We start from the raw sequence: 72,089 nt of genomic DNA, 5'->3' as shown, positions 1-72,089 counted from the left end.
AAACTAGATAAATTAAGCATCTGGTCCAAGGTCACACAGTTAGCAATTCTCAGACCAAGTTCTTATCAACCTTCACACTGCCTCCTTTAAACACTTAGAAAATAAACTGTGATCATCACATCTAAAACTGCAGTCCAATATCTCCTCTTCTTAAAGCCTCAGATCAACTTCTAATGGAGAACAAATGAGCCATAGGAATCAAGTGGCTGTAGAAGGCATCAGAAAGTACAAAAGGGGAACAAGCAGAGCCTAGGGCAAGTATCAGCTAATCAGGGGAAAGACAGAAGTCACATTATGGTCACAATGACCACAGATAGTGTCAAGAGTAACATATAAGGTTGAGAAAGCTGGGAACTGCGCAACTCCAGGGACATTATTTATATAGACTAAGAATATTAGGTACCTGGCACCACCTGGAGTTATAGTCCACAACATGTGCTGCTGTTCATGGTATCCCTGACAATAATTATGCTGTCTGAAAGTAATAGGCTCAAGTTTGCAAGGCTGGAAAATGGCCATTAGCATCTGGCTGGGGCAGAGACAACTGTCTGACCCAGTAAGTTCAAAACCTGGCAAGCTAGAGTAGTGGTGCCTAGAGAGTTGTATTTAATGGGTCAGAAAAAGTGCCCCAAAAGTTACAATAAACATACAAAAAAATTGAAAAACTTTATTTGGTCAAGCAATTCTTTTCCTTTCAAACTGTTGTTGATCACTATTACCATTTTCTAAAATTTATCAATGCATTTTCCTTATTTTGTCAAAACTTGGAAATGTGATCACAGATCAACATTCATCTATAAAGCAGCACCTGGAAGCACCTCGACCTAGCAAGTCAGGTCAGAAGGACCAAAGAGGAAAGACAGAAAGAGAGAGACCATTTTCATTTGCAGCTCTTCTGTACAATCTTGTCCTCCTTCTCCAAACCCAAGGGATGCTTATTAGACTTTGAAGGTAATATCTAAGACTCTTACAAACATTTGCCTCTTACAGATATTTGCCGCATAAACCATCTGAAAATCCTTGTTTTGATGGCAACTGTCAGCCCCAAACCTGCACCAAGTCTTTCCAAGGGTATTATGAACATGGTTACATGGGAACATGGGCTACAAAAGACAAAGTCTTGCCCGGAAAAATCAAGGACCAAAAATGGCAGCCAAGATGAAAATTTTCTGAATAGCAAGAATCTACTATAAACTTATTCTTTTATATAATTCTCTATCTGGGACACTTTGCAGTTTTTAACATATCATAAGTCCTCAAAAAATAATACTTGTATTAATTACAATTGTCAAATTGATGAGGCAAGCCTACAGAGCTCATTTAAATAAGGAAACAAGGGGATCCAGGACCTTCTAGGTATAGAGATAGGGCCCAGCATCCAAAAAGAGAGAGGGGAAGATAATTATGTGAGTTTGAATGTTGACCTTGCTTTAGAACTATGTGCTCTCTGCTGTGGACTGCACTTGGCCTGTGAAAGTTCACTATAGCCAGAAAGGAGTAAAATCTTGACAGTGAGTCTTCTGCTTGAGTGAGCACAGGTGGTCCACATCACTTCACCTGAGAAGCCTATTCTTCCTCTTTGGTCCTGATGGCAAGGAGCCATTGCTCTGCACTGCTGGTTACATCTGGGCATTACCTCAGAAAAGAAAAAAAAAAAATCTGTCTAGGAGAATTTAAACAACACAGTCTCTGAAGTCAGCATTTTGATTCTGAACTCTGCACTTAATATAAGATCTTGAGGGAAATAGTTAACTTCACAAAACCTTCATTTTCAGCTTTTGAGATGTAAGGATAGCATCTACCTCACAAGTTTTTTAAGGTAAATGAAATAATCCATGTTTAAGGCACTTTCTATGCTAAAAGTTCTGTGTAAATGCTAGTTATTGTTACCCTTTGGATAACCCAATTGATCAGGGATCTTGAAGAATATTTCTGAACTCTGATGTATGATAGCAACACTTTTCTTTAAGACTTCAAAGAGGGATGAGAGGGATTTAAAATTGAACAAAGATAAATGCCACAGTAAGAAGTTTAAAAACATTGTTTCTGATGGAAGGGAAATAAATTGACTGACTGTGTTAATCTCCATTAGTGTTATCTACTAATTAATAATATATTTTAATTAAACAGAGTCAGAATGGTTTTCACAGAGCAAAGAGAAACCTGTTCTTTTCATTTTGTTTGCTTAATTCCCACTGCCATGTGAAGAGTAATTTATTTCAAGTATCAGAAAGGCCCAGCAGACACTAAGAAAACTGGCAATGTATGTAAGCAGTCTCACCACTTGACCTAATACTTCCAGTGAATAGCCTCCTTCTGTCTTGTAATAATCACGGTGAATTGTTAGGATTCTCTACAATGCACAGGTCTATCCTGGGGTAAATGCAAGATGAATATGTCCTCTCCTTGCAACAAAGAGTGAGCAAAGGCAATCCAACAACCCTTCCGCCTCCTCCAAAAACCACCCCCACCCCCTAAAATAACAAGTTGAAATGAGATGATAGTGGTATCACCTGAATGGAATTTTTCTTCTGCTGCTTTCTCCAAAAAGAACTTCCCAAGCAAATAAGAGGATAAGCAAGCGAGAGAACAGAAAGGTGGTATATAGAAAAGTCCTATAAGGACTGTAAGTTTATAAGATAAACCAGCTTCTAGTCTTACTGCCCTTCCCTCTGTTCTCCACTACACAACTTTACAAACTCCAATAACTCCACATAGTACAAGGTTTTTAGCTGGTGACTGCCCTTTAGTACTTTCGGCTTCAGCAAAACTGAACTATTTGCTATTTCCCAAAGAAGTCCTGTTTTCTCCTTAATCTGACTTTGCTCACATTTTTCCTTCTGAAAGAATGTGGCCTAGAGTTCTCATCTGCTCCCTGGATAATCTCTTTGTCTTATAAGTCAAAAATTCAAAGATGGCCTCTTCATAAAGCCCTCTTCTATATTACCTCTTCCTGCCCTCCCAGAAGTTATACATTCTGTATTCTAAACTCATCAAGTATCTACTAAATTCACTTTTAGAGTATTTATTATGTTTTGTGGTTAAACTGTTGCTGATGTGTCTGTCTCTCCCATGATAGCTCTTCAAGAGAAAGGATTACATCTTTTATACTTAGATCTATAGCATCCAGCACATAATAAAACATTACACATTCAATAAATGTGTTTTAAATGAATGCATAGTTCAACAGTTCGCAAACATGCTCTGCAAAGGACCAAAAAGTAAATTTTAGGCTTCATGAGACATTTATCCTCTAAAAATTCTGCCACTGCAGTCTACTCAAGTCTACTCAACTCTGACATGGCAGAACAAAAGCAGCTATTGTCAATATATAAACAAATGTGACGTGTTTCAATAAAACTTTATTTACAGAAAGGTGGTTGGTCAGATCCGACCCACCAGCCATAACTGGCTGATTCCTGGTAAACTAAAAGATCAAATGAAGGAGAAAGCCCTGTAAAGTTCTCACAAAGAGGACTTCAAGCCCAAGAGGAAATCTGATGATGTAATTGTAGGATATGGTAATAGATCCATTTTAAGGAGAAATGGAAGGTAAGAAGTGGCACCATAACACTCCCCTGCCCTCATTCTGGAGACCAGGAATAATCCATGTTAACATGCATGCAACTGGGAATGTGTGGGTCCATCAGCAGCTTTATGAAACCTGAAAATATAATATTTGTGAATTCTAGATTCTAACAATTTATCTTTTTATTTCATAGATTAAAAGTACCTACAAATGGAGGGCAACAGACCACCCTAAAGGGTATATTTTTCCCTATGTTGCGTGGGAACCAAATACGGAGGAAAGATGCTAGCTACCCAAGACATTATTATCTATACCAGACGATGAAAATTCCAGTCATGGTATAAGGGATGACTAACATTTGGCAGAGCTCTGAAAGAGTTTGGACAGATCACCCTTAAATTAAAATGCAAAGGCTGAGGTACTTGGATGATGCTGTCAGTTAACCACTGGATTCTTGGTTTCCACTTAGGTTGTGACCTCGGTCATGAGATCGAGCCTCACATCTGGCTCCACACTCAGCGTGTGGAGTCTGCTTGAGATTCTCTGCCTCTTCCTCTCCCTCTGCTCCATGTTCTATCTCTCTCTGTAAAATAAATAAAATATCTTTTAAAAAATGCACAGGCAATGTAGGTGACACTGAGAATATATTTTCAATTACAAACCAATGTACAGTGCTAACATAATTGGATGAAGGTATGTAAATAATCCGATAATCTTTTGTTTTGAGGCATAACTATGATGCCTCATTTTATTGTTCCTTCTCCAGGTTATAGCTTCTTGGGGGAATTTCTGGGGCACAAAGAAGTCCATAAAATAAAAGAATAAAATAAAATAAAAGAACTAATCAGTGAGAAGGAAACTGTAAAAGAAAAGTGTTCACTTAGGTTCTGTACCACATTCAAATGGAGATCCAAATTTTGAGATATATTTCCAAATGCAAAGACAGATAAAATGTTGGAGTGGTGCCTGATTCCATATAATCCCCTCCTCTGGAGGGCAAAACATCTGACAGTGCTACAAATGCAGCGGCCAAATCGTCATGTTTGAAGCAGCAACATTATTCCCAGCAGCACTACCTGGCTCCTGTGGGATGGATGGAATTAGGTGTGAAGGGAGATCTGGAGAATGGAGTTGCACAAACATAAAAAGACTCTGGCCATAAAATAAGGTGAGCATGTTTACTGTCCTTTCGGGAGAAAAGTGTCTAAACAAATCAAATAGTTGTATGTTTCCAGCCTCTACATTTCCCCTTTTCTTCTTTCTCAAAGTATTTCCAGATTTCAAAAGGGTTGGACCAAACTGTGTGATAGATGAAACATTAATTTATCACAAATGATCAGTGCCCCATGGAAAACAAGTTGGTCCTATGGCCTTTTCTGTTTATTGGCTTCAGAGGACATATCCTGATGTGTCCCTAAAAGCATCACTGCCCTTTTTATCCAGAAATGCCCTTGGTAATAGATCTAACTCATTCAGGGAGCACAGTGTAGAGAGCCCATGGACCTCACTTAAATGGATTACTGTTAGTGGAAGGCCATTGTGATAAACTACATGAAACCCAACTATGAGCTTTTGCCCTGAATTTCCTGGACTAACTGTTAGTGCATCCCAAAAGCACCTGCAAATTTTCCAGTTTGGCTCTAAAGACACAGCAAAATAAAATAAAAGCTCTGAAAATCATTTAATCCCATTCTCTTCTCAGTGAGAAATGATTCTAGTAATCAAAGGCATGAGAGCCATCAGTCCATTTTACCATTGAGAAGAGACTAGAGTTCAACTTGGGTTAAGAACGTCTTAACCTCTTTTCTAAATGCTGAGGCCATGCTTTAGCTAGTACTCCTTAATTTTTAATTTCTATACTATTAATGTCAAGGATAATAAATTAAGATGCTTTCATGGGAAAAAAGAGGTCACAAAAATATATGAGGTAGCATGGATGGAGAATCCAGTAAGCCAGAGATGGAGACACTCCTTAGTTCTGATCAAACATCACCATACAAAAATGTGTGCAAGTATTGTCAGCTATTTTTTTTTAAGATTTTATTTATTTGACAGAGAGAGAGATCACAAGTAGGCAGAGAGGCAAGCAGAGAGAGAGAGAGGAGGAAGCAGGCTCCCTGCTGAGCAAAGAGCCCGATGCAGGACTCGATCCCAGAACCCTGAGATCATGACCTGAGTGGAAGGCAGAGGCTTAACCCACTGAGCCACCCAGGTGCCCTTGTCAGCTATTTTGACCTTTGGAGAATTTCAAACTCTAGATTGCTATGTATGTGTGTAGATTTTAAACATTTATAATTAATTTTAATGAAATAGTGTGAGCCAAAAAAAACATATTTAAGAGTCAGTTATAGCTCATGACTCATCTCTTTTCCACCTTTCCTTCACATCAGCAAAGATGTAAATGACTCTATAAATTCCTCTAGTATTAATTGCATCAAAGGAAAAAAAAAAAAGGCATACCAGATAAAACACTGGGCCCAAGTAAGGGGCCAGTGTTTGAATTTGCCATTTAGAACTATCTAACATTGCAGAAGTTATTTAAACTGAAAGCCTTAAGGTATTCATCTGCAATGTATGGTTGGTAAGAGTTTTAAATATTGCCTATAGCTGCAACTAGCAAAAGGTCTTATTTTTTAAAATAATTCCTTGAATCTTAAAGTTTTAAGTTCCTGTATATAAAAGTAATGACTTTGAAATTGTGAAAATACAGATATTAAACAAAATAAAGAAACTCACCAAATATATTTAAAGTTCAATTGAGTTTTATGCAAATGATGAGTCATTGAGCACTATACCTTAAGCTAATGATGTACTGTATGTTGGCTAATTGAATTTAAATTAAAACAATTCAAAAACAAAGTAATAAGATAAAGGTATAGATGAGTAAAAATAGTTTAGATGAAAACGAATGTGTCTCACAGGGATAGAATAGTATGTTCATCGGGTTCCTAGTGACTAGAAATATTTATTGCTTACATTCAAACATGCATGTGATGCAAATTATATATATTTAAAAACAACATGCTTTAAGAACTTACACAAAGCAATTAACAAAGGTGGTTCATTGCCACAATGTATAATAATATATTTCATAAAGAAGAGATACCTTTCAAAACATTAACAAAATTATAAAAATTCACGAATTGCCAATCATCTGTTTTCCTGATATCTCTTTCTATGACCACCAAGCACCCGGCCAGCCATTCAGAATCCAGTTATTGGGAAGCCCAAGAATCTCCTGAATCAACCCAGAAGTTAATTCCAAGGCCCCCTTTAGTAGATCTGTGTTTCCCTTCTCAATAAGGTTGGAGGAATCATCTAACTACACTTGGAGGAGCAATCCTAGCTCATTCAAATGACAAGCCAACCAGTCACCTACAAAGGAGAAATGACATACCAAGAGGGCTTTAACATGCATGCACTAAAATTCAGCACACACACAATACACACACACAAATATTATTTTGAAGTAAATATTCTAAGAAAACAAATCCTTGCATCTACCTGTTCCTTGTCCTGACATGGCCTCTTTAATTCCTTCCTCCCATATTTGAACCCAGCGAAGAGTTCAAATGCATAATGAAGCTCCCTTCAAACTATTTCTCTTCTGTTTCTTAGACAGAAGTCTAGGGAAGAATACTAATATCTCCCTTTCAAACAGGCATCCAGAACTAGCAACTCTCCACTGTGTGGGAGACAGTTGGCTAGAAAAGCAACCGCTTTAACAGGTTTCCATCATAACACAGCCATTATTCTAAGTCCACTCTGACCATTGAAAACTTGACAACTTATCTATCATAAAATTTAGTATGACTAAAACGAGCCATATTCAGGCCCCCAAATATAGCTAATCCTCTTCTCCCTTCAGCCCAGTAATCACCTAATCACTATGCCCAACCCACAAGATCTTCCTCTTTTTTTTTTTTTTAGAATTTTTTTTCTTATTGTGGTAAAATGTACATAACACAAAATTCATCATTTTACCTATTTAAAAAATTCACCATTTTTTGCCTATTCAGTGGCATTAAGTATATTTATATTGTGGTATAACCATCACCATTATCCATCTCCAGAAATTCTCCATCATTCCAAACCGAAATCCTGTATCTATTAAACACTAATTCCCCATTCCCTCCTCCTCCAACTTCTGATAAACACTATTCTACTTTTGTCTCTATGAATTTGACTATTCTAGGAACCTCATATGAATGGAATAGACATTTTTCCTTTTGTGTCTGACTTAATTTCACTTAGCTCACAAGCATCTTCTTGGACTTTCTTTTCACTCACTTTGCACTACATTCAAAAAGTTCTGTGAAGTCATCCTTACTGTTACTCTAAATCTGTTTCTTTCTTTCAACATCCTATCATATCATGTCTCAATTCCTGCAAGAACTTTAGAATAGACGCTGGAGCTCTACGTAGTTTTGTTACATTCCACCCTACATAAGAAAAACCTTCTAGAAACACATCACTTCAGAATTGGTTGGTGTCCCACATACTCAGAGTAAAAAAAGAAGTCCTCACTCCTTAGCCCTGTATGCAAAATCCTTTGCAATGTGGATTTCACTTATGTCTCCAGTCAAACTCTCACTTACCTCTCAGAGCAAACTCTGTGCTTACTCAAGACAGTAAATCCTCTCATCTTACAAAGCTCACTTGGGTATCTTCTGCCATTCTCCCCACCTTCTATACTTTTGTTTGTATATATAAAACATGTTCTAAGTCTTCCCTGTTGAGTTTGTCCTAGAGGGGTCCCTTCCTCACCTTATAACTAACTCCCTGGCAAGGACTTTCTCTAACACGTGTCTTGGCATTTTCTCTTCACTGCTTTTGCCTTGTGGCCAATGTTTACCTTCTCTTCCCACCTATGGTATGATCTGACCCTTACCACTCACAGCTCCTGGCACAGAGAGCTTGCTCAATAAAAAAAAAATTTTTTAAACTTATGACTTGGGAATTCAACACTTAGAGACTGGTGGATTGGTTACCTTTTACCTAAATATTTCCCAAAGCTTCCTTTTAGGTAAAATAGGAAACAATCTAATCTCTTGAATAAACCTCAAGCCTTTACTAACATCATGGGTTATGGTTGAAAATTAGAGCTGGTACAGGTACTGCAATGCAGATGTTAAGCCAAACACGTACACATGTTATCCTACTACAGTCCATAGCTGCTTCCAATGATGGAGCTAGCACTCAACTTTACTCAGCAGCTCTTTCCTGGCTGAATATTTGGTTTTTGCTGCAAATCGGTTTCTCCTCCCTTTGTATTTCCCCTTGCTTATGGTTTACCATGCCTCAGTGGATTGAACAAATGTTTTTTAGCAATGTAACAGTGCACTGTAATACAGGATGGTTGGTGTCTTAGAAATTAATTTGTGCCCTGTGGCAATGATTATGAATTAGGTGAAGTCAGGTTCAATGATAGATATTATCCCCAAAGGATAAGTTTCCTTTCTCTTATTTGGCACCAGGTGGTCAGGTCTCTACCAACTACATTTCCTTTCTGTATTCTTGCTCTTTTACTCTTTCCCATGTTAGAATATACATTTGGTCTTTTATTTCCTAACCTGAGCTACTCCATTTCTTCTACACAATCTCTCTTGGTAAATCACACAATGATGCCATAAATGGTGGAAACCCTACAAAAACACACACTCCATTCTATTCTTCCACTGCTGCTCAGTGTGACCCAGACAGTAAGATGGAATGCCATTGGTTTACTATTGCAAACTATATGGGAGGCAAACCTCAGAAAAACTAGGAGTTACATGACAAAAAGCTATAATCTAAAAAGCAAATCCACACAGAAAATACCTTCTGCCTCTCAGCAAAAGAGTTCTTCATGCTGTAGACCAGAGTTAGCAAGTAGATCGTTCTCTTGTGCAGAATTTGAGCTGACTCCACTCTCTTACAAAGAGTCCCAGGTAAGGAGCCCGAAAAGGGACATAAAGGATACATTTCTCATATACTTTTCATTTTGGAAGCATAAGCAAGCTTTTTTAGACTCCTCCTGTATTTTGTCTAAGGGAATTTTAAATCAGGGTAAAGTTATATTCTGTTCTCACTGATTTATTCACCAATCCATAGTAATGCATATGCTTTTCACCTTTGTTTAAATCATCCCCTGTCCTCCCCCTCCCTAAAAGCCCAAATCTCATATGGAGGTTTTCTTGACTTATACCCACCCCCAAATCTTCCAGTCCTTCCTGCCTCCACCATTAATTTGACTTTGCTATTTCCTAACATGATTTGTGATGGTTTCTGTGTCTGTGTCCTATAAAATAACCTCCCTAAAAGAGGAAACCTATGTAGTGTTTCTTCAGATTTAACACCAATGCCTTTCCTAGAATAAAAGTCTAAAAAAAGTATTAGTTGGTGGATTTTCTTCTTCTCCCCAGTCTGAACTAATGTCCCTTGCCCCAAGATTATACCTAGAATATCTTTAACTTCAATGAGCCTTTATTACAGTGATGTGCGCGCATGTGGGTGCACATGCATGCACACGTGTGTGTGTGTGTGTGTGTGTGTGTGTGTTTTGATTTCAAAGAGGACATGGAACAACAGGAAGGAGTTGCATTAGATTGTAGGGTCCAAAAAGCTGCTAGACTTAAACTGACCCCTTGAAACAAAATATCTTAAACTAAAAGCATCCTGCCTGAGGAATTTACTGAAGCAATAGGCAAGACAATAGCATGAGGAAACAGACAAAAATTCAGGTGGAAAACCACAAAGACAATTTTAGAGAATGTGGAAAAAAAAAAAAAAACCCACCAAGAAAAAGAAATCAAAATAAAACTCCCCAGAGCAAGATATGAACCCAGCAGAGAATCCAGGCTGATTTGAACCTCATGCAGTGTCCTACCAGTTCCTCAGCCAAGAAGATCCAGAGACAACTACAAGGACATATCGTAGATCCTTCAAGGTCATTGTATTTTGAAACTACACATGTTTCTCATTCCTGAGTATGGATTCCAATTTATCAACTAAACAGAAAGGAAGCAAATGCCCCCATTTTGCATTCCCCTTCCCTCCTGCTCCTAAGTGACTAAATGCCTGTCATGCCTGCTGGGGTCCCCCAGTAGGATTGTAGACACATAGAGGAAACCAGTGGAGCTTACCTGGAGCAGTACTGGCTTAGCCTTGGACAAATTAAAGTCCATAAGTGACCAAATGACTTATTAGTGAATTACACATAAATATTATTGTAAGGGCCTGCCCCTCCCATAGGAACTGGCTTGTGGAGCCTGGATGTAGGGGCAGGGCAGGCTGGGTGGAGACATCCAATTGGAGGGGTGCGTGTATATCCACTGGGGTGAACTGGGACTCAACTGGCCGCCTATGAAGGGGCGGGGCTCAACCACCCCCATAAAGGTTGGTCTGCGAGGCTGTCGAGGGAGAAGAAGGAGAGCTGTCAGAGGAAGAAGAAGGAAGAAGAAGAAGCAGAAGGAGAAGAGTCGGAGGGAGCAGCAGCAGCAGAAGAGTTGGCAGGAGCAGCAGAAGAGTTGGCAGGAGCAGAAGAAAAGCTATAACAGCTCTTGTAAGAGCTATAGGGGCTGCAACAGCTCTTGTAAGAGCTATAAGTGCCACCTGTGGACCCGAGCCACCAGTGGTCCCACCACCTGCGGCCCCAAGCTGCCAGTGGTCCAGACACCAGAGGCCCCGGGCCGCCAGCGGTCCCGCCGCCTGCAGCCCCGAGCCGCCAGCGGCCCCACGATGCCAACGGCCCCGAGAAGCCTGCGGCCCTGAGACGCCAGTGGCCCCGACCACACACCGCGAGCCTCGACAGCGGCGCCACAGGGAATGGCCTAGATGGCAGCAACCTCGCCACAAACCCTGAGCCGCTGCCTCACCGGAGCTGTGTCATTCTGGGGAGTGGCTTCCTCTGGGAAGAGGCCTCCTCGGTGAGTGGCCCTGAGGGAGCAGCATCATCAGAGAAGAGGCTTCCTCCAGAGTTGCCTTGCCGGAGCAGCCTTATCTGGGGAGCGGCCTCGCCAGAGCAGCCTTGTCAGAGTGGTGTCATGGAGAGCAGAGTCTGTGTCATCGGTGTTGTCCTCCTTGTCATCGTCTCTGTCGTCATCGCCTCTTTGTCATTGGGAGCGGCCTCGTCCTGGGAGTGGCTTCCTCCAGAGTGGCCTCTTCTTGGGAGCAGCCCTGTTCGGGGAGTGACCTCACCAGCAGCGGCCTTCTTGGGAGTGGCTGCTTCTTGGGAGCGGCTCCAACTGGGGAGTGGCCTCATCTGCGGAGCAGCCTCACCCAGAGCGGCCTTCTTGGGAGTGACCTTGTTGGAATCATCGTTGTCATCTTTTCATAAGAGACAGCCCTGACTGGTCAGTTTGATTTTTGATGCTTGGCGTGAAATAAAGCTTTGTTTGATTTTCACTTTATATCAGTCTTGTTCCTTTGATCACGGACCCTAACATTGGGGGCTTGTCCGGGATCAAACAACGAGGACTGAGCCAGCATTGGAATTTTTAGGAAAAGCCTCCAGAGGTATTGGGATCTTGGGTATTGGAATCTTGGGTATTGTGATCCTATCTGTCTGTCTGGTTGGAGCTCCAGGGTATAGCCCACCAGGGAAGCTGGATGCAGCCATGCTCCCCAGGGCTGGAGTGGATGCGGGGACGCCCCATCCCTCTGCTGATAGATCAACAGGTGGTTCGAGTCCCCCTGGGCAGTCGGGGGGTTCGAGTCCCCCTGGGCGGTCGGGGGTTCGAGTCCCCCTAGACAGTCGGGGGGTACGAGTCCCCTGCCGCAGTCAGGGGGCTCAAGTCCCCATGGGCGGTCGGGGGGTTCAAGTCCCCCTAGGCTGTTGGGGGGGTAAGAACTGCTGGGCCTGTGGTTGTTTTTGTCTTGTCTCTTCGTTGTCTGCTGTGCTGTTTGTTGTTTATGAAGGAATGGGGCAAACAGAATAAGGGGGCTCTGACTTTTGTCTCTCCATTCCTCATAATAGATGTGGGGCTTCTCCCTCACTCATTTTGTGTGTTAAGGGCTATAACTGGCGCCAACTGGGGTTGGTCTAATGCCGGGTTAAGGTGCCCAATGTTGATGCTCATTGGAGCCAGGTGTGGAATATGAGTGCCTAGTGGGCCACTTTTGGTAAGCAGAACTGGCACTGCGGGATGAACCAACCTCGAGACAGAGACTTTAAGGAATATTCCCAAGCAGCTGCCAAAAGTCCCTTTGTTTTGGGGAATTCCTTGCCTTCTCTGGCCCGACATGGACTGCCTAGCCCCTTCCCCTTGCTGGCAGGGAAAGCATGGCATCTGAAGTGGAATGGGCCCAGGTGAAACATGAGGTCTATTGGTGGAGGGATGGCTGGGCTGATGGTTAACTGTCTGTCTCAGAGTTTTAATGGGTAATTGTTAAAGTAGCTTTCGGAGTCTTTGGTAACCTGAAGCTTTGAAGTTTTGCTTAGATGACAAATGGAATGAAGTGCTAGGGCGCTGGTTGCTGGAACTAGGTTTATGCTTTTGACATCTGTTGGTAAACATGTTTTGTGCATAACTGCTGTTGCAACAGTTCACAATTGGTTAATATTTAGTCTTCACTAGAGATTGAGATGTTTCTAAGAAAATGTAAATGGTTTTCTTTGTCCACCCAGAATTGTAAATGAGATCTCTTTGACTCAAAAGGCTTTTCCCTGATATGCAAAGTTACTTAGGAAGTACTGCTAAATCAATGATAAACCTTGGGTTACATTTGGGTGAATGCTGTAACTACTCCAGAGGCTCTATACATTTCCTAAAGTTTTAATGTGGGTCATCGTTTAATAAGGGTCATCATTTGATATTTAAACATATCTATTCTGAGTTTTTTATCATTTGTGATTGTTTGAATTCTCTCGTAAGATGAATTCTGCCTTAAAGGAAATTCATATGGGAGACTTTCAGAACAAATACAGGTCTTTGATATGTTGAAATCCTGGAACTGAATTTCCAGGAGTAAAAGTTGCTCTTGGACTAAACCAGAATTAGTACGATGACTCAAGGTAAGAATGAGTCTCCAGGAGCTTTCCTAGAAAGGCTAATTGAAGCCTATAAAATGTATAGCCCAATCGATCCTGAGGCACCTGAAAATCAGAAGGCAATGAATCTTGCTTTGCCAGTCAGTCAGCTCCAGATATAGGAAACTTCAGAAAATTGAAGGCTTTGAAGGGAAAAATCTGACTGAGTTAGTGGGAATAGCAGAAAAGGTGTTTAACAACAGGGATGCACAAGAGGATGAAAAACAGAAAAAAAAAAAAACTGGTTAAGGTTTTGGCATCACATGAGGTGGAGAGGAGACAGGTAGGGGATAGTAAATGGAAGGAAAAGCCTAAGCACAGAGAGACATAAATGGACAACAGAAAGGACTGTAAATTTGGCCTCAGGAGTAATTAAACATCGATTTTTTGGTCCTCCCTAATGCCCCATATAACTTGATGGGAAGAGATCTCCTCCACAAGTTAAGAGCTGGCATTCAGTTCTCGGAAGGAGACATGACTGTAACCTTGAGACAGCCCACTGTACAAGTGCTTACGGCAGCAGTAGATGAATACCTCCTTTACGAGCCAGTCTCAAAACCAGGAGACAAAGAGGGGGAGCCTTCTCCAAATCCTACAGGATGAGTTTCCTGAGGTCTGGGCAGAAGGGAAGCCCCCTGGCTTGGCCAAAGAACAACCTCCAGTGGTGGTACAATTAAAGGTGACAGCTACGGCTATTCGCGTTCGGCAGTACCCCCTTCCCCGGGAAGCAAAGGAAGGGATCAGAAAACACATTAACCACCTCCAAGGAGACGGGATCCTAGTTCCTTGCAAATCTCCATGGAACACACCTTTGCTGCCCGTCAAAAAGGCCAAGACTGGGGAGTACCGACCCGTTCAGGACTTGCGGGAAGTTAACAAACGGGTTGGAGATATCCACCCGACGATACCTAGCCCCTATACCCTACTCTCCTCTCCCTCCTGGGCCCCAAAAGAACTGTATATACTGTCTTTGATCTCAAGGATTCAAGAATTCACCCACCATTTTTGATGAGGCCCTACACGAGGATTTGCGTTGAGTACAGAACCTCCAACCCGGGAATCACTCTGTTACAGTATGTTGATGACTTGCTAGTAGCCGCTGAGGACTATGAGTCATGTTTGCGGGGGATGAGAGCTCTTTTACAGACTCTGCAGGTAAAAGGGTACTGGGTGTTAGCAAAGAAAGCACAGCTCTGTCAGAGCCATGCCACATATCTAGGCTTTGATCTCCCCGAGGGAGTGTGTTCACTGTCTGAGTCCAGGAAACAGGTGATCACCTGATATCCCCGCCCCACCACGTCCTGACAAGTAAGGGAGTTTCTTGGGATGGTGGGCTACTGTAGGCTGCGGATACCGCGGTTTGTGGAGATTGCCCTACCTCTCTACGAACTGACAAAAGGAGGGTTCACTATGATACAGTGGACAGCTGAGGCAGAAGGAGCATTTCGGGAATTACAAACAGCCTTGCTGAGTGCCCCAACGTTGGCCATCCCAGATGTTACCAAGCCCTTCTAATTGTATATGGATGAAAAAAGCAGGGGTAACCAAAGGAGTTTTAACTCAGACTCTGGGGCCTTGGCGAAGGCCAGTGGCCTATCTTAGCAAGAAACTAGATCCAGTAGCAGCTGGGTTCCCCCCTTGCCTCCTCATAATTCCTGCAATGGCCCTCCTGGTCAAGGATGCCAGTAAATTGACTTTGGGTCAAAATCTTATGTAACCACCACACACGCTATTGAGGGCCTTCTCTGGACTCCACCAGACCGATGGATGACGAACGCCCAAGTAACGGGGTATCAGGCCCTTCTCCTCAATGAACCAAAAGTGACCTTCCGACCCCCAGCAGTGCTAAATCCAGCCACACTGCTGCCAGAGGAGCTGGCTGACCATCCATACGACTGTGGGGAGGTCCTAACCCAAGTCACAGGAATAAGGCCAGATCTCAGAGACATTCCCCTCCCGGATGCTGAGATGATTCTGTTCACAGATGGAAGTAGCTACATAGTCAATAGAAAGAGGTATGCAGGGGCTGTGGTGGTTTCTCCTGAGCAGGAACTCTGGACAGCAACCCTGCCACATGGAACTTTGGCACAAAGAGCGGAACTGATTGCACTCACTAAGGCACTACAAATGGCAAAAGGTAAAACCGCCAACATCTATATGGACAGCAGGTATGCCTTTGCTACTCTCCATATACACGGGGCTATTTATAAAGAAAGGGACCTATTAACAGCAGAAGGAAAAGGAATTAAAAACAGAGGAGAAATATTGGCTCTCCTCCAGGCTATTTGGGACCCAAAAGAGGTGGCTGTTATGCATTGCCCGGGACACCAAAAGGGGACTGATCTGATTTCAAAAGGAAACCACTTAGCAGATCAAGCTGCAAAGCAAGCAGCTCGAGAAATAGTGCAAGAACTGGTTACACTCCCGGCTCCAGCCCTACCAGAAAAAACCGAACTATTCAGAAGAAGATTTAAAGTATTTGCAGAAATGGGTTAAATTGGACTATGAAGGGGACTGGTCTAAGACTAAAACAGGAAAAATAATTCTTCCTCGAAGACTAGGTAAGAAGTTAGTAGACCAGATACATCAGGGTACTCATTTGGTGATATGCAAACTCAAAGACCTTATAGGCAAGCAATTCCAGGTTTCTAAATTAGGGTGTATGGTTCAGAATGTAGTTGATAGATGTTCTCAATGCCAGGCAGTTAATGTGGGAAGAACTAAAATGGGAAGAGGGAAAAGAGAAAGAGGTAAGGAACCAGGAATTTATTGGGAAATAGATTTTATGGAAATGAAACCCAGGAAATATGGGCACAAGTATATGTTGGTTTTTGTGGATACCTTTTCAGGCTGGGTGGAGGCTTTTTCCGCCAAACACGAGACAGCAGGAGTGGTAGCTAAAAAAGCTACTAGAAGAAATAATTCCTAGGTTTGGGCTGCCTCTTGCGATCGGGTCAGACAATGGCCCTGCATTTGTGAGTTCAGTCTCACAGGCATTGGCCAAGGCCATGGGCACAAATTGGAAACTACATTGTGCCTATAGGCCCCAGAGTTCTGGGCAAGTAGAGAGAATGAACTGGACTCTTAAAGAGACGTTGACAAAACTAATTCTGGAGACTGGTGGTGGATGGGTAGATCTCCTTCCTTTCGCCCTCCTCAGGGCCCGATGTACACCATATTTAAACAAGGTGACCCCATTTGAAATAATGTTTGGGAGGACCCCCCCCCCCACTCTGTCCTCGGCTACAGGAGGTTGCCCTAGCAGAAATGACTGATCAGTCTGTACTCCAGTCACTGCAGGCATTACAGTCTGTCTTAAAAAAGCACACGCAGGGATCCGAATGGCCCACGCTGGGATGGAGACGGTGGGGGAACCACATCCTTACCAACCTGGGGACTTGGTTTGGATACGTCGCTATCAAGTGGGGAACTTGGAGCCTCACTGGAAGGGACCGTTTATCCTAACCACCCCCACGGCAGTAAAAGTAGAAGGCATTAGGGCCTGGGTTCATGCAGGTCACATCAAACAATCCGAGAGTGAGGACGCCCCGCAGAGATGGAAGCTGCAGCCGACGGACCCCGCTGACCATGGACTAAAACTAAGACTAAAAAGCTGTAAGTTTATTGTTGCTGTACTAAAGAAAATTGGAGCAATAAAATGTTAGTCTTACATGCTCAATATAACATAGAACTAGCTGAAAAGTCAAGGATTTGACTAATCTCCAAAGAAAAGGGGGGAATGTAAGGGCCTGCCCATCCCATAGGAACTGGCTTGTGGACCCCGGATGTAGGGGCAGGGCAGGCCGGGTGGAGACGTCCAATCGGTGGGGTGTGCATATATCCACCGGGGTGAATTGGGATTCAATTGGCCGCCTGTGTAGGGGTGGGGCTCAACCACCCCCATAAAGGTTGATCTCCAAGGCTGTCGAGGAGAAGAAGGAGAGCTGTCAGAGGAAGAAGAAGAAGCAGAAGGAGAAGAGTCGGCGGGAGCAGCAGAAGAAGAGTTGGTGGGAGCAGAAGAGCTGTTTAACAGCTCTTGTAAGAGCTATAAGCACCGCCTGCGGTCCAGACGCTGGCAGTCCCGCCGCCATTGGCCCCGAGCCACCAGCGGTCCCGGTGCCTGCGGCCCAGAGCCGCCAGTGGTCCAAATGCCAGCGGCCCTGAGATGTCTGCGGCACTGAGACGCCTGCAGCACCGAGACACCAGCAGCCCTATGCCAGCGGCCCTGCCCACACACCGCGACCCTCGGCAGCAGCGCCGCGGGGAACGGCCTAGACGGCAGCAACCTTGCCGCGAACCCTGCGCCGCTACCTCGCCGGAGCTGTGTCATTCCGGGGAGCGGCTTCATCAGGGAAGAGGCCTCCTCGGTGAGTGGACCTGTGGGAGCAGCATCATCAGGGAAGAGGCTTCCTCCAGAGTTGCCTTGCTGGAGCAGCCTTGTCTGGGGAGCGGCCTCGCCAGAGCAGCCTTGTCAGAGTGGCGTCATGGGGAGCAGAGTCTGTGTCATCGGTGTTGTCCTCCTTGTCATCGTCTCTGTCATCATCGCCTCTTCGTCATTGGGAGTGGCCTCGTCCTGGGAGCGGCTTCCTCCAGAGTGGCCTCTTCTTGGGAGCAGCCCTGTCCGGGGAGTGACCTCACCAGCAGCGGCCTTCTTGGGAGCGGCCTCTTCTTGGGAGCGGCTCCAACTGGGGAGCGGTCTCATCTGCGGAGCAGCCTCGTCCAGAGCGGCCTTCTTGGGAGTGACCTTGTTGGAATCATCGTTGTCATCTTTTCGTAAGAGACAGCCCTGACTGGTCAGTTTGATTTTTGATGCTTGGCGTGAAATAAAGCTTTGTTTGCTTTTCACTTTAAATCAGTCTCGTTCCTTTGATCACGGACCCTAACAATTATAAAGTACCACATTGTCTAAATTCATGATTCTCAGTTCCAGTACAGGAGAAGAAGTAGGAAAGAAGGCCAAATTAAATAGAAAGCTAATCAGACAGAAATAGGAAAAAAAAAAAAAAAGTCTAATCATCAAGAAAGTGTGTCAAGGGGCTCTGGCTTTGAAATTCCTGCAGAATAATATATAACTTGTAATATCTTACTCCTTTAAATCTGGAAAAACTAGAGAGTAGGAAGATAGCTCCTAATCTTTTCTATTACTGCTTAAATAATTTTAGTCAGCAAAATTAAGCAACTTTTATTTGCTTGGCAAGTGAATAAAAAGAGAACTTTGAAGCAGTTGAAGCTTTAAACTTTCATTGAAAGTTACAGGTAGCTGCCAAAGGAAAATCTTATCTATTGAAAAAGCAAGTTCAGCACTTAGCTGTAGAGCTATGAAAGTCTGAAGATAAGAAGATGTGGTATCATTTAATTAACAGCCACCCAATGATGGCTCAGAAGAGATTAATTCGGCTTCTTAAGAAGTTAAGACCAACCTTGGTCTCTAACAGAAAACACATTTTAACCTATGCTGTGCTCTCTCCTTCTTCCTCCCTCTCTCCTGTTCCTTAGATATGTGCATATTCTCTTCCTTCGGCTTGCTCCTTCTCTCTCCTTTTTCCTCAATAAAACCAGTCTTTTAACTTAAAAAGCAACTACCCATTTTCAGTTGCTCAAGATATTTTTAGAAAGGTATACACTTTATTCTTGTAGAAATAAGCAGCACTCATTAACTTTGTTCATTAAGATCATAAAAGGAAATCAATTAACTCAAATTTATTTTTTTTCAAATTTATATTTTTAATGAAAGAAAAGAGTGTTCTAATATCTGACAGGGTAATATTCATTTAAAAATTTTGCTACAGTGATGAAACCAAAAAGGGGATTTTCAACTAAAATATAAATGAAACTGCCACATCAAGATGTAATATCTATACAGAAATACGTAGTGAAGAAAGGTGAATAAAAGTCTTATAAGTCCATGAAAGTAGAAAATATAAAATATCATAATATAATATGGCGGAGTATAATGTAATGTAATATAATGTACTATAATAATGAGTCAGGAAAAAATATAGCATGTCACCACAAATTTTGTCTCTCTTCCCTCTTTTCTATTTGACAACTCCCTTCCTTCATCTCCTTCAGGGTTTATTACCTTGTTGAAGATGCTTCTTGGGAGTATAAAACATCTAATACCATTTATATGTGCATGTAGCAGAGAATTCCACTGAAATGGAGTTTTTAAAAAAGATTAATAAAGCCAGAAATGGAGCAATAGATATTTCAGCATTTGAGTGACAACAAAAGTGGATGTGTGTATAAATCAGAGATTCCTCTCCTGAGACATGATTCAATATACTGTATGGGAAAGGTACTGTAGTTAGACTCAAGAAAGAGTGAATTATGGTGACAAAAAGAGAACCTTCATCCAGTAACCTACTTTTGTGGATGTGAATCAACATGATACTAAGGAATACATAGAACAAAACCACAGTCTGAATAACTCTTAAACACACAGAGGCTACAGTATAGGAGAAATAAGTAATGAAATTCCATTTAGCCACTAGAGTATTTCCCTGGGCCAAGCATAATTTTTAAAAAGTACATGAATTTCCTTTCCTATTTATGTTAAGTATTGGGTTTAGTAAAATTGGCTAGATATACTCCCTCAATTTATCCTTTTTCAAACCGCAGGGCAATCATGCAGCTTCCAAACGGAAAGAGAATAAAATTGGGGGTCTAGCAAGTAATAGAAATATTTACTTAACTCACAGAATATTTCTTTTTTATATTCATATAAACATATGTATTTATGTTATATATTTCTACATTTCTATTTCTATTAATAAAAGTAATAAGTGGTCGTTATAAAAATATTAAAGATAACTGGTCATACCACTAAGCTTAGTAATATAACTATAAACATTCTAGATTAAGAATATAAACTTTTTGTATTCATGGTGTCCTAAATGTTTTTTTAATTTAGTTTTATTTTATTTACATTCAATTATTTAACACAGAGTACATTATTAGTTTCAGAGGTAGAGTTCAGTGATTCATCAGTTCTATATAATAACCAGTGCTCCTTATATCCTGTGCCCTCCTTAATGCCTGTCACCCAGTTACAACATCCCCCTGCTCAGCAACCCTCAGCTTGTTTCCTTTGATTAAGAGTCTCTTATGGTTTGTCTCCCTCTCTGATTTTGTCTTGTTTTATTCTTCCCTCCCTTCTCCTATGAGCCGCTGTTTTGTTTCTTAAATCCCATATGGAGTCAGATCATATGATAATTGCCTTTCTCTGATTGCCTTATTTTGGTTAGTGTAATACCCTCTAGCTCCATCCATATCATTGCAACTGCTAAGATTTCATTTTTCTTGATGGCTTAGTAGTCTTCCTGTGTGTGTGTGTGTGTGTGTGTGTGTGTGTGTGTGTGTGTGTACCGCATCTTTATCCATTCATCTGTCAATGGACATTCAGGCTCTTTCCATAGTTTGGCTATTATAGACGTTGCTGCTCTAAACATTAGGGAGCAGGTGCCCCTTTGGATCACTATATTTGTATCTTTGGGGTATATACTTAATAGTTGAATTGCTGGGCCACACAGTAGCCTTATTTTTAACACAGGTAGCACGATTTTTAACTTTTTAAGGAACCTCTATTCTGTTTTCCAGAGTGGTTGCCCCAGTTTGCATTCCCACCAACAGTGTAGGAGGGGTTCCCTTTCTCTTCTTCCTCACTAACACCTGTTGTTCCCTGACTTGTTAATTTTAGCCATTCTGACTGGTGTGAGGTGGTATCTCACTGGTTTTGATTTGTATTTCCCTGATGCTGAGTGATATGGAGCACTTTTTCATGTGTCTGTTGGTCAGTTAGATGTCTTCTTTGCATAAATATCTGTTCATGTCTTCTTCCTATTTCTTGATTGGATTATTTGTTCTTTGGGTGTTGAGTTTGATAAACTCTTTATAGATTTTTAGATACTAGCCCTTTATCGGATATGTCATTTACAAATATCTTCTCCAATTCTGTCTGTTGTCTTTTGGTTTTGTTGACTTTTTTCTTTGCTGTGCAAAAGCTTTTGATCTTGATGAAGTCCCAACAGTTCATTTTTGCCTTTGCTTCCTTTGCCTTTAGCTACATGTCTAGGAAGAAGTTGCTACAGCTGAGGTCAAAGAGGTTGCTGCCTGTGTTCTCCTCAAGGATTTTGATGGATTCCTGTCTCACATTGAGGCCTTTCATCTATTTTTAGTCTATTTCTGTGTGTGGTGTAATAAAATGGTCCAGTTTCATTCTTCTGCATGTGGCTGTCCAATTTTTCCAGCACCATTTGTTGAATAGAATGTCTTTTTTCCATTGGACATTCTTTCATGCTTTGCTGAAGAGTAGTTGACCATAGAGTTGGTGGTCCATTTATGGGCTCTCTATTCTGTTCCATTGATCTATGTGTCTGTTTTTGTGCCAGTACCATACTGTCTTGATGATTACATCTTTGTAATAAAGCATGAAGTCTGGCAGTGTGATGCCACCAGCTTTGGTTTTCTTTCTTTCTTTCTTTCTTTCTTTTTTTTTTTTTTTTTGGTTTTCTTTCTTAACATTCCTCTGGCTATTTGGAGTCTTTTCCAGTTCCATGCAAATTTTGGGATTATTTGTTCCATTTCTTTGAAAAAAGTTGATGGTATTTTGAAAGGGATTGCATTAAATGTGTAGATTGATCTAGGTAGCATAGATATTTTAACAATATTTGTTCTTCCAATTCTGAGCATGGAACGTTTTTCCATTTCTTTGGTCTTCTTCAATTACTTTCATAAGTGTTCTATAGTTTTCTGAGTACAGATTCTTTGCCTCTTTGGTTAGGTTTATTCCTAGGTATCTTATGGTTTTGAGTGCACTTGTAAATGGGATCAACTCTTAATTTCTCTTTCTTCTGTCTTGTTGTTGGTGTACAGAGATGCAACTGATTTCTGTGCATTGATTTTATATCCTGACACTTTACTGAATTCCTATATGAGTTCTAGCAGTTTTGGGGTGGAGTCTTTTGGGTTTTCCACATAAAGTATCATACCATCTGCAAAAAGTGAGAGTTTGAATTCTTCTTTGCTAATTTGGATGGCTTTCATTTCCTTTTGTTGTCTGATTGCTGAGGCTAGGACATCTAGTACTATGTTGAATAGCAGTGGTGACAGTGGTCATCTCTGCTGTGTTCCTGACCATAGGGGAAAAGCTCTCAGTTTTTCCCCATTGAGAATGATATTTGCTGTGGGTTTTTCATAGATGGCTTTTATGATATTGAGGTCTGTACACTTTCTCCCTACACTGTGAAGAATTTTAATCAAAAAAGGATGCTGTACTTTGTCAAATGCTTTTATTGTATCTACAGAGAAGATCATATAGCTCTTTTTCTTTCTTTTATTAATGTAGTGTATCACATTGATTGATTTGTGGATGTTGAACAAACTTTGCAGCCCAGGAATAAAAACTACTTGGTCATGAATAATCCTTTTAATGTAATGTTGGATCCTTCTGGCTAGTATCTTGGTGAGAATTTTGGCATCCATATTCATCAGGATATTAGTCTATAATTCTCCTTTTAGGTAGATCCTTGTCTGGTTTTGGAATTAAGGTAAGGTATGCTGGCCTCATAGAAAGAGTTTGGAAATTTTCCTTCTATTTCTATTTTTTGAAACAGCTTCAGAAGAAAAGGTATTAATTCTTCTTTAAATGTTTGGTAGAATTCCACTGAGAAGCCATCTGGCCCCAGGCTCTTATTTTTTGGAAGATTTTTTATTACTGCTTCAATTTCCTTGCTGGTTATGAGTCTGTTCAGGTTTTCTATTTCTTCCTGTTTCAGTTTTTGTAGTTTCTAGAAATGCATCCATTTCTTCCAGATTCCAATTTGTTGGCATATAGTTGCTCATAATATCTTCTTATAATTGTTTGTATTTCTTCGGTGTTGGTTGTAATCTTGTGTTTCATTCATGATCTCATTTATCTGGGTCCTTTCTCTCTTCTTTTTGGTAAGTTTGGCCAAGGGTTTATCAATCTTATTAATTCTTTCAAAGAATCAGCTCCTAGTTTCATTGATCTGTTCTACTGTTCTTTGGTTTCTATTTCATTGACTTCTGTTCTAATCTTTATTAATTCTCTTCTCCTGCTAGGTTTAGGCTTTATTTCCTCTTTTTTCCCCAACCCCTTTAGGTGTAAGGTTAGCCTGTCTTTTTGAGAATTTTCTTGTTTCTTGAGAAAGGCTTGTATTGCTATATATTTCCCTCTTAGGACCACTTTTGCTGCACCACAAATATTTTGAACAGTTGTATTTTCATTTTCATTTGTTTCCATGAAATTTTTAAATTCTTCTTTAATTTCCTGGTTGACCCATTAATTCTTTAGTAGGATGCTCTTTAACTTCCATGTATTTGTGTTCCTTCTAAATTTCCCCTTATGATTGAGTTCAAGTTTTAAAGCATTGTGGTCTGAAAATACGCAGGGAAAGATCCCCATCTTTTAGTACCAGTTGAGACCTGATTTGTGACCCAGGATGTGATCTATTCTGGAGAATGTTCCATGTGCACTTGTATTCTGTTGCTTTAGGATGGAATGCTGTGAATATGTCTGTGAAGTCCATCTGATCCAGTGTGTCATTCAATGCCTTTGTTTCCCTGCTGATCTTCTGCTTAGATGATGTATCCACTGCTGTGAGTGGGGTACTAAAGTCCCCTACTATTATTGTTTCATTATCAATGTGTTTCTTTAATAAAATCTTAAAAAATGAGTCTCTTGTAGACAGCATATTGCTGTATACCCATATTGTATATCCATACTGATGGGTCTTGGTTTTTATCTAATCTGATATCCTATGTCTTTTGATTGGAGCATTTAGCCCATTTACATTCAGAGTTACTATTGAAACATATTAATTTAGTGCCATTATATTACCTATAAAGTCACTGTATCTGTATACTGTCTCTGTTCCTTTCTGATCTATGTTACTTTGTGCTCTTTCTTCCTTAAAGGATCCCCTTTAATATTTCTGGAAATGCTCATTTAGTGATTATAAATTCTTTTAGTTTTAGTTCATCCCAGAAGCTCTTTATCTCTCCTTCTACTCTGAATGACAGCCTTACTGGATAAATTATTCCTGGCTGCATATTTTTCTCATTTAGCACGCTGAGTATATCATATCAGTCCCTTCTGGTCTGCCAGGTCTCGGTGGATAGGTCTGCTGCCAGCCTTTTGTTTTTATACTTGTAGGTTAAGGACCTCTTGTCCTGAGCTGCTTTCAGGGTCATTTCAAGTCTCCAAACCCCGCAGACTCCTGCGGTGCCTACCCACACCACTCCTCCCAGGGAGGGAGTGGGGATCTTGCCAGTGTTCTGATGCTTGCTGGCCCCTGCTTGGAGAGTGATTGCCTGACCATGCAGTTTTTCATGGTTTATAGTGACACTAAGCTTAAAGCCCACTTCTGGACTCACTGACTGCAACCAGCTTCCCCACTCCAAAGCCTGGGAGCTCTGCCACACTCAGGCACCCCTGTTCTTTTTGTGACCCTGGATATCCTAGAATCACAGTCCTACCTAGGATCGTGTCGTGCTTCACTACCTCAGTACCTTTCAGGCAAGGATACCCTTCATGGGAACAGACTTCTAAAAGTTCCAATTTCACACTCTAGGGCTATATCACTTTCTGTAGCTGGCTTAAAGAGGCTCCCTTCCCCTGCAGTCTATCTTCCAAAATATCCATTCAGATTCATTTCTCTGTACCTCCTATCTTGCAAAAAGTGGTCACTTTTCTATTTGTAGACTTGCAGCAATTCTTTTCTTTGAGCTCTGGTTGAGTTCACAGGTATTCAGAATGATTTGATAGCTATCTGGCTGAATTTCTGGAACCAGATAAAACTGAGGTCCCCTACTTCTCCACCATCTACCTTCCCCAGGAATATAATCCTTAAGACATTTTTCCCTTTATGTGTATATATGCCTTTGTGTTTATATAATTTTGTTTTATAAAAACAGGATCATAGTAGATAGACTATGTGTAATTTGTCTATTCCCTTAATAATATGTAGTGGATAGTTTTCAATAGTAATAATATACATCAACATCATCATTTCACTGTATTATATTAAATATCCATACCATAATTATATAACAAATCCCTTAATGATATACCTTTGAGATTTTTTTAGAAATTTTTGCTACCATAACCAATGCTTCCACAAACATCCTTAAGCATATTTCTCTGTGTTCTGTACACCTTCACTTTTGAAATAAACATGAAATATGTGTCTCACTAATATTGAAGAGGGCAATATTTCTATAATCTCCTTCACTGCTTTCCAAGTTTTTATTTGACAACTCTACTTGGATAAATTCTTAGAAACCCCAGCTAGAACTTTATATTGAACATACAGACACACACACACACACACACACACACACACACACTAGATTCAGGAAAAGCAGAAAGACATATTTAAGAACTAAAGGGCAGATGGATGGCAATCCAAAATATAAACAGTAACAATTAGGGTATTATATAAAATATGATAAAGATTAAGCCTTGAAGATACCACTTCAAAATTAATACTCCCAAACCAAAAACTATACTATCCAAAATTTTAAATTGCAGACTACCTTGTTTTCCTAAGGATATAATATACTCTAGCAGCCATTGCTGAAAACCACAAATTCAATAAAGTCACAGTAGAGAATAAGGGAAATAAGGCCTATATTTTCATGTTGGTCATATTCTAGTGTAAGAAAAGATAAATACTACTAAATATATTAGTAAACAAGATCATTTCTTTTATCAAGTGATAAGTGTAGTAAAGTATGTATGTCTATAACTCAGGATGATGTGGTAGAAAGTAATTGGGGATGGGGTGGGAGAGTGAGCAAGATCAGAAAAGGCTCTCATGAGGTGACATCTCATGGTTAACAAACCAGTGAGAAAGAGGCATACATGGAAAAATCAAGGAAGGGCATCCTTGGCATAAACATCAGTAGGTGCAAAAGTCCTGAGGTGAGAATGAGCTTGGAGTGTTTGAGAGTAAGATAAAAAATTCTAGCATATGTGGAGATGGTAAGCAAGATGGAAACATTAGATCAAGTCTGAGAGGTAAAGATCTTCTAATCAATGGCCAGAAAACTACTGCCCACAGCCCAAATCTGGAGTGCTATCTGTTTTGTAGACCCAGTGGTTAAAATGTTTTTTTAACATATTTTTTTTAGGGGTGGGTAGTAGGAAAGGGAAAGAGTATCTTAAGCAGGCTCTACACCCAGCACAAAGAGGGACTGGCTCCCATGACCCCGAGATCATGACCCGAGCCAAAATCAAGAGTCAGACACATAACTGACTAAGCCATCCAGGTGCCCCAATTTTCTCATACATTTTTAAAGGATTACATTTTAAATAGTTACATACATTTCTATATAATATCCTCATGACTCTCAATGCCTAAAATATTTACTACCTTCTGGATCTTTACAGAAAGAGTTTGTTGCCTCCTATTCTAGACCATGGTAAGGAGTTTTCTATTTTAATCCAAATATAGAAGAAGGCATTAAAGGTTTCAGCTGGAGAACAGTGGTGATTTATCTATTTCAAAGATCATTCTACCTTCTATGGGGGGACTGGATGAAAGTAATAGAGGCAGGGAGCACAGTTTGAGGCTAGAACAGTAGTCTCAGTAAGAGATTTAAGTGGCTTAAAAGAGAAAACTTCTAGGGTAGGAGGGTTTGGAATAGCAACAAAGAACACCATAGTTGTATTCTATTAACTAAGCATAATATGAATTAATTATAGATCTCTATAGTTTCAAAGGTAGCAGTCTAAGCCAAAGATAAAAGGGAACATTGTTTGTAGATGGTTCAGTGACAGATGATCTAACCCAAATATTCATTTATGCTGAAGTCTTTTCTGTAGCATCCCCAATGAGAGGCCAAATTTCTGCTCAAATATATCCAGAAAGAAGAATTCCATTTGTAACACACATCAACAAAAATGGTATACGCCTTTCTTGGACAATTCTGAAAAGGGCACCATTTAGATGATATTGCTCATACTGGGCATCAAAATTTTTATCCTAAAAAATAAGGGTCCACCCAGACCAGGTAACTTACAAGACAGAAATTGATAGAGTCATTACTTAGAACTTCATAAAGACATCATATCATTTTTCTATGTATTTCTATGTGTCAGTAAGTATTGCTTATGCTGATTTAAAAGTCAAAGATGGACATGAAATGTGGGGAAAAATAAGTGAGGGCAAGAGTATGCTGAATACACCCCAGAAAAGACTGAGTAAAGAATAACCTTAGTCCAAGATCAAGCTGAGTATCAGAAAAATGTAAGGAGAAACAGAGATCTAAGGAGCTAGACATAGGGAAGAAGAACAGGGAACTAGAGAAATAGTCAAGTCAGTAGAGACTGGACACAGAAGATGAAAGTTACTAGTGGGAACTGACCAATGCCCCCCAAATGACAACTTTCTTACTAGTGATGATTCTATAAGCATTGTTCATGTTCCAATTCTTATTCCCATAATGTTTTATAGGTGGGACCAATACTGAAGAAATCCAAGACCCAATACACATGTATAATTGATCTTAAATATAGGGGACAGGGAAAACAATGTTCTATGTGTTGTAAGATCACAGTAGGTCCTTCTCCTCGCTACCCATCCCCAAGCTCTTCATAATTACTCCAGTTTAAGAGATTAGTTTCACCTGAAGCCAGTGACTTTGTCTTGTGCAATTGGTATTATCCCAAAGCCAACCACAGCCCCTTCTCTATTACAGCAATTAATTAAGTGTAAGATAATGAATTGAGATAAAGTCTCAATCCAGGATTTGAGGCAGTTAACTCAAACCTCTATCCAGGATTCTCCTTCTACTAATTCCTTCTCATAAAACACACACACAAAATACAGAAAATTAAGGTGACTTGAAAAGGGTAATGTTTTCCTGGTCCTTTATATATTTCAGCTAAATCTAGTACATAACTTAAAAAAAAAAAAAAAACACATTAGAAAAGGACAAATCTCTTTGCTCTCTTTCTCTCCTCTGCACAGTCTCTGACCAGAAGTTAAACACACACCCTGGAGGAAGCACAGAACTAATTTTAGATGTGTCCTCAGTCACCAACCCGAACAGTTCTATGAGCTTTTGAAATTAACTACGGGGAGAAGTTGTCTTTGTTAGACATGATTTTCAGTTTTTGAGGTTATAAACTCTTAATAATTACAGGATTATTTCAATTTGAGAGTTAGCAGCTCTTTTGCTTTGCTTTGTTGGTTTAAAGTCCTTCAAAAATGTTTGCCTAAAATCAAAGATTTTACCAGGGTAAAGCTTAAACTTCCAAGTCCCATTAGCCTCTAAGAACTCCCAACAGAAAAGAACATTAACTAAGGTGTCTTCTTAAATAAGCAAATGTGCAAGATTATATGGCCTAATTATTCATCTGACTAGTTTCTTATAGGTGTTGAAAGGAGAAATAAATGGTCTTAGGCAATACTTTGTCAAATGTATCTTGCTCCTTGACCTGATTATTCAGATTCTTATGTGTGGAGTTTTATTAGCATTGGAGCCAATTTTTTAGGCACACATCTCTGAAGTTATAATAAAATTAACATCATGATTAAATATACAAATATTCATTTTACACCTCATTATACAGAGCACGTGTAACTCATAAAGCAAGGTCAAACTGTGTTCTTATTACAATCTTTCACTGGGATTGCTGTCAAATTTGCTGATGCTGAAATGGAAGTCAGTAGCTGTTAGGATGAGTACATTTCTGTTATTATGTGTGGTGACAGATAACAACATCCCAAAAAGTGTGAACTGAAAGATAAATTTCAATAGTTTCAGATGGTCCCCTGAATAAGATAGTGAAATGTTTCTTGATATTTAGTATTAGAATATAAATTGATAGTCTTTCATTTCCTCTCTTTTGAAAGATGTTCCATTAACATAGATGATTATTTTACAAAACACTTTTAAAAAGAGATAACAATAAAGAGGTGATTAATTATGTGAGATCTTCAAGGCTTACCCTTGATTGCTTTCATTGTAACCAAAGTAGAAAATCCCATTAATAAGGTGGTACTGATTATTCAAAATGGTCAAGTCTAGCCTTAAATATCTAGAAGCAGCAGTACAGAGAAACAAAGTCCGAATGAAAAGGAAAGAAAGAAAAACTCTCCCTGTCAGTGAGATGATCCACTTAAGCACTAGCAAATCAGGCCATTCACATTTTCTTTTCAATGGAATGACCCCCCAACTCACATTCAAGTTCTTTGAGGAGGAAACTGAGAAATGAATTTGACCTCCTTTTTAATATGTCTTAGATTTGCTACTTTGCCTTTTTACTGTTCTCCAAGCACTACCAAGCAAACATGTTCTAATTAGATAGTGGTAGATTCTGCTCAAGATGATAGAACATTCACATGTTGATGCAAACATTTTACTCCAAGAACATAGCATTAATAGATAATATATCTTAGAAAGACAATTTGTAAAGCCATCAACAAGTTCAAATACAAGTTAAAAGCCTTGGTGACTGATCTGTAAAAAAATCCAATATGACCACTGGTAGAAATTCAAGTAGCAACACGATGTTCTATATAAACCTAATGGTAACCACAAATTTAAAACCAGCAATAGAGATGCAAAAAAATAAAGAGAAAAGAATCTAAGTATATCGCTAAAGAAAGCCAACAAGCCATGAGAGAAGAGAACAAGAGAAAAAAGGACCAGAGAAGAACTACAAAAACAACCATAAAATAGGAAACAAAATGGCAGTAAGTACACACTTATCAATAATTATTCTGAATGTAAATGAAATAAATACTCCAATCAAAAGACATAGGGTGATAGAGTGGATAAAAAAGCAAGAGCCATCTATATGCTGCCTACAAGAGTGTCGTATCAGGGCACCTGGGTGGCTCAGTGCGTTAAAGCCTCTGCTTTTGGCTCAGGTCATGGCCTCAGGGTCCTGGGATAGAGTCCAGTGTCAGGTTCTCTGCTCGGCAGAAAGCCTGCTTCCTCCTTTCTCTCTCTCTCCCTGCCTCTCTGCCTACTTGTGATCTCATCTGTCAAATAAACAAATAAATCTTAAAAAAAAAAATAGTGTCATATTAGATCTAAAGACACATGCAGATTGAAAGTGGAGAGAGAGCATTTATCACGCAAATGGAAGGGAAAAGAGCTGGGCAAAACAGAAATTAAGTAAAAGACTGTAATGAGAAACAAAGGAGGACACTATATAATCATAAAGGGAACAATCCAATTAAAAGATAAAACAATTACAAATACTTAGGCACTCAACATGCACACACCTGAATACATAAAGCAACTAATAACAAACATAAGGGAAGTAACCAGCAGTGATACAATAATAGTAGGGGAATTTAACACTCCACTTTCATAAATGGATAGATCATCCAAACAGAAAATCAATAAGGAAAAAAAGGGCTTTGAATGACACATTGGATCAGAAGGATTTAACAGATATATTCTGAACATTCCATCCTAAAATAACAGAATATACATTCTTTTCAAGTGCACATGGAACATTCTCTAAAATACATTACATATTGGGCCATAAAACAAGTTTCAACAAATTCAAAAAGACTTAAGTCATACCATGTATCTTTTCTGACCAAAACACTATGAAACTATAAAATCAACCACAACAAAAAATCTGGAAAGAACACAAGTATATGGAGGTTAAATAATGTGCTACTGAACAATGAATGAATCATCCAAGAAACCGAAGAGAAAATCAAAAAATACATCAAGACAAATGAAAATGTAAAAAAAAAAAATAGTCCAAAACCTTTGGGGTGCATCAAAGGCTTTTCTGAGGGGGATATTTATAGTAATATAAGCCTAGTTCAAGAAGCAAGAAAAATCTCAAATGAATAACCTAAACTTACACTTACTCAAAGGAGCTAGAAAAAGAGGAACAAATAACCCAAAATCAGTAGAAGGAAGGAAATAATAAAGATTAGAGCAGAAATAAATAAAGTAGAAACTAAAAAAGCAATAAAACAGATGAAACCAGGAACTAGTCTTGAAAAGGTTAACAAAATTGGTAAACCTTTAGCCAGACTGATCAAAAAGAAAAAAGAGAGAGAAGACTCAAACAAAACTAGAAATGAAGAGGATAAATAACAACTAACACTCCAGAAACACAAAGGCTTATAAGAAATTATGAAAACATAGCAAATAAACTGAACAACCTAGAAGAAATGGATAAATTCCTAGAAACTTATAACCTACCAAAACCAAATAAGGAAGAAGTAGAAAATTTGAACTGACTGATTAACAGTAATGAAACTGAATCAGTAGTCAAACAACTCAAACAAATAAAAGTTTAGGACTAGATGGCTTCACAGGTGAATTCGACCAAACATTTAAAGAAGAGTTAATGTCTATTCCTCCTAAAAGAAGGGGGGGAAAAAAAGAGGAAGGAAAGCTTCCAAATTATTCTATGAGGCCAGCATTGCCCTGATACCAAAATTAGATAAAGACACTACAAAAAAGAAAAAAGAAAGAGAGAAAGAGAGAGAGAACTATAAGCCAATGACTCTGATGAAGATAGATAGAAAAATTCTCAACAAAATATTAGCAAGCAATAATACACTTAAAAAATCATTCACTACAATTAAATAGGATTTATTCTTGGGATGCAAGGGTGTTTCAATATTCACAAATCAATCAACATGATACATCAACAAGAAAAAGGATGAAAACCAGATGATCATTTCAATAGATGTGGAAAAAGCATATGGCAAAGTACAACATCTGTTCATGGTTCAAACCCTCAACAAAGTAGGTTTTGATGGAACATACCTCAACATAAAAGTCTTATATGAAAAACTGACAGCTAACATCATATGCAGTGGTGAGAAACTGGGAACTTTTCCTCTAAGATCAGGAACAAGACAAGGATGTTCATTCTCACCACTTTTATTCAACATAGTGCTGCAAGTCCTAGCCACAGCAATCAGACAACAAAAAGAAAAAAAAAAAAAGCATCCAAATTGGTAAGAAAGAAATAGAACAGTCACTTTTTGCAGATGACATATACTATATAGACAGTATCCGAAAGACTCTACCAAAAAGCTACTAGAACTGATGAAAGAATTCAGTGAAGCTGCAGGATACAAAATCAATATACACTGCAGTTCTATACACTAATAATGACAGCAAAATGAGAAGTAAGGAAACAATCCCATTTAGAATTGCACCAAAATAATAAAATACCTAGGAATAATCTTAACAAAGGAGAGGAAAGACCTAGACTCTGAAAAGTATAAAACACTGATGAAAAAAAATTGAAGACAACACACAAATGGAAAGATAGTCCATACCCATGGAGTGGAAAAACAAATACTCTTAAAATGTCCATACAACCCAAAGCAATCTACATATTTAATGCTGTCCCTATCAAAGTACCAACAGCATTTTTCACAGAATTAGAGTTATCCTAAAATTTATATGGAAACTTGGAAGACCCCAAATAGCCAAAGCAATCTTGAAAAAGAAAAACAAAAACTAGAGGTATCACAATTTGATTTTAAGATGTACTACAAAGCTGTAGTAATCAAAACAGTATGGTGTTGGCACAAAAACAGACACATTGATCAATGGAACAGAATAGAGAGTGAAATTTTGTGAACGAAAAAGAAAATCCCTTTAGAAGTTAGGAATCTTTGCAATTTGATAATGATGGCACTACTTCTCAATAGCTATTGGATGAAGCTAAAGTGGCAATTCAAGAGAAATTTTTAGCATGCTGATATTCTTTTCCTGCCTTCAGACCCAGAGAAAATTACCTTGATAGATCAGATTGTTCCAAGCACATGGAATCTCAAAAGGAAGGAGATGGGACCTCATTCCTTCTTCCTTTAGCATCCTCACTGGAGCCTTGTTCACTCAGGGTCTACTTCTTTCCACTTTAGCCTCATCCCTAGCAGCCATATGGATGTTCCTTATTCATGTGAGAAGGAATCTTCCTCTATACCATGATTTGGGAAGTATAAAATATATGTTGGTTTAATATTTTCAAAAATAGCATCCTCCTAACATTAGGGACCTACAGTGTAATCATCTATCAATTGCTAGATAAGAAAGAGTTACACTGAAATAGAGAATGTCTCCCTTGTCTGAGGAACCTAGAGCCTAGATGACATGTTAAGACCAAGCCACAACAAAAGAACTCTCCACATAGGGCACTAAGTCAGGGATTCAAATATATGATTTTGGAATGCATTTAGAGTTGGAGTGGAAAAAGATCATTTCAAGTTAGAGTATTCAGATAAGAGGGGGAAGTGATGAGACCTGAAGTAAAAGTACTGTAGATAGGGAGGGGGCATTGTGAGTCAGGGTAGTATAGGGAGAATAATGTGAAAGTTAGAAAACATAAGCTTATTGATGAGACACAGAGCAGATCCATTTAACTAGGGCTTGGAATTCAGGTTTCTGTGCTAGTAGTGGGAGATTTGTCTGGAAAAGCAAATTGAGGCAAATTTGGCAATAGGCTCAGCTGTGAGTGAGGAATTCTAAATGTTTCTTAAAATATCTAGACTCTGACCTCTAAGCAAAAGAAATCTAAAGGGTTTTTAATTTAAATTTAATTAGTTAGCATGTAGTATATTATTAGTTTCAGAGGTAGAGTCAGTGATCCATCAGTCTTACATAATACCCAGTGCTCATTACATCATATGCCCTCCTTAATGTCTATCACCCAGTTAACCTATCTCCCCCTCCCCTTCCCTCCAGCACACCTCAGCTTGTTTCCTATGATTAAGAAGATCTTATGGTTTTTCTCCCTCTCTGATTTTGTCTTATTTTTCCCTGCCTTCCCCCAAGAGCCTCTGTTTTGTTTCTTAAATTCCACATATGAGTAAGATCATATAATATTTTTTTTCTTTGACTGACTTATTTCAGTTAGCCTAATATCATCTAATTCCACCCATGTCATTACAAATGGCAAGATTCCATTTTTAATGGCCGAGTAGTATTCCATTGTATATATATAGCACATCTTCTTTACCGATTCAGCTGTCAGTGGACATCTGGTCTCTTTCCATAGTTTGGCTATTGTGGGCATTGCTGCTCTAAATATTAGGGTACAGTGCCCCTTCAGATCACTACATTCATATCTTTAGGTTAGACACCTAGTCGTGCAATTGCTGGCTCTTAACTAAGGTAGTTCTATTTTTAACTTTTTAAGGAACCTCCATATTGTTTTCCAGAGTGGCTGCACTAGCCTGCATTTCCACCAAAAGTATAAGAGGGTTCCCCTTTCTCCACATCCTTACCAACATCTGTCCTTTCTTGAGTGGTTAGGAAATTTTAGCTATTCTGACAAGTGTGAGGTGGTATTTCACTGTGAAACCTACTGAAGGTTTTAGTGAGGAAAAATCCCATAGTTGAAGCAGTTCTAGAACACTCCAACTGGAAACAGCATGCAAGTAGAAAAGGGAGCACTTGAGGCAGGGAGAAGGGCTAGTCATGTACAAATCACTCAATTTTTCAACTGAGTGAACTGATAGAGTTTCAGTGACATGCCTCAAGCCTCATGGACAATAGAGCAAGAAGCAAACATCAACACTGTTAAACAATGACCTTGCACATTTCTATTAATCTGTGCCATTTCCTCCAGGAATTGTCTCAGTCAGAATTAAAGTTTGTGAAATTTGTGCCCAAGTTCTACCACTTTCTCGTTCCTCCTAATTCCCTCCACCATTAACACCATCACCCCAGCTTCTTCCTCCTCACCCCACATCACAGTGTCTTTTTTTTTTAGATACCTAATTTTTTTAATCATTTTTTAAATTTATTTTCAGCATAAAAGTATTCATTGTTTTTGTACCACACCCAGTGCTCCATGCAATCCATGCCCTCTCTAATACCCACCACCTGGTTTCCCCAACCTCCCACCCCCCCCACCTCTTCAAACCCTTCAGATTGTTTTTCAGAGTCCATAGTCTCTCATTGTTCACCTCCCCTTCCAATTTCCCCCAACTCCCTTCTCCTAACTCCCCATGTACTCCATGCTATTTGTTATGCTCCACAAATAAGTGTAACTATATGATAATTGGCTCTCTCTGCTTGACTTATTTCACTCAGCATAATCTCTGCCAGTCCCATCCATGTTGCTACAAAAGTTGGATATTCATCCTTTCTAATGGAGGCATAATACTCCACAGTGTATATGGACCACATCTTCCTTATCCATTCATCTGTTGAAGGGCATCTTGGTTCTTTCCACAGTTTGGAGACTGTGGCCATTGCTGCTATAAACATTGGGGTACAGATGGCCCTTCTTTTCACTACATCTGTATCTTTGGGGTAAATACCCAGTAGTGCAATTGCAGGGTCATAGGGAAGTTCCATTTTTAATTTCTTGAGGAATCTCCACACTGTTCTCCAAAGAGGCTGCATCAACTTGCATTCCCACCAACAGTGTAAGAGGGTTCCCCTTTCTCCATATCCCCTCCAACACATGTTGTCTCCTGTCTTGCTAATTTTGGCCATTCTAACTGGTATAAGATGATATCTCAATGTGGTCTTAATTTGAATCTCCCTGATGGCTAGTGATGATGAACATTTTTTCATGTGTCTGATAGCCATTTGTATGTCTTCATTGGAGAAGTGTCTGTTCATATCTTCTGCCCATTTTTTGATATGATTATCTGTTTTGTGTGTGTTGAGTTTGAGGAGTTCTTTATAGATCCTGGATATCAATCTTTTGTCTGTACTGTCATTTGCAAATATCTTCTCCCATTCTGTGGGTTGCCTCTTTGTTTTCTTGACTGTTTCCTTTGCTGTGCAGAAGGTTTTGATTTTGATGAAGACCCAAAAGTTTATTTTGGCTTTTGTTTCCTTTGCCTTTGGAGACATATCTTGAAAGAAGTTGCTGTGGCTGATATCAAAGAGATTACTGCCTATGTTCTCCTCTAGGATTCTGATGGATTCCTGTCTCACGTTGAGGTCTTTTATCCACTTTGAGTTTATCTTTGTGTATGGTGTAAGAGAATGGTCGAGTTTCATTCTTCTACATATAGCTGCCCAGTTTTCCCAGCACCATTTATTGAAGAGACTGTCTTTTTTCCACTGTATATTTTTTCCTGTTTTGTCGAAGATTAACTGACCATAGAGTTGAGGGTCCATATCTGGGCTCTCTACTCTGTTCCACTGGTCTATGTGTCTGTTTTTATGCCAGTACCATGCTGTCTTGGTGATCACAGCTTTGTAGTAAAGCTTGAAATCAGGTAACGTGATGCCCCCCGTTTTATTTTTGTTTTTCAACATTTCCTTAGCGATTTGGGGTCTCTTCTGGTTCCATACAAATTTTTTGATTATTTGTTCCAGGTCTTTGAAGAATACCTGTGGAATTTTGATTGGAATGGCATTAAAAGTACAGATTGCTCTAGGCAGTATAGACATTTTAACAATGTTTATTCTTCCGATCCAAGAGCATGGAATGGTCTTCCATCTTTTTGTGTCTTCTTCAATTTCTTTCATGAGTGTTCAGTAGTTCCTGGAGTACAGATCCTTTACCTCTTTGGTTAGGTTTATTCCCAGGTATCTTATGGTTCTTGGTGTTATAGTAAATGTAATCGATTCTCTAATTTCCCTTTCTGTATTTTCATTGTTAGTGTATAAGAAAGCCACTGATTTCTATACATTGACTTTGTATCCTGACACGTTACTGAATTGCTGTATGAGTTCTAGTAGTTTGGGGGTGGAGTCTTTTGGGTTTTCCATATAAAGAATCATGTCATCTGTGAAGAGAAAGAGTTTGACTTCTTCATTGCCAATTTGGATACCTTTTATTTCTCTTTGTTGTCTGATTGCTGTTGCTAGGACTTCTAATACCATGTTGAACAAGAGTGGTGAGAGTGGGCATCCTCGTCATGTTCCTGATCTCAATGGGAAGGCTGCAAGCTTTTTCCCATTGAGGATGATATTTGCTGTGGGTTTTTCATAGATAGATTTGATGAAGTTCAGGAATGTTCCCTCTATCCCTAGATTTTGAAGCATTTTAATCAGGAACGGATGCTGAATTTTGTCTAATGCTTTTTCTGCATCAATTGAAAGGACCATGTGGTTCTTCTCTCTTCTTTTATTGATTTGTTCTATCACATTGATTGATTTGCGAATGTTGAACCATCCTTGTAGCCCAGGAATGAATCCCACCTGGTCATCGTGGATAATCTTTTTAATTTGCTGTTGGATCCTGTTTGCTAGGATCTTGTTGAGAATCTTAGCATCCATATTCATCAGTGATATTGGTCTGAAATTCTCCTTTTTGGTAGGGTCTTTGCCTGGTTTGGGGATCATGGTAATGCTGGCTTCATAGAAAGAGTCTGGAAGTTTTCTTTCTGCTTCAATTTTTTGAAACAGCTTCAGGAGAATAGGTGTTATTTCTTTTTTGAAAGTTTGGTAGAATTCCCCAGGGAATCCGTCAGGTCTTGGGCTCTTGTTTTTTGGGAGGTTTTTGATCACTGCTTCAATCTCGTTACTAGATATTGGTCTATTCAGGTTGTCGATTTCTTCCTGGTTCAATTTTGGGAGTTTATAGTTTTCCAGGAATGCATCCATTTCATCTAGGTTGCTTAGCTTATTGGCATATAATTGTTGATAATAACTTCTGATGATTGTTTCTACTTCCTTGGTGTTAGTTGTGATCCCTCCCTTTTCATTCATAATTTTATTAATTTGGGCTTTCTCTCTTTTCTTTTGGATTAGTGTGGCCAATGGCTTATTGATCTTATTAATTCTTTCAAAAAACCAGCTTCTAGTTCCTTGATACATTCTACTGTATCTCTGGTTTCTAACTCATTGATCTCAGCTCTAATCTTGATTATTTCCCTTCTTATGTGTGGAGTTGGTTTGATTTGTTGTTGATTCTCCAGTTCTTTAAGTTGCAGAGACAGCTGCTGTGTTCTGGATTTTTCAATTTTTTTGAGGGAGGCTTGAATGGCTATGTATTTCCCCCTTAGGACTGCCTTTGCTGTATCCCATAGGTTTTGGACCAAAGTGTGTTCATTCTCATTGGTTTCCATGAATTGTTTCAGTTCTTCTTTGATCTCCTGGTTGATCCAAGCATTCTTAAGCAAGGTGGTCTTTAGCTTACAGGTGTTTGAGTTCCTTCTGAACTTTTCCTTGTGATTGAGCTCCATTTTCAAAGCATTGTGATCTGAGAATATGCAGGGAATAATCTCAGTCTTTTGGTATCAGTTGAGTCCTGATTTGTGACCCAGTATGTGGTCTATTCTTGAGAAGGTTCCATGTGCACTTGAGAAGAATGAGTATTCTGTTGTTTTAGGGTGGAATGTTCTGTATATATCTATGAGGTCCATCTGGTCCAATGTGTCATTCAATGCTCTTGTTTCTTTATTGATTTTCTGCTTCGATGATCTGTCTATTTCTGAGAGAGGCATGTTAAGATCTCCTACTATTAATGTATTCATATCAATATGACTCTTTATCTTGATTAACAGTTTTCTTATGTAATTGGCTGCTCCCATATTGGGGGCATAGATATTTACAATTGTTAGATCATCTTGGTGGATAGTCCCTTTAAGAATGATGTAGTGTCCTTCTGTATCTCTGACTACAGTCTTTAGTTTAAAATCTAATTTATCTGATATGAGAATCACTACCCCAGCCTTCTTTTGAGGCCCATTGGCATGAAAGATGCTTCTCCCTCCCTTCGCTTTCAGTCTGGGTGTATCTTTAGGTTCAAAATGGGTCTCTTGTAGACAACATATGGATGGGTCCTGTCGTTTTATCCAATCTGCAACCCTGTGCCATTTTATGGGCACATTTAGGCCATTCACATTGAGAGTGATTATTGATAGATACATTTTTATTGACATCGTGTTACCTTTGAAGTCTTTCTTTCTGTAGATTGTCTCTATATTTCTGTTCAATGCTATTCTTAGGATTTTTCCTCTTTTATAGAACCCCCCTTAATATTTCCTGCAGTGTTGGCTTGGTGGTTGCATAGTCTTTTAAGCCTTGCTGGTCTTGGAAACTCTTTATCTCTCCATCCATTTTGAATGTCAGTCTTGCTGGATAAAGTATTCTTGGCTGCATGTTCTTCTCATTTAGAGCCCTGAATATATCTTGCCAGCCCGTTCTGGCTTGCCAGGTCTCTGTGGACAGGTCTGACGTTATTCTGATGGGTTTTCCTCTGTAAGTAAGGAGGCTCTTTGTCCTAGTAGCTTTCAAGAGATTATACCTACAATTATGATTCCTCAATTTGACTATCAGGTGCCTTGATGTTTTTCTGGAATCTATAATCTTGGGTGGAGACCATTCGGCCTCTAGTACATGAACGCTGGTTCCATTCGCAAGATTGGGAAAATTTTCATGAAGAACTTGTTCCACTATATCTTCTAGACTTCTTTCTTTCTCCTCCCCTTCAGGGATTCCAATAATTCTGACGTTGGAGCGTTTCATGGCATCATTTATTTCCCTGATTCTGTTTTCATGGTTTCTAAGCTGTTTGTTCCAGGCTTCCTCTTGATCCTTTCTCTCTATCTGTTTGTCCTCCAGATCACTAATTCTATCTTCTGTCTCAGTTACCCTAGCTTTGAGAGAATTTAGATTAGATTGGAACTCATTGAGAGCATTGTGAACCTCAGCCCTGGTAGCTTTTAGCTCTGCCCTAACATTGTGAACATCCTGTCTGGTCACTTTCAGCTCAGCCCTAATCAATTGTGTTTGGTCATCCATGGCTTTCTCCAACCTAGCTATTGCCTGGATAATTGTTAGCCTGAATTCTCTTTCCAACATATTGTCTATGTTGATAGCCATTAGCTCTGTTGCAGAAGGTCCATCCTCTGTATTTTTCTTCTATTGGGCATTCCTCCTCCTAGTCATTTTGGTGAGAGATGACTGAACAGATGTAGCTGGTTGTATTGACCGTGGTGCAGTCTGGGTGCACCCTGGAACATTTCTGAGCAATCAGGATTCCTCACCCAAATAAGAGAAAAAAGAAAAGAAAAAGAAAAAAAAAAGGGGGGGGGAGACAGGAAAGAAAGGGAAGATGAAAGAGAATGTTCAGCCCAAATGGGCCCCAAGGTAAGATTTATGAGGTATACAAACAAAAACAGACAAACAAAAAGACTGATAAAAGTATATAACAAGAGAAAAAAAAATATATATATATGCAAATAAAGGAAGAACCTTGTCGAAAAGAACCCCAAGTGTAAGATTTATATACTATCAGGACAAACACAAAAACACAGAAACACTGGTGGAAGAAAAAGATGGCAGAGTGGTTATAAATTCTCAGTGTGGGTGAGGAAGGTTGTTTTGATTCTTCCTGGATGTATCTTGATATCTTTGTTAAAGGACTCAACTTTCCTAGGCTAAAGGGGGATTAAAAATTGGCTTACCTATAGGGGTAGTATTGATTGGGGAAAGGGGATTACTTTGAAGTTTAACTCCATATGAATATTAGAAAATAAAAATAAAAAAGGAATAACCTAGACTAAACTAAATTAAAATTTAAAAAAATTAAAAAAAATAGAAATGCAAAAGAAAAATTCAGGTGTATGTATCAAAAAGTTCAGGTTAGAAGGTTATTATGGAATTTGATGTACTGGACAGCTTTGCTGTGATGGTAAATAGGTTAAAAAATTATCTATATAAAAAAAAATGAGCCAGAATAGTGGGAACAAATTAAAAATAAAAGTCCTATGAAGTAGTGGTGGTTGCTCTCTTGTAGTCTTTTTTTTTTTTTTTTTCCTGGTTGGTTTTTCTGGGGTAGGGGCCTGCCACGTGGGTTTTCAGTCAATGATGTTCCCTGAGTTAAGTCCTCCAGTCCCCCTCAAGGGGGTGGGCTCTGAGAAAACCGGTTTTTTCAGGCTTTTGTTCTCTGGAGGCTTTTATGTTTGTTCACCTTTTTTTTTTTTTTTTCCTCTTGCCTTGACCGCTTTTGACAGTTTTTGTAGGTTTAGAGGAAAGCAAACTGCACCCTGACCTCCCTCTCAGAGAGAAGCCTCAGTCTGTTCTTCTGCGGGTGTTGCAGAGCCCATATAAATCCCCCCTTGGCCTCTGGCAGAGCAGGTTCTGAGTCTTGATCACTGGGGACGCAGGATCTTCTGCTTGTACCCAAAACCAAAGCAGCGGTGGCTGTCTGGGCAGCTCCAGACCACCAGAGAGGTTCCAAGCAGCGATCACACACTGAGATTTTCCTGCTGGCCCCGGCTGGGAGTGCCTGGTCTTTCTGAGTCTAAGAGCACCCAGCTTGCGTGCACCTCTTTCAGAGGAGGCTATGGGTCATGCCCGCGTCTCAGGCTCTGAGAAAGGGGCACAGGTCTGAAAGCACCAGGCTGGGCCTTCATGCACCTCTCTCAGGGGAGAGTTTGGGGTGCGCGTCTTAGGCTCTGAAACAATGGCGCGTGTCAAAGAGCGCCGGCTGGGCCTTTGTACCTCTCTCAGGGGTGGATGAGGGGTGCGCACATCTCAGGCTCTGTAGCAGGGCTTGCGTGTTCTGCCATCCGGCATGGCTCCCATCTCCTCACAGGGATCAGAACCCACGCAATCTCCGGCACGCTGGCAGCTCAGGGACCAAGACCTGGTTTCTCCGCCACACTCTCTCTGGCTCAGCGCCAGGGGAGGCTGTCCTGGGACCGGGGACTTAAGCCCCTGTCTCTAGCTGCCCCGATTCCCACAATTCCCCCCCCCCCCCCCCCGGCCATCTTTTGCTCTTTTGGAGTGCTTTCAACCAGTCTTCAAGTTAATGCTGGTCCCCAGACACAGGGCACTTTTGCTCGTATTAGGGGTATTACTTTCCAACCGGTCACCTCCCTCCCCCTTTTGTTTATCTTCCAATATCAGTCCACCTTTCCCACTCCACTTTACCTGCCCACTGGCATCTTCTGCCCCTGTAGAGATCCAGATGTGTGTAATTCTGATCTCAGGCTGATTTCATGGGTGATCGGAGTTCTTTGGTAGGTAATCATCTCACTTTAGGGTACAGGTTGAAAAGGCACCTCCTCCTACTTCCCCGCCATCTAGTCCCCCCACCCTCCACATCACAGTGTCTTAAAGTCTTTTCTCATCCTTCCAAAGCCCTGAAAACTGATTTTTACTAAGGTACAAATGCCTAATAACATTTTGATGAATAATTTCATTCTGATTTCAGGATTTAAAACAGAGGAATGATACTCTAAATTAAAACATCAACAAGACATGTTTTGGTAAAGAAACATTTTCCTGAAGAGTCTGAAACACAGGCATATGGAGGGCCTTCTATTCATGACCATCCACATTTGTGGAAAATTACTCCAGAAATATATTTACACTCTATTGTCCTATCAATATAGGAGAAAAAGTAATGCTAGAGAAATTGAGAGGAAAGAGAATATGGTTTGCAGCCCACAGGGAATGCTGGTGGGTCAAGCTGAGAAAATAACTTACAAACCTCACAAGTTATTACCGTAATAATGAAGTATGGCATTGAATCATTGCACAACAAGCTTCCTGAGTCTTTAGATATTGCTTTCTAAAAGAAAAAAAAAAAAAAAGGAAGTAATTCTTGCTTTTTAAGAGTAAATAAATGAAAACAATCTTTGGGTTGAGGAGGAGGCCTCCCCTAAAAAGGGTAGTGTTCAGTCAGATCCATAATTTTGTTAGTTAGCAAAAGGAAGTATCCAAAAGTGTGGTTTAGCCATCAAAAATTGCATTTAATAACTACATTGACTATATACATAAAACTCTGTATAAATATTTGCTATCATTTTGTGGATTTGCATTTACCCAAACCAGTACAATTTTCCTTTGAGCATCCATTATCATATTAATGTAGACTTTTCCTTCATCTCTGACACCTCCAGAAAAATAAACCTAGAGGAAAAAGGAGAAGTCATAATTCCCTCCTGTTGGATGTTGAGTTCTGTGGTCTACACTTGTCCAATACTTGTCATGACTATGAGAAAATAAGACAAACTTCTGAATGAACAGATTTGACACAGGTCTTCTTTCATTTCAGAGACCAACAGGCTCCCTGCTTCCCAAGGATTTCTCCTCCTCGCTCCCTTCCTAAAATACAGTGCACCTTATAACTAACTCATCTCCCCAGTTTGTCATAAACCTAATAATCAACTTTCTTGCCAGTGACCTTTGGACAATTTGAAGGGATACTAGTTTATAAAAATTCTCAATCTCCAGTTAAAAACCATAACAGTGTCCTTTAACCTAATTTAACGGCTCAAGAAAATTTAGAGTAACATTTCTTGGTTGAATCAATACTGCATTAAAGAAAGGTGCTATCACTGAAAAGTTATGAATACAAAACAGCTCAATGATGTATTAGTGTCATTGCTTGCTGTCTCTTTCAGTTTGCTTGCACTACTGAATATAAGCAGAAAAGAGCCCTTCTCATGTTTAGATTCGTCAGTGAGATCCCATTGGTATTTCATTCTGCGCTGTGTAAAGGTGTTTTACATCTTCCATTCAAAGGACTGCAGATACAAAGGAAGCACCTAACTATCAGAACTCCCATTGAAGGCTATTTAGTATTGGTTAGTCCATGCTCGAGGAATTCATGTTTTAGAAATGATGTAGTGACTTATTTATCAAAGAAGGCAAATTAGTTCTGCCGAGACTCTCTTTGCTTTGTGATCCAGGAAGTCACAGAGCAATTTTTTCAAGGTCACTTAGCACCAAATTAGATATAATTTTCAAAGATTCGACTTTTTTTTTTTTTTTATAAACATATATATTTTTTTTCCCCAGGGGTACAGGTCTGTGAATCTCCAGGTTTACACACTTCACAGCACTCACCATAGCACATACCCTACCCAATGTCCATAACCCCACCCCCCCTCTCCCAACCCCCCTCCCCCCCAGCAACCCTCAGTTTGTTTTGTGAGATTAAGAGTCATTTATGGTTTGTCTCCCTCCCAATCCCAACTTGTTTCATTTACTCTTCTCCTACCCCATTAACCCCCCATGTTGCATCTCCTCTCCCTCATAAAAGATTCGACTTTTTTTAAAGTCCACACCCTTAATAGATAAGAACTCTTACAAATCAATAAGGAAGAGACAAACACCTAAACAGAAGTCATAATATCCTGAGGCATTGCAGGTTTATTAAAACAAATTTTCACACATCACTTTGGATAGTAAATTAGCAAAATTATTCTGAAAAATAACTTGTTAACTTCATAGCAACATTCTTACAAATGTTTTATCCTATGATAAAGCAATTTCATATCTAGAAGTTTACCCAAACAAAGGTAAAAAAATTGCAGGCATAGATAAAAATGCTGATGTGTGATCTCTGCAAGTTTTGACTATATCATTGCTAGATCCCTGGGAAATGAGACATCACCAACAAGAGTTGATTGTGCAGGGTAGGCACTATAGCTGACTCTCCAGCACAGTATCTAGCATATTGCAAAAACAAAAAAAGAAATATTTATTGACTAATGAAATATATAAGTGAATGTTCATTTTAAAAACCAGTGCTATTCAAACTGAGGTCCACAGACTGGCAACACCAATATCACTCAGGAACTTGTTTAAAATGCACATTTGGGGTTCCCAGCCCAGACCTATTAACTCATAACTCTGGGGGCCAAGAAAACTACTTCAATAAGCCCTCTAGGTGATTCTAATATAGACAAAAGTGAAGCCCTAGGTTAAAATACCGTGCAGTTTTCAAAAATCAAAATCTCTCAGCTTCATTTTGAAAGAGAGAGTGTGTGTGTGTGTTTGGGAGGGGCAGAGGAACAGGGAGAAAGAGAGTCTCAAGCAGGCTCCGCGTCCAGCACTGAGCCCATATGCAGCTTGATCTCATGACCCTGAGATCATGACCTGAGCCGAAATCAGGAATCCAACACTTAACCAAGTGAGCCACCCAGGGGCTCCTCAACTTCATTTTACTTTTAACAATGTTTTTCTACTTCCATCTGTACCACAAGAGTGAACTATGGAAGACTCTCTCAACAGCAGAGTCTTAGTTCCCATTATGCCCAGATTACTCTAGAAACCAAACATGGAAAGAAGTGGAAAGGGAAGGAAGACTTCACTGAATTTCCCTTGTCAGATTTTATTAGGATCCCTGCTGAGGGTTGTGACTGAAAGTCTTCGGATTCTGAAGCTAGAACTGTTGAAATTCTGGTTGTAGTACTTACTAATTCGGCATCTTGAACAAGTTACTTAACTTCTTCAAATTTCAATTCCTTCAGCTACAGAATAAGGCTAGAGATACCTTGTGTCAATGTTTTAGAGTGTGAATTAAATAATACAAAGTCTATATTAAATAATATAATGTCCAGTTCCTTGAATAGCAAATAGTAAATGCTCAAAAATTATTAATCCCCTTTCCTTAGATCAGTGCTGGTTTCTTTCAGATACTGTATCTATGCTTAAAAGGCAGGAAGTAATGTAAGGACATATCTTACCATTTTTGGTCTTTGCCACAGTGTTGGACACATGTTAGGCTATTTATAAATCCCCCCATGATTGATCGACTGATGGGTGTGCTAAGTTAGAGTGAGGCAGGATTAAAGAACCCAGTCCTTTGAACCTCACCACACTATAAAGCATTTGAGTGAGAAGCACAATGCTTAGAAGCCTCTTGCCACTGAAAGAAAATGCCTGTGAATGCAGTCAAATTCACACCCCATGCCTAAACTGCTATCCTCCACTCTTGGCTTTCCTTCTTCTAAACATGATTGGATCTCTTGAAGTACCTGGCAGGCTGCCTCTAAAACAGAAAAACCCTGGATGATATTTACCAAGCCATAATAAGAGATAACACACAACTTCCAGATGTCCCTTGTATTGGCAAACGGAAGTGTTGAAAACACTCAAAAGATAAAAACTAAAGGAATTTAGCATTTCTCCCAAATTGGCAACACAGATTGAAAAGATGACGTTCTGAGACCAATTTGAACACGGAACAGAAAACTCTATCAAAATATGGCATTGCATCCTTCTTTAGAAAACCATGATAAGCCAGAAGTTTTTGTGAAAAGAGACTCTACTCTTCAACATAATGAACTCTCCACATTTCAGCCTAATCCTCAGAGAAGAAACACATGCACACATGCACCTAGAGACTGCCTGATGTGAAGTGAGAACAGATGGACAAAGTTGTTTTGTATTAATTACATTCCTACCACTGAGGTACTGCTTGGAGGCAAAAAGGTAAGACATGGTCCATGTCATGGAGGAGCTTATACACCAGAAGGCAGGCAGGTACACCTGTAAATGAAATGAAGAATTATGGGCATCTTTATAGATATTGGATCACAATACAGCAGGTACACAGAAAAAGAAAGGGTCAGTTCTACTAGTGATTAGGGGAGGGAGGAGGCTTAAATGCTTGATCTTTTTTTTTTTTAAGACTTGATTTATTTATTTGACAAAGAGAGATCACAAGTAGGCAGAGAGAGAGGGGGAAGCAGACTCCCTGCTGAGCAGAGAGCCCGATGTGGGGATCCATCCCAGGACCCTGGGGATCATGACCTGAGCTGAAGGCAGAGGCTTTAACCCACTGAGCCACCCAGGTGCCTCAATGATCTTGAGATAAATCTCTAAAGATGAGCGAGTCCTCAATGCTTGCTATTCAATTTGCTCTACAGACCAGCAACATCATGTCAGAGCTTGATGGAAATGCAAAACTCAGGCCTTACCACAGATCTACTGAACCAGAAGTCATTCTTACATTTCAACAGAATCTCCAGAAGACTCTTGGTCACATAAACCTTTGAGAAGTGCTAGTATAAAGCAATTTCTGAGGAGTGTTAGAGCAGAAAACAGATTGCAGTAGTTTGATTAAATAAGAAATTAAGATAGTGCAGGCCAAGAATTAAAAACTGAGATACATAATCCAAATCCAGACCACATGTGTACTTTGTTAGGACTGTACAGTGTTTTAAACATTGAGGTATTTCAAGTGGAAATCCAGATTTCCTGTTTTTCTTGGAAAATAAAATCAGATGCTTTAGCCAAACTGGACCCCTATTCCCACAGGACAGCAAAGGGCAGAATAGTGTCAGTTTCAGACAAAGATGAGCCCACAATTACCTTATGTTCAGCCCTCTTCGCTCATTGTCAATACTGCCTCTTTGGTTTCCAACAGACATTTGAAACTGTGACCCTTGGAAGCAACCCTGCTCTAAAGAAACTGAGCAAGGACTGAACGGAAAAAAGTAAGACAACGGCTAAAGTGGAGTATAGTGCTGTAAAGGAATTCTTCCTCTGAATATGTTTTAAGCTATGAAGGAAGTGTCTACAGAGATAGGGTAGAAATGTGGGAGAGAGGCATAAGGAGCACAATTCTGGAAGAAAAAGGGAGATCATATAAGAAGCACAGAAGGCTTAGCCTACTTCTTCCCCTGGGGCAGAATGGAGGGAGACAAGGTGGTTCAGATATAATTTTCCAGCTTACCCAGAAGGCTAAAGACTTGTGCCTGAACTCCATACTATCTATGCATTAAGAAGTAAAATCAACTGGGCGCCTGGGTGGCTCAGCAGGTTAAAGCCTCTGCCTTCGGCTCAGGTCATGGTCCCGGGGTCTTGGGATCGAGCCCCACATCGGGCTCTCTGCTCAGCGGGGAGCCTGCTTCCTCCTCTCTCTCTCTGCCTACTTGTGATCTCTGTCTGTCAAATAAATAAATAAAATATTAAAAAAAAAAAAAAGAAATAAGATCAACTACTGAAAGGGAAGCAGCCCTAGTGGGAAATTCAGGTGAGTGGTGAACATTTCAGATAGCAACCCACTGTGGGTGATGGGAGCAGGAAATCACTGAAGCAGGAAGGAGAATTTTTTTTTTTTTTTTTTTTCGAGTGATCCTAGGAGCCCAACTGAAGGCAGGGAGCAGAGAAGAGAAAAATAGCTATCTCTGTGACAGTGTGATGCCCCGGGGTTCTCTCCCCACCCCCGCCCCTGGCTGCAATGAGAGTCCCAGGAACAAGAAAGTGGTTGTTTGGATGGGCCTACATTTGCAGGGTAAATGCAGAAGAAGGTCAAGTAGGTACAGATGCTAAGGGGGTTAAGAGTGGCTGAAGTGACCTACCAAGAGGTCCTGAGCACACTGCAAATGAAAGAAAAACAACAAGAACCATGAAAGTAATAATAAACTTGAAGAAGAAAGAGGGACTAGAAGAGCTAGAGATTCCAGTGTCTCAAGAATGAGGGATTTAGAAAGCTAACTAGTAGTTGCTGGTGGAGTCAGGATTTCAAGCCAGGGCATCTGACTGCAAAATCTTTATTCTTTTTGCCCGAACCCTCTACTTCTACGAGTTACATAGAAATACAAGGACAGGCCTCCTCTTTTCTGACCTGGCGCAAGTGGGGTCTGTTGGCCCTAGAAACCTTGCTGGGAATCACCAGAAGTCATCCACATGTGGTTAAAGAAGCTGCTTTCACTTCTGTTGCCTCCTCTGCTTCCCTTTGATTCCTCATTTCTTCACGTCAGCTGTTTTTGATATTCTGTTAAAGTCTTCAAAATAAGACAAGAGCAGGGATATTTATATATCATCATCTCTAAACCTGCCAGTTCAAAAGAGGATAAATAAACAACTGTTATACAAGTTCTGTGCGTTCTTAAAGAGACAGAGCTGTCAACACTGATATTTCTGGCTTCAAATTACCACCTTTGTAATTGTGAGAGGCTCTGTTGTGCATCCTGTGGATATTCATCACCTATCATGATGATAATAATACCCATTATTTTTATTTGTTCTATTAACACTGAAACATTTGAGACTTTGGAATGTAAATACCAAAAATACTACCTGGAGAGTGGGCCGACTGAAAATCAAAAAGTGATTTTTAAATATGTACTAAATCCCATTTTACATCAGTGATTACTACTGCCATTAAAACTACTATTTGTATTTGCATAGCAATTTTTTGCAAGTGACTTTCTCATGCTTTATTTTACTTCATTCAGTTCGCATAAGTGAAAACATAGTTAAGTACAGACTTGGAAGGAATACAGTCCCCAACATGTAATGGGTTTGAAACAGTAATATGAGCAAACTCTCAGAAGTGGAAAGTTTCTAAACTCTGCTTTAGCAATTGAGGAAAAATTCTTAATTGAGGAAGGCAAGAAAGAACTAGAGGGAAAGAAACAGTTGAGCAATGGGAAAATGTGTTCCAGGCTGCATTCATTCCAAAGAGCACATTTCCTCTGCCTAACTTTGGGAAATAGGAAGAATTAAGGCATTCAAGAGTCTATAAGCCCATGCCTATTACTGCAGAAGGTATTTTGTAGAAGGCAATCACAGGTTACAAATTATTTCCATTCAAGAAGTCTCAAGTCTACATTAGACAATTCTGTACCATAATCAAAAGGGACAAAAATAGGAAAAAAAAAAAGCAACAACTAAAGATATCCATTGGTTAGCTCCATGGAGTAGTGTAAGACCCATCAGTGAACTTTTTTTTTTTTTTTAAGATTTTATTTATTTGCGAGAACATGAGAGACAGTGCACATGAGCAGGTGGGGAGTCTCAGAGGGAGAAGGAGAAGCAGACTCCCCGCTGAGCAGGGAACCAGATGTGGGGACTCAGTCCCAGGACCCTGTGATCGTGACCTGAGCAGAAGGCAGAAGCTTAACCAACTGAGCCACCCAGGCACCCGCATCGCTGAACTTTAATTACAAACTTAGTGTGGTTGCATAAAAACAGACCAGGATGCACTGCAATAGTCTAACAGGTTTGACAGAAAAAAAACAAAAACAAAAACAAAAAAAACAAAACAAAAAAACATTCAATAAAGAGCAGAGAGTGTCAGTATGAAACATAAGAGTAAGGGATGTTAAATCATCAAGATGAAAAGGGTTCCACCCAGATATTTCATGAGCCACCTGTCAGCTTTTCATCCATAACCTAGTAAGAACACTCTACACTGGGCATTCTGGTTCATGAATGCTTTATAATGCATTCATATACCTTCTGAAATGAAAGTGGATAGTATGGATGACAGAATTGGTCATATTTACATTATTCTTAGTTTAGCTGCCTAAAAAATACGTACTTTATAACAATGGATTCAGTTCTTCTTAGCTAATTTTTTCACTGTCATATTATGGCTGAATTTTAAAGAGAACAAGTGTTCATTAAAAATAATTATCTGGACAGTATTTGTAATATCAGTCTCATTTTTCTATATTTTAAAAATTGAACCAAATGACTCATATTGACATTCCTAGCCTCTTTTCTTGGTGTCCACCAAGTGAGTAGATTCCTTCTTAATGCAGACTGACAAGCCACCTAATTTTGATTGATTTGAACAACCCACCTCCTGCCTAAGACCCTGTTAAAATAAAGTTAAAGTTAAAATAGGCATAAAATGCAGTTCCTGTATTCAGAGATCTTACAATGTGGCACTACAAATTAAATATTTCTATAAACCAGAGCACAGATGGGCAGGGCTTCCATCTACCCCTCCAGGATTCTTCAACTAATGACCACTCTGCTTCTCATTCTCCATTATATTCTATACTAGCTTCTGTCATAGAACCCATGGGGTTATAGACTAACACCCTCAGAATCCAAAGAAAACAGATGTAGAAATGTGTTATTGAGTTACCACTATAGCTAACTGGTGCTCAATTCTCTGGAAACTTCCGAGAACATTTATGAAATATATTCCAATCTGTCCAGTGGGAGTATAAAGGCAAAGCATTTATCCATGGATTTCTGCTCTTCACTGTTCATGGGTAACCCTATGGGCATTAATTGAGCCACACTCCATGTTCTACATAAGTGAATGCTGAGAGCAGATGTTCTTCTTAATATCAAAGATCTTATAGGGAAAGAAACAAGAGGTATATAGCATGGGTGCAAAGCACGATACTGACTTGCTTCTGACATGGAACCAGTCAGAATCTACTTGGACCTGGTCACCTGGCAATGCCTGGAATAAGCAGTAGGACTGAGAATATAGCACACAAAATCACAGTCACGATCATGAACAATTTACCAAATAGTTCCCCAGAGAATAGCTCTGGTGTAGCTCATAACAGAAAGTGCTATAACCTAAAAGAAGAAAATGCTCATATCCAATTGAACATAATAAAAAAAAAGAAAATACTCATAACCAGCATACATATTTCCTATACCTACTAAGTTTTTCTTAGTAAAATGCTGTTTTGCACTTTGCTGTTTTGAGTCTGCCTAATTTCAGACCTTTCAGAGACCAACCTTTTGACATTCATGACATATTTTTCCTGAGTAATATTTGATAAGGACCCATGTTCTTATCTCCTTTATAAGCACAACCAAAGAATACACTCTAATTATCTATTCTCTATCCTTCATACAATAATGGGGCTTACAACCAAACATAGGGCATATTTTAAGCCCCAAATGAAAATGTCCATCTTGCTTTCTTAGTCTCATATTCTTCCTCTATTACCCTCCTAAGTCCCTCCTTTCCAGCCCCACAAAGAAGTTTATTTTCATCAATTGACATATTAATCCAATTCCCGAGAAATTAAGTTTGAATAAGAAATGATAGTTTCCCAACAAATAATATAGTACTTTAGAGTTAGTTTTTCAACATAATTATAGAATCTTACATGAGCAGGGCACAAGTGAGGATTTGTAGTCTTGTTCATTCACCTTATTGGCTTACACTGTGCGTAAGAAATTCTTAAATTGAACCTGGATTTAAGATAAAAGGAGATCCCATGGAGGAATAAAATATGGACCAAAGTGTTCACATCTGGCTCCTTCCCCCTGGAGAATGTCCACTCCTAGTGAAAAGATACAAGCAGTTCAAAACTAGACTAGTAAGATTTCTTGGATAAAATTCTCAATCTTTACTGGAAAATGACATTACCAGATGTCTTTCTTTTGCTCCTGTATTCCCTAAATAGATCAAAGCTTCAATATAAATAAAAAGGAAAGGGATAGAGAGGGAGGAAATGTCTCTGAACCCTGCTGGGAAACAGGTCCATCAATGATCTTGATGAAGTAAACCAGTGATTTATCTTAATAAACTGATACCCAACCCATCTAGAAACCATTTAGAAGCAAGAAGCAGTCAAAGGCTTAGAATTTGCCTAATTTTCTTTCAAAGGCTTAGAATTCTTACACATCCATAAAACATTTTTTAAGACATTTGCAGTAGGTCCATGAGAAAGTATTTTTATTCCTCACTATTCAAGACAAAACAGACTCAATTACTTAGAGAACATCTCAGACTGTGTAAGTCCAAATATATTACCCCTTCTCTTCCATATTCAGGAAATGTTAGGAGTCCAGTAGATAAAATTCCTGAGCTGGCTAAAGTGAAGAAAGAGCAAAGGAAATCAGTGGACTAGGAAGTTTTTCAAAGCTCCTTAAAGACAAAATAAAAATATCTTACTAATATTGCTAAGACCAATTGAAGTTTACAGAAATGAGAAACTCCAATTTCCAGTAACTGCCAGAGAATGAATAGCCTGATTGACTTAACACTAAACATCTAGTGCCTTCCTAACTAGCTGGAAGGAGGGAAGGAAGAAGGATGGAGGGACATTTTTTTAATTACCTACCATGAACCCAGATGATACAAAACATATTTTCATATTCATTTTCTCATTTTTGTCTATCTAACTTTTGTGAAATGGACTGAGTCTCTACCAATGGAAGGCTATGAAATCATAAAGGGAGTCCATTTTTGCAGAAACAAGGTAACAAATCTATGTTAAAGACTAATTCATGAAATAACCTTGAGTTATGCACAAAATCTCTCCATGCCTTCGTACCATCATCATTAAACTGAAGGGTTGACCTACAGATATTTGAGGTCTAATATTCAAAGACTTAATAACAGATTTCAATAATCTATTATTTGACCCACTTTTCTATCCCCTCTCCCTTCCACCTCACTGGTATTACCACATAGATTTCATTGTGTTATCTCTTTTTATTTATGTAATATCAAGTATTCCAACTAGACAAACAAGAGAAGGAATCCCAGGCTCATAGAATGAGCAATTCATTCAAGCCCTGGATGGCAGAGTCCACCCCCTCAGAAACCACCCTGATACATGGGACATTCAAGATGTTTTTCTTTTGGCCAAATTTTCTATATTCTTGTTTCAGAATAAATGTTCCTATACACCAATAGTATAATCCCAAGAGTCACTTTGGTCACCTGTTTTTAAGCAAGTTTAAGGTACTACGGTATTGGGTTTCAGAACTTAAAAGTCTTGAACAGGAAACCAGGCTTTTATGAAGAACAATCCATCACAGTGGTGGACCTGACTCATTCACTCTCCTCTATTACTCTCCCACTAAGTCAAATTAATTACTCACACCCAAGCTTCTAAAGCAGAAGCAAATTTACTTGAGGCACTTGGGATAAAGAAGGACACAGATTCTGCTCCTGGACCAAAAGAAGCTAAGGTGAATCCTTCAAGGTGCAGCATCCTTCAAGGTGACAGATATGGATAGTGGCACATGTAGCGATGATGGCTCCTTCTGGACCACAGACTGGCCATGTAGGTATCCCACCTGATGGCTGCTATTATAAGGGGACACTAGAGTTCTCTGAGAAAAGGAAGATGTAAAAGTCAGTAATGGCAGGCCTGGGGTGCTATATTTAGGGTTCAGTCCTTTTCTCCTATCCTTAGGTTAATAAAAATGATATCAACTAGATTTAATGAATCCTTAGCAAGTGAAAAGCACAGTACTAATTGCTTTACAAGCTTTGTGCCTTATTTAAATCTGTCAATAACCCTATCAAGGAGGGACAATAATTTATGTCTTACAGGGTCATTATTACCCTCATCTTGTAGATAAGAAAACTCAGTATAAAAGAAGCTAAAGCAATGGCCTAAAGTTATATTAATAATAGCGGCAATATTAATACTCAGAATCCATCCTTTAACAAAAATAGTCCTCTTTGCAGACAGAGTATGATGTCCTAGGTATTGTAAAGGCTTATTTTCAAAAGCTATTCTAACAATTAAAGTAAGATCTATTGGACATCTAGCTTGAGGACTAAGGGCATATACCAATTAATTCCCTTAATTACCCTAGATGGTTCTCTGATTATCCTTGGACCCTGTATCCCTTTTATCTTAGATTCTTTTTAACTTTAGGATATAGTAAACAAAGCTGGAATTCTTTATCTTGCCTATTAATCTATAGACATGGGAGAATCTGAACAGAAACCCTGACTCCAGATGGGATTTTAAAATGTTGATGGACCAGTGGATGTCAAGGCCTCATGAGATGGCCCAGTGATATATCTGTTAATAATTCTTATGCAGTGAAGGGGATGGAGGGAGAGCCCTATTTGCTGGCTCATTTCTGGCAACTTGTTCAAGTTTTCTTCTTTGAGCTGTCACTCAGGCATCAAATTCTTCTACTCTCACGATGTCCTATAGGAGACTACAGCTACTTCAGTAAGTGAAAATGTTGCTAGAGGTAATATTACTTTTAAGTCTAACACTAACAATGAATGTAATTTTAAATTGATAAAGCTCTATGTGTATATATATTATATTATATAGAGAATACATATATTATATAGATATACATGGACTGATATAAATGCAGAGCTAGACACAGATATACATTGTCAGGGTTCAAATCCAACTGTCAGTTTCAAGGTCAGATTACACGCACTTCCTAAACTTCCAAGTCTGTACAATGGAACTATGGTAACAATGATATTAAGAGGGCTTAAAATGAAGATATTTGGAGTTTAATCATAGCAAACTACCTTGGCTCCCTTGGCTACCTGAAACCTGGCCCACAAGTTTGGTCTGCACACTGTGTGACACCGTATATACCGTACTATCTTGGGATGTTTTATGGACTTTCATGCTTAGGATATGGTTTGTCATCCAAGGACTGGGTCTGTAGGATCAATGTGATTTTACATTACCTTTATCTTTGACATATTGATGCTCAATGTTAGAGAAGACACTACTGCACTGAGTATTAGCCCTGGAGCGAGGATAAAAGGAGGACCTTGATCCAAAGAGGAAATTACTTAATGTGCAGATAGGATAAGGCAAATATGCAATTCTCTCAAGGCCCTGAAGATGAGATTCTGAAAGAAACCCTAAAAACAATAACTAGATTATTTACCCTTTTCCCCTCTTATTAATGGTTCCCATTGTTATGAGATATGAGATAACATGACTATTGGAAGATGAATTAGGAGGGAATATACAAGGAGAGATTCGTTGTACATGAATAAGGAGTTCCAATACTAATGCTATGTGGAAGGCATTTGTGCCATCTGATGGGAACAGCTGCTATTCAACTCCCATTATTAGTGACCTAAGGGATCTAAGCCTGATGTCAGATTATCCAATTTTTTAGAGTCACAAATCAAAATTGATATGCAAAGTCTCCAAGTTTTCAAAATACTGGAAGACATCTAAGATGATTTTTAAAATAGTGTGAAAACGAAATACTTATGTCAGCAAACCAGATTCAGCCTAACATTGCTTGTTCTAACCTTTGATATCAATTGTTGTGAAGGATTATTTCCCTGAGCTGGGTATGAGGGGATGTCTGTGTGCACTGTGAGGGGAATTAATTTCTCATACGCTGCAAGCATAATTGCTTCTTCCACTAAGTGAAACTGCCGAAATCATGACTATTGAAATGGTTCCTGTTACGAATTTCAAACAACACCTACATTCCTAGTTCTAATGAGAAACAAGAGAGATCTCTTCACAAAATATCAAACAGTACCTGGCACATAAAGTAGATTCTATAAACATTTGTTTAGTTCCTTCTTTGAGCTATTACGATACCTTTCCAATCAACCTTTAAAAGAATCATTCTTTAATAAATGTCTACTGTAACTACTTAAGTCTCTCTCTCTGGAAAGAGAATTGTAGGTTCTCCAGTAAATTATTCTATGATAGCTGCTTTGAGATTAGACTTCTCTATGTGACTAGAAAATTAGCAGGGTAGCTTATCATTAGACTAATAAATAGTAGAACTCAGACTACAACTGCATACCTTTTGTCAGCAACAGGGGGAAGGCTGTGCTTAAGACACCTCAATTCTCTTTCTTGTATTTTAAAGGAACTACAACTTCCATCCCAAATGCCAATCAGCTGGTGAAGAACATGTGGATAGCATCCTTTCTCAAGGATAGATGTCTAATTATATCTTCAATTAGTATCAAACCACTTCACTGAAGTTTCTGAGATGTCTCAAGTTACCAGCAGCAAAATGATGAACTTGCTTTAGGAAGAAACTAAGGGTAGGGACATATCCGATATTAGCACAAACAAGTGCTAAAAGTCTGAAATATTTTGAACCCAGAATGAGGTTGCAATAATGAAGACAAAGGTGAGAGAAAAAAATAGAGACAAAAAGAGAAGGGAGGAAGAAAAGAGAAAGAGAGAAAGAAATTGATATCAATTGTTTTTCCAAAACTGAAATGTTTCTGGTTAGTTTCTTGTTTGTTTGTGGTGAGATCGAGCCCTCTGAAATTATAAAAGATGGTACGTATGCGATAGTCCTGTGTCACTGCGAAAACCTGCAGTTTCCTTTCAGCTTTCATTTCCACTTACACTTGAATAAGTCCATCCTACCGGAATTTTCAGCAAAATGGCAGAAAGACATTCATCTTTGCGACTGACAGAGAAGAAATGAAATGAAAGGCAAAAAGCTACTCCCAACAAATAACTTTTATAACAGGTCCACAGAATGGAGGGATTGGGTAGATCTAACTTAACATTCCATCTTTTAATCACAGGTGAATTGACTTGAAGAGAAGTATTATGTGGTAGGCATCTAATAGCAAAATGCCATCAGTTTTTTGTAAATATGCTGAACCCAAACCTATGCCTGCTGATTTCATCATATTTTCCCATAAGCAGCTGAAATGTGGCCAAAGGCAGAAAATATATCTGTTGCCAAATCAGAAGCTGACATATAAGTGAGGCCGCAAGGAAGTTTGCAACCGTAGCATATTTCATTTTCATGTGACCATGGAAGTCACTCTCTTTGGATGTACCTAGAACAAGGCAGCATATGTAAAATCTAAGTCCATGGATAATACAATGACATTCACAGCTAATAAATTTCATCTACCTTTGGAAATACATCTTATCTGTTTTGAGTTCAGTAGGTCCTAGGAAACTTTCCATACTGTTGGCTAATGTCCTACAATGTGCTTTCTGCCCAATTTTTCTACCAAAACCATTCTCTTGGAAGTCATAGGAGACCTAGTGACTCCTAAATTCAAAAGCCTTTCCTGATCTTGAATTTGTTGGCTTCTGTCTCATATTTGACCCAGTTGCTCATTTCTTCTTTCCTCAGCTTCCCTCCTTTACTGGCTTCCCAGACAATACTGATTTTCTTTTTCTTTCTGACCACTTATTCTTTGTCTTCTACTGACTTCTCCTGTGACAACCTACACATGCCCTGACATCAGTCGTAACAATAATAGTAACAATATTCACTGACTTTTTAAAACTCTATTATCTTATTCAGTCCTTACATCCTCTCTATGAAGTAGGTGTTTTTACCCCCATTATGTAGATATGGAAACTGATCCCTGAAGATTAAATAACATGTGCAAAGACAGAAAGTAAGAAACAGAATCAATTTTAAAACAAGTCTATCACACTTCACATACTTAACCTCTATCTTATAATGCCTTTTTGCCCCACTCTTTTCAAGTATCAAAACTCTTTTACTACCATCTCTCTGAATTCCAAATCTCATTTTCTCCTACCACAGCTTTCTAGGGTATCAAGCTTGTCCAGGTTTTTACACGCTCAGCATCTCCATTAGATGTCCAAAGCACTCAAATTGAATAACAAAATTGAGCTCATTTTCTCTCAGAAATCTCCCTACATCCCAATTTCTGTTAATAGTATTTACCCAATGAAGCAGTCTATAAAATATGCCTGGGAAACTATTGTGTCCTTTTATCATGAAGAAAGGGTCTCAAAAAAACTACTCAACTATTAATGAGGGAAATATTTGGAATGGTGTTCTAGCCAGTGAGCTAGTTGTTGGCTGTTTATTGAATTCAGGATGGCTCTAGAAAACACAGAACTAATTCCAGCTCAAACAGGGGAATTCAGGGCGCCTGGGTGGCTCAGTGGGTTAAAGCCTCTGCCTTCAGCTCAGGTCATGATCCCAGGGTCCTGGGATCAAGCCCCGCATCAGGCTCTCTGCTCAGCGGGGAGCCTGCTTCCTCCTCTCTCTCTGCCTGCCTCTCTGCCTACTTGTGATCTCTGTCTGTCAAATAAATAAAATCTTAAAAAAAAAAAAAAAACAGGGGACTTCAAACTATGCCCAGAATGAGGGAGGATGAATAAGTGTATAAACTGAGCAGTTCTGCCCCCAACCTCCACAAATCAGAAAGCCCCAGGCAGTACAAGCCTAGGCCAAAACGTACAAAGGGCATGAGAGACTGTGGACTCTGAGAAACAAACTGAGGGTTTGGAGGGGATGGGGGTGGAAGTTAGGTGAGCCTGGTGGTGGGTATTATGGAGGGCACGTATTGCATGGAGCACTGGGTGTGATGCATAAACAATGAATGCTGGAACACTGAAAAGAAATAAACTAAAAGGAAAAAAAAATAAAAGAAAAAGAAAAAAAAAGGAAAAGAAAAAAAAAAAAGAAAGCCTACAGAGATCGGCTAAGAGACAGCCAGATTTAGAATGGAATCAGTTAAACAGCCATTCATCTTGTAGCATTCTCTCCCAAGCCAGGCCAAACTAACAAAGTCACCTGATCAAGAATGTTACAAGCAAACCATCTATGAGGCTGGCAGCCATAGGTCCCAAGGCAGAAGCAAGAGTTGGCTTGTATGAATTAAAAAAATTTTTAAGCAAATCAGTGAATACTGCATTGAATCTAAAAATGTTTTGTACTGTCTATTGACATAAACTAGTTACCCAACCATTCTGGAAAGCATTTTGCAGCATGTATTAAAACCCATAAAAATGTTCAGATTTTTTAAGCTAGTTAATCTCCTTCTAAGAAGTTACAAATGATGTAACTAAAAGGGAAAATACATAGATACCATTTAGGCATCTTGGCCACATCATTTAATGATACTAAGGATTAGGAAATAACTTAGACAGCTAACAAATGGGGAATTACTTAAGTAATACAAGATACTTGCTGGGAAGCTATTTTTAAAAATAATCATCATCACTGCACAGGCAGAGTTAGCAAAATGTTTTTTAAAAATATGATTTGAGAGGTGATAAAAGTAAAATACAAAATTATAACTATGACATGATTAAAACTACATAAAGAGTATACTTCATATTAAAGTATGAAAAACATCTTTTAGTGGCAGAATTGTAGGTGTTTTTAAAATTTAATTTTTAACTAAAAGGCAACCCCCTGAGTGGGAGGAGATATTTACAAATGACAATTTAAAAATGGGCAGAAGACATGAACAGACATTTCTCCAAAGAAGACATACAGATGGCCAACAGACACATGAAAAGACGTTCAACACCAACCATCATCAGGAAATGTAAATCAAAACTCCAATAAGATTATCACCTCACACCTGTCTGAATGGCTAAAATCAAAAACACAAGAAACAACAATGTTGGTGAGGATGAGGAAAAAAAGGAGCCCTCTTGCATTGTTGGTGGGAATGAAAACTGGTGCAGCTACTGTGGAAAACAATAGGATGTTTCCTCAAAAAGTTAAAAATAGAACTACCCTACAATCCAGTAATCACACTACTGGGTATGTTTATAGCAGCATTATTTACAATAGCCAAATTATGGAAGCAGCCCAACTGTTCATCAATAGATGAATGGATAAAGAAAATGTGTGTGTGTGTGTGTGTGTGTGTGTGTGTGTGTACATATATATATATATATATACACACACATACACAATGGAATATTATTCAGTAATAAAAAAGAATGAAGTCTTGCCATTTGCAAGGACATAGATAGAGCTAGAGAGTATTATGCTAAGCAAAATAAGTTAATCAGAGAAAGACAAATACCATATGATTTCACTCATATGTGGAATGGAAGAAATAAAACAAACGAGCAAAGGAAAAAAAAGAGACAGAAACAAAGAAACAGACTCTTAACTATAGAGAACAAACTAATGGTTATCAGAGGGGAGGTGGGTGGAAGACAGGTGAAGTGGGCAATGGGGATTAAAGAGACTTGTTGTAGTGAGCATGGGTGATGTGTGGAGTTATTGTGTTTTGTACACCTGAAACTAATGTGACACTGTATGTTAACTATATGGGGATTAAAATAGAATAAAATAAGAATTTGTAATAAGATTTAAAAAAAAAAAAAAAGACCACCATTCAAATAAACATAATGTTAATCGTATGACACAATTACTATATAGGCACCAGGTCAGCCCCAACCATGAAATATCCCTTTAGAAAGCCCTGGGTAATCTAGATAATTGACCATGAATAACCCTGCTCTTCCCTTTTTAAGTCCAAATTTCATTACTATGCTTTCTGTATGGTTTTTGTTGTTGCTATTTTTAAGTACTACAGGAAAATACTTTATTATTTTCTTTTAATTTTTTTGAGTAGAGTTGACACACAGTGTTGCCTTGGTTTCAGTTGTACCATGGTGATTCAACTTCTCTATGAATTATGTTCCATTCACTACAAGTGTAGCTACCATCTGCCACAACACTATTTCAAGATCATTGACTATATTCCCTATGCTGAGTCTTTCATTCCCAAGACTTATTCATTCCATAATTAGAAGCTTAGGTCTTCCACTGCCTTTGCCCATTTTGCACCCCCAAACTCTACTCTATGTTTTAAATTTGCCAATAAAAAATGAACCTGCAAACCCCTAGTCACTCTGTCCATGGACCCTAATAAAGGCAGAACCCTCAGCAGCACTCTCTCTCTCCCTCTCAACATCTCTCTCTCTCCCCAAGACCTCCCAGAATAGCCATTGAGCAGGTATGCCATGTACCCTCCAAGACCTGTGAGTAATAAACTTTGCTTTTTTCAAGTTAAAAAAAAATTGGGGGTGGGGTACCTGGGTGGGCACCTGGGTGGTTTAGTTTGTTGAACATCCAACTCTTGGTTTCAGCTCAGGTCATGATCTCAGGGTCATGAGATCGAGCCCGTGTCCAGCTCCACACACTGCCTGGAATCTACTTAAGATTCTCTCCCTCTGCCTCTCCCCCGCCAGCTCTCACTCTGTCTCTGTCTCTGTCTCTGTCTTTCTCTCTCTAAAATAAAATAAATATTTAAAAAAAATTTTTTTAAATATTTATTTTCTTTCCTGCTCTCATTAGGTTTGTGTAATAATTTTTCATTTGTAAATAGCTGGTGTTCACCCTCTGGATATGCAGCCCCAAAACAGTTGCAGGGAGCTTTGCAGATGCAGCTGAGCTCCCTCTCCATTTCCTTCCTCCAAGGTTTCCCATCACCATTGGAAATTGCTGCTTGGCACAAGATAGATTTTATTCTAAAAAATGGTGATGGGTATTAAGGAGGGCATGGATTGCATGGAGCACTGGATGTTATATACAAACAATGAATCAGGGAATGCTACATCAGAAATTAATGATGTACTATATGGTGACTAACATAACACAATTAAAAAAAAATAAACAAACATGGGTAGCTTCTGAGGTCATCCAAATAAAGCAACCAGAAAATGGAAGGGTGACATTTGGTAATGAGACTGTAAAATGACTGAAAGATAATATTCTCACTCCCACGTAGGCATTGCCCACCTTATCTACTGCTTATTATTAACCAGTATCACTCGGATTCAATTATTAATTTGCCTTGTGCCCTTGGACAAGGCATCCACCTTCTGTTTTCTTGTCTACAGGACATGTGGTCAAGAGCATACACAGATGCAGGTGCTGTTCTGTAAGGTCTTGTCCTAATCTAGCCTCCAATAATTGCTCTGTCATCCTCACGAAAATGGAATATAGAGTTCTGGAGGAAGAATAAATTGACAGAACCTTTCCGGAGGGCAACTTGGCAATATATATCAAGAGCCTTAAAAATGCCCATACTCTTTGATATAGCAATTCCATCTGTTTTTCTCCCCCTAAGGAAATAATCACAGATGCCCACAGATTTGTGAACCAGGAAATAGACCTTATGCATAATGACAAGGAAGGAAGGAAGGAAGGGAATAAGGAAGGAAGGTGCCTAGCAGGTACAAATTGGTTGAGTAACTGTTCTGCAGACATATGATGTATTTTGAAATCACCAGAAAATATGTTTTAAAGGAATATTTAATGACATAAACATAGTGTTCATCCAAAAAAAAAAAACATTAAGTGAAAGAGCCAGTGGCTATATCATGAATAGATTAGATAAATTTATACAAATATAAACATATGTATATGTGGTATATATGTATATATATAAAGAAAAAGGGCAAGTGAGGGAGAGAGGACAAGGGAAAAAGAGACTAGCTTTAAATCCAACTTTGTACTAATTGCAGGCTATGTGAACATTGAAAAGTTATTTAGCTTCTTTGTGCCTCCATTTTCCTGCTGTAAAATTGAGATAATAATAGGACTCAACTGATAGAACTATTTTGGGGCCTGCGTTAATAATTTAGAGCTCTACCTCATCACCCAGCTTATACGAAGTGCACAGTAGATACCGGCTGGGTACTCAACTGAGATAAGAGGAAACCATAACAAAATCCTTTAGTGCCTATGCATGAAACCATGCACACAACAGATTTATTAAGGTCTCACAACAATCCTAAAGAATTATTAGGCAAAGATTGCCACTCCTAGCTTTCAGGTGAAGAAACTGAGACACATAAAGTATCATTGACCCAGTGCTACCAATGAAGTCAGTGGCAGAGCCGGAAGTAAAATCTCCCTTTTGTTCTTCTTTTCTACTTAAGAAATACTAAAGAATAATTTATGCTATTTGAATTTTTGACCATGTGCAAAAAATCTTAAACCATGATCAAAAAATCTTAATTTTGACATATTTTTAAATTTAAAAAAATGGAAAGATGTTAAGGGAACATGCAGTCTCATGATAGAGCAGATGGACTCTGCTACCAGTTCTTTGCCAACACATCAGCCACCCAGCCACGAAAGCACCTGCTATTGACGATCTTTTTGGGTGAGTGCAGACCCTATTAAATTCTAAGCACACAGTTCCTGTATAACTACTAAGGTACAAGGAGGAGAGTTCTGGGATAGATTATGGAGATTCCTTCATATCCCATGGATCCCTGGTAGACTGCTTCAGAAAAATAGAGATGAAACAGAATCTTTGCCTCTTGCAGACCATCTAAGAAAATCTGAAGATGACTGAAGTCTCTACTTGCACATGGTGTTGCAAGTTAACTACAAACTCTACTGAGTTCACCACTTCTTAGCATAAAAAGATGTGTCCAATCTAATGAGAATTTACCCAATTTGCTTGGAGCAATAATAAAAGCCTGAGAGTGGAGCAATAGGAAAAGAAAAATAGGCATGACTTTGGACACTGTCAGGTATAGGCAGGGGTCTTAACTTTGGTAGATAACAAAAAGGCATTCTGCACAGGAGACATGTGAGAAGCTTTTCCAGTAAATTCAACCTGTTAGGTGGGATTCTATGGTAGATTCAGCTTCTGCGTAACTGAACAGTGTTAAATTAATGACTTCACCTATGTCACACTCACCATCCAAGAAACCAGGCTCTCTTCTATTCCAATAGTCCTATAAGCAAATCAACAGACAATATAGAAGGTTCCTATAAATGAGAAGTTCTAATGGAGAGACCACCTAAAATCTCCATTGCAATAAAATACCACTTAGAATGAAAGAAATGATTAAGAAGCAACCCTTTCTTCATTCATGCAAATTTGCTGTGAATGTCAAGGCTGCTGAATAGAATAATAGAATAGTGTCTGACTCACTGTTGCAAAATATAAAATGCAGAAGAAAAAAGCAGAGGTAGAAAAGGCAAAAATCATTATCTTCAAACTTGAAAAGAATTGGACTCATAAATCCCTCTTCTTCTGCTACCAATCCAGGATTAAAATACTCGCAGCTCATTGCTTCAACCACATCCATGTATTTAATGCTATACAGGGAAAGAGTCTGAAATCTAGCAGCTAATGCCAATGGTTCATCTTGGAGTACTAATGGTGAAAAGGGAAAAGGATAATGTATTTGGTTAAAGGAAAAAAAAAATCTATTCTCTTTACTGCAAATAATGTATTCCAGAAATGTAGAGTAGGTGGACAAGTGCAGGTATAAAATATATTGTAAAAAGCAAAACAGAATCATTACCCGGTAGGCACATGACAGTAGTTCCTGTTACAGACTCCTCAATTCCATTAACAGCCTCATAACCTCTCAGGTGTCATCTATGAAGGCATCACATCCTCATTCCCACAGCCAGTAGTCACCAGGTATTTCAAGGCCCTTGTCTCCATTCTTCCCTGCCCTCCTGACCCCCGCCCCACTCACCAACTGCCTGAGGTCAAGCCTTTATCATCTCTCAGACTCCAGCTGTCCAACTGTCTCCTTGCCTCAAGCGCCATCTTCCATATGACTGAGTCAGCTCTTTGAGTATAAATATTCATGGTTTCCATTTGTTTCCAGCTCACAAGCCACTGGAATAGGACAGACACAAACCTTTAAGATTGGCTTCGCTTGGCCCTCAAGTGCTTCAAAAATGAAAATTATTAGCTCTCAGCATTTAGGTATCATGAGAACTCACATTAAAAATGTGATTTCAGGCTTCTCTTAGAAAATTGGGGATCAGCAATACAGGTTTCATACACTAGAAAAATCATTATTGGCAAGAATGGAATCTCAGCTGCCTTCCTTAGAAGGGGCCTTACTGCCTGACTTACCAGAGTACTAATTAGTCAGTATCACTCATTTATATTACATTCCTGGCCTCTGTAGACAATTAAGTCTGTGACCTACGACCTACAATATCAAATCTAGATTTTTTATTGTGGCTTTCCCAGCCCTTTACAATACTATTCAGATTAAACATGCCAGGCCTAATTTCTAGCCATGCCCCTTCCATAAACACCTGCCACCACACGTCCTCCCCTACCTCATGCCATGTTTCTGTGCCTATCATCAGGCTGGCTTTTATGCTCAGAGTATCCTCTGTATTCTTGACTTGCCTTGTAAAATCCATTAGTCAGTGTGGATCAGCTCAAATGATACCACCTCTTCATCATCTTCCTTGAGTATTTCTCCTAGAAGTCTCATCATTAGTGTTTTCCTAACATTATTTTAGCACTTATCAAGATGGATTAAAAATGTTAAGGGTCAGGATCCCTCAGTTTCAATGGGGATGACATCATCTTTATCTTCCCCATGGAATCTAGCATAAATATGGCCAATAGTGGATGTTCTATAAAAATGTGTTCAATAAAATTGGATCCCAAGAACCATGACTGGGATGCTAATGCTATTCCATACTTCCCCAGATGCCTCTTCCTTCCACCATACATATTTGGTGACGGGAAAACAGCTAAGTACCTTGTTCCAAAATTTCCCCAAAACATGAGACTGGTTCACTAACATCCTTGACCCATATCTTCTCTTTGAATAGAATGGTCTAGAGAAAATTTCATCTTAAATTCTTAGTTATCTGAGAATGACATGGTTACAACTTATTTCTCCCCTGCCAAACAGAAAACTGAATAATTCATGGATGCAGCAGAATGCTGGCCAAAGGTTCCTGCATAGTTTGTCTGTGGGGGGCAACCAGAACGGGCCTCGTGCAATTTTCTGTCCAACCATACTACCATCCTCTGCAATCAGATGGACTCAACTCTTGTAATATTGTTCTGCTGAGACAGGAATCAGGATCATCACAACCATAACATTAAAAACGTTACAGCCTTCATAAAAACAATCACATCAGCTATAAAATAGTAGGTGATCAAAGTTGCCACTCCACTTTCATCATAACTTAGTTTGACGTGCCTGGATGGAGAAACAAATTATAGGTAATTCCTAGCCCACCTTCCATTATTGTGGAAAATGATACATTGCACCTATTTCCAGGCAGACTGCCACAGTGGTAAAGAGAGAATAAATGTTTTTCAAATGATAGGAAATAAGGCTAGAAAAGATCTTGCTGGAGAGATTTAGATAATAGTTTCTGAGAATTGGAGCCATCCCAAAATTGTTCTGGTGGATAAGGGGGTTCAAAGAGACAGTTGAAAAATCTTGATGCCCACACCCCACATTCATTATGGAAATAAATGATAATCTAGAATCTGACATGTCTTAAGTTGTTCAAGTTCATATCACTGGTACACTGATTGCATGCATGACCTTGATCAAGGTTCAATCTTTTTGTCTATAAAAAATGTTTATGTCTTCATCTGTTTTAAAAACCAATACAGATCCTGCTACTGGACCCCCTGCTGATTAATTCTATGGAGCTCTTTTAAGGGTTAAATAAGACAATGTGTATGTGAGCATAGACCAATGTCTAGAAGAAAGCAGATTCTAAATAAATCAATATTAGTGACCTTCCTCTACCCACACCTGTGAAGTTTTCTGCCATTCAAGGTGAACTACCTCCCTAGCCCCTCCCCCACACAGACACATATGACACTTCCATCCCCCCCACTCACATGCCACTTTGTTTTTCTTTGATGACACAGACAACCCACTAGCTGTATGGAAGCACAGCAGTATACTTCTATCTGCCTATCAGGCCAAGTTAAAGTCAGATATATGAACTTTTGCTTCAGGATATTTGAAAACAAAAACCAAAAGACACACACACATACACACACACAAAACATGTCAAGAACTTTGGAGACCTTGCAGAAGCAACTCAAGGTGGAATGACTCAAATGTCCCCAGGCTTCAACTTTTTCCTTCTCGGGCCTCCTTAAAAATTACTTAGAAATGCCCCGTCATGTCTCATTGCACTGCCTTGATCACTGCTGACAGATCATGGAACCATTTGGAAGCTGATGAGGTATAAGTATTATGGTTCAAAACTCGGTGACACAGGTATTACAGTGACAAATGGCAGAGCCAGGTAAAAGAGATGAAAGGCCCGGGGATGCCTGACTACGAGAAGTCCTATTATCGCAGAGTGACTGTTCATTTGGAGACTGACTTAAAGTCAAGCCTATTTCGTAAATCAGCATTAGTGGAAAAAACACTTTCAATAACAGCTATTGAGGGGGATGCAGATAGCAGGGTGGGAATGATCCTTGCCATGTCCCAGTGTTTAGAAGGCCTGGCACTGGGCCCTTTTTCTCTAGGGAGAGTTATTGAGTTTCTTTTATTTTGGAGATCAGGTGACAGTCCTACCAAATAAACATATTTGTTTCTCTTGCTGGGTGTTCTCCCTAGGTGGATCTATGGGACAAAATTTCAAGCAGAGAAATTTGGGGGAAGTGAAAAACCAGGCAATGCAAGCCCTGGTGTGGCTCACTGGTACTTGTGCCCTGGAGAAAGGCTCGATGTCTCACTGCACAGAACTCATCATGGAGCTGGACATTCCCCAGGCTACAGAAGCACGTGCACACAGATGCCGGCGTCTCTTTAACGAGTAGCTTCTATCTTCCTGTCTTCCCCTCTGAAATGCTTGTTTCCTACCTTTCCCAACTGCTAATTCTTCCCCGAGAAGTTAACAAGTTCCAGTCTCCTCTGGGTCATGGAAATTTTCAGGAGTGCAGTGACGACTTTATGTCCCAGATTATTTTTCCAATATTAACTTCTGCTCCTAGATAGAAAGCAGTGGGATGGGTTTCACACCAACATACAGTGACAGAAGAGAGATACGATATTCAACTCCAGTGTGTAATTTGCCTTTTTTTTTTTTTTTAAGTAGGCTTCACACTCAGCCTGGAGCCCAAATTGGGGCTCAGACTCACAACAGTGACATCAAAACCTGAGCCAGATAAAAAATCAGACACCTAACCAAATGAGCCACCCAGTTGCCCCATGGGTAGAATTTGCTTTTTGACTGATTTATCTTTAGCTTCTGTTATCTAAGAATATCAGAGATCCTATTTTTTGAGGGCTAATTGTCTACCAATAACTATCGATGTCTACATATAAGATTCCTATTTCCCCAGCTACCACATCTTTGTGGACCTTATTTTGGTAAATACACATATACATGTGAATGTATGTGCTTCCCATTCAAAGCACACTGCTATAACTCCTTGACACCAGGTCTTCCCATCTGAGAGAAGTCTAGTCCTAAGGGGTATACCATCAAACCAGGATAGAGGCAGACTGTTAGATGGGCAGGTACAGAGCACCACTATTAGGGTGGCCTTTCATCTGGAGCAAAGAAGGCTGAATATAGGACCAGAAGGATAAAAGGACCCAAAGGGGAAGTAGACATAGCCAGCCCAAGTCAGTTGGCTTTTGACAGGAGGTTGATATCCTCCTCACGGCAAGTCTCAGCTGATCTTTCAGCCAAATCATTCTTTTAGTACCATGTAGCAGCATCACTTGAGCACAGGGCAAGGAAAAATAACTATTTCCAACCAACCTTTTCAGTGAGATGTTCCGAAATTCTTTCTAGGCTTAAATTTCCTTGGTTACAGACCCAGGTTGGCTAGGAGGCTAGACTAATGCCTGACTCATTTGAGAAGAGAGTAAGAAAATGGAAGAAAACATTTTGGGTTTTCTCTAATGTCAATCCTTGTTATACCAATTTATATTAATAAATATAAGCTGGTAGATGTCAAGTGAAGATGGGATAAAATAGATATGCTTCACAAATAAACTTTAATTTCTTTTCATTATTGAGATATAACTGGTATCAAGCATTTGTAAGTTTAAGGTGTACAATGTGTTGGTTTCATACACTTATATATTGCAATATGATTACTACCACATACTACCTAACACCTCCATCACATCACATAATTATCATTTCTTTTTTCTGGTGAGAACATTTGAGTTCTAGTCTCCTAGCAACTTTCAAGTACATAATACAGTATTGTTAACTATAATCACAATACTGTGCATTAGATCCCCAGAACCTATTCATCTTCCAATTACAAGTTTGAATACTTTGACCAACGTCTCCCCAATTTCCCCACTCCTAAGCCCCTGGTAACCAGCACTCTGCAATTTGTTCCTGTGAGTTTAGCTTTCTTAGATTCCACATATAAGTGATTTTATGCAATATTTGTCTTTCTCTATCTGACTTCCTCACTTAGCATAATGCCCTCAAGGTCCATCCAAGTTATCACTAATGACAGGATTTCCTTCTTTCTCCCAGCTGAGTAATTGTATGTATATACACTATACACACACACACACACACACACACACACACACACACACACACATTCTTTCTCTATTCATCTGCTGGTACTCAGGTTGTTTATAAATAAGGCTATAGTAATCATGAAAGTACAGGTATCTTTTTTTTAAGATTTTATTTATTTATTTGACAGAGAGAGATCACAAGCAGGCAGAGAGGCAGGCAGAGAGAGAGGGGGAAGCAGTCTCCCTGCTGAGCAGAGAGCCCAATACGGGACTCGATCCCAGGACCCTGAGATCATAACCTGAGCTGAAGGCAGAGGCTTAACCCACTGAGCCACCCAGGCGCCCTCAGTTATCTTTGCAATATCATGACTGACTTTCTTTCTTTCTTCTTTTCTTTCTTTCTTTCTTCTTTCTTTTTTCTTTTTTTTTCTTTCATTTCTTTACTTCTTTCTGTTCTGTTTAGCAATATCCTGTTTTCATTTCCTTTGTATATAATCCCAGAAGTGGAATTACTAGATCATGTGGTAGTTCTATTTTTAGTTTTTTGAGGAACTTCCATGCTCTTTTCTGTAGTGGCTGAACTAATTCACATTCCCACCAATAGTTCATGAGGGTTGTGTTGCCTTTTCTCCACATTCTTACCAACATTTGTTGTTTTTTTGTGGGTTGTTTTTTTTTTTTTGACACTAGTCATTCTGACAGGTGTGAGGTGATGTCTCATTGTGGTTTTGATTTGTATTTCCCTGATGATTAGTGACATTGAACATCTTTTCATGTGTCTGTTGGCCGTCTGTCTGTCTTGGAAAAATATTCAGCTCCTTAGCCCATTTTTTTAAAAAGATTTTATTTATTTATTTGACAGGATCGAGATCGCAAGTAGGCAGAGAAGCAGGCAGAGAGAGAACCAGCCTCCCTGCCGAGCAGAGAGCCCGATGCGGGACTTGATCCCAGGACTCTGAGATCACAACCTGAGCCGAAGGCAGAGGCCCAACCTACTGAGCCACCCAAGCGCCCCAACCTCAGCCCATTTTTAATCTGACTCTGGGTTTTTCTGTTATTGAGTTGTATGAATTCCTTGTACATTCTGGATATTAACCCCTTATTGGATATATCATTTGCAAATACCTTCTCCCTTTCAGTTGGTTGCCTTTTCACTCTGTTCTTGATTTCTTCTGCTGTGCAAAAGCTTTGATGTAATCCCACTAGTTGATTTTTTACTTTTGTTTCTTGCATTTTTGGTGTCATAGACAAAAAATCATTGCCAGGACCAATGTCAAGGAACTTTTCTCTATGTTTTCTTCTAGGAGTTTTATGGTTTCAGGTCTTATGTTTAAGTCTTTAATTCATTTCAAATTAACTTTTGTGAGTGATGTAAAATAGGAGTCAATATCATTTTTCTGCATTTAACTTCATTTAAAAAGAATAGTAGCAGGATTGCCCATATATCATATATATGGAAACCACTGAAGAGGGAAACCAAGATATGCAGAACTAGTTAGCTGATTGATTATTTAACTGGCTAATTACTCTGAATGTTTCTCGTCCTGTAGCAAGATTAAGGCTGATCAGAAGGACTTGCTGTAAATGTGAATATCACTATGTCTGTCTCAGAGAAAGGCACCTTTTAAAATTTCACCCTCAGCAGATCCATCTGTAACAAACATACCTTACCTGCTATCTTGTTATATCAAAGAAAATATAAATGTTTTCTTTAGTGGAAAATTTTTGAATATATACAAGTCCCAATCTAAATATAACATTTTCCAATTATACTCCAAGTTTGTTTTTCTTTTTTGAGTTTTTATTTAAATTCCAGTTCATTAACATACAGTGTAATATTAGTTTCAGGTGTACAATTTAGTGATTCAGCACTTCCATACAACACTCAGTGCTCATCAGAGGAAGTGCACTCATTAATCCCTATCACCTATTTCATCCATCCCCCCACCCACTTCCTTTCTGGTAACCATCAGTTTATTCTCTATAGTTAAGAGTCTGTTTCTTAGTTTTCCTCTCCCCACCTCCATGTTCATTTGTGTTGTTTCTTAAATTCCACATATGAGTGAAATCATATAGTATTTACCTTTCTCTGATGAACTTATTTCACTTAGCATAATACTCTCTAGCTCCATACATGTCATTGAAAATGGCAAGATTTCATTCTTCTTTATGGCTGAGTAATATTCCACTGTGTACATACCACTTTTTTTTTTTATCCATTCATCAGTCAGTAGACATTTGGGCTCTTTCAATAATTTGGTTACTATTGATAATGTTTCTGTAAACATTGGGGTACATGTATCCTTCAAATTATTATTTCTGTATCCTTTGGGTAAACATCTAGTAGTAGGCATGACTTTTATAGACCTTATGCCTGGTTTGTAATAGCTGTTGTGAAAAAGGTCATGCTGTCAACTTCTCCAAAGCTTTTTAAAAAACAAGGTAAGCATCCCTGACAATG

The sequence above is a fragment of the Lontra canadensis genome, unplaced genomic scaffold (genome assembly GCF_010015895.1).
Source record: "Lontra canadensis isolate GAN:19392208 unplaced genomic scaffold, GSC_riverotter_1.0 scaffold20, whole genome shotgun sequence".
NCBI lineage: Eukaryota > Metazoa > Chordata > Mammalia > Carnivora > Mustelidae > Lontra > Lontra canadensis.
The sequence above is the reverse complement of the archived record's forward strand: the minus strand, read 5'-3'. Positions refer to the sequence as shown.